The sequence below is a fragment of the Palaemon carinicauda genome, chromosome 24 (assembly GCF_036898095.1).
Source record: "Palaemon carinicauda isolate YSFRI2023 chromosome 24, ASM3689809v2, whole genome shotgun sequence".
NCBI classification, from domain to species: domain Eukaryota; kingdom Metazoa; phylum Arthropoda; class Malacostraca; order Decapoda; family Palaemonidae; genus Palaemon; species Palaemon carinicauda.
The window spans coordinates 81,910,680-81,982,768 of NC_090748.1; the positions used below are offsets into that span (position 1 = coordinate 81,910,680).

The 72,089-nt window shown below is 40.3% G+C and overlaps 2 long non-coding RNA genes across 2 annotated transcripts in view; one reads left to right on the forward strand and one right to left on the reverse strand.

Moving 5' to 3' along the window:
- Positions 1-18,694: 18,694 nt before the first annotated feature.
- Positions 18,695-34,927, forward strand: LOC137618176 (uncharacterized). Its single transcript, XR_011039736.1, has 3 exons — positions 18,695-18,823; positions 32,347-32,488; positions 33,293-34,927. It is a non-coding gene; the product is annotated as an uncharacterized lncRNA (long non-coding RNA).
- A 24,064-nt stretch (positions 34,928-58,991) lies between these two features.
- LOC137617876 (uncharacterized) overlaps positions 58,992-72,089 on the reverse strand; it is a 37,966-nt gene continuing 24,868 nt past the window's right edge. Inside the window, exons 2-3 of the long non-coding RNA XR_011039687.1 lie at positions 66,931-67,139; positions 58,992-60,403 (exon numbers count right to left, since the gene is read on the reverse strand). This is a non-coding gene — a long non-coding RNA (uncharacterized lncRNA). The remainder of the gene's footprint in view (positions 60,404-66,930; positions 67,140-72,089) is intronic.

Here is a 72,089-nt window from a genome sequence, read left to right on the forward strand (position 1 = left end):
TAAGGCCAGTTCCCTGTCATTGAAAGATTTATCAGGGGGGGGGGGGGGGGTCCATTTCCATCACGTTCAGATGATACCATTGCATGGGATAACGGGTCAAGGTTTTCATTTGCCTTATCGCTAACAAGTTCAATATCCCTACTTAGCAAAAAGTTTTTCAATCTGTACTTGAAATTTACTGCATCGGGATGATCATGAGAACCCCTCATCTGCCTAATACATCCCAAAAAAAATTTCAAGACAGTCTTGATTCAATCTCCTTGTCATAATAAAAGAAATATCCTGACTGTTTTAGCATGTTTTATAGCCCAATCATTGAGTGACAAGATAATATCACACTTTTTTGGAATTTGTAAAGGCAATTAAATTTTGGATATTTTACCCTCATTCCCAGCCTAGCATCAACCATTCTTTTTAGAACACTTTTCTGGCTATCCAAATCTCTCCCAAGTGCATTGCGGGCTTTTATGTCTCCTTACATCATAGAAGAATTCATGACATCGAACCATTCATTCACTGTAGCTATAAAATCGGCAGTTTCCTTCTAATTGTTCCTCTCTAATAAAGCCCCCTTCTCCTAAAAAAATACAATGACTTAGCACATGACTTTGAAAGTAGCTGTGCAGCATACTTACACGCTGTGTTTGTAAGCCACTTACATTAATGTTTTATTAATTTTACATGCTAAGGCATACTCTGATACGGTTTTCATTAGCATTTCACGGACATGGGCATCAGATACACTATTTCCATTTTCCATAAGAAAACCGTGATCCAGAAAATGATTATAATTAACTTTATCATATGGGGAGCATCAGCAAATATGAAGACATTCCTGTCAGCACATGGATTTTTTAAAAAAGACTTTTTCTGGGTTAAGGGGATCAATCCCGAATTCTTTCCAAACCCTCAAATTAGTAGATCCAAGATCATGGACAATTGCCACGACGGCAAATCCAGCCTTTTCAACATTTACAATATCAGTCAGTTTGTTATGCAAATTAGTCATCATATTGGTAGTATATGGGTTGCTTCCAGGTTGCTGTCAAAACCTCTTAACATAACCACTTGAACTTTATCATGAGGTTCATACAAAACATCCATCCCTTTGTCATAAATCCACTTACTAGAAATATTCATTTCATCAAATGAAATAACGGCAAGTTTTTCAAATTCCGTCATTGTTTCTGATTTTGCCTTCATCAGTGACAGAACCGAATGCAAAATACCCGGCTCACATTTGAGATTTTGCGTTCGTTTATTCAGTGTACTTTTTGATGGCAGAGGAAATCCTCTTTTAGTTCGCAAATATGAATAGCATTTGGTGCTCATGCTTCTGAGAGTGAAAGCTAACGATATGTCTTCATCGCTGCATTGACAGACAGACATTAGTTATGAGAGATTTTATCTGTGTTGCTCTTAGCACAGGTTGAAATAACTTGTTTATTTCAGTTAATGTGAACTTAGGTTCTGTCACTTCCGTTTCCAAACTAACCAGTTTCAGGAGTTCTTGATTGGTCTTTTCAAAATGTTCTATCTTTTTCTTCTGGAAGAAATGAACGTGACAGATATCAAATAAGACTACGTCTAGTCAAGTCAAACCTCAGCCACCGTCACCGATAAATGACGTAACAAAAGCTCCTCCCACATGCGCGTACCTCACTGATGAGCCGACCTCTCCCATTAAAGGACCTTGCTATTAACCAGTAGGTCTTCTCACGCGCAGATTAGTGAGGATATGGGGATTTGGGGTGAGAGAATCCTTGACGTCAGCATAGCCAATGCGTCCGAGTCTCCCTTGTCAACATTCTTTCTTATAAATATAGGGATTTTTTTGTTAATTTCTTTGAAATTAATAACAAATTAAGAGCCACTTTATTATCTTAGGAAAATAAAATTACTCCGTGGAAACAGTTCTGTATTTTGTGCATACAAAATTTATCTAATTACATTTATTTACAAGCATAAAGGAATAATATATGAACCTTAATTTTCACATTTCCGGCACTTCCATGATGAACATGGTTATGCTATAGTCTGTCTAGAATGTCATGAAACATAGAGTAGGTTTGCGTCGGTGCCAAACTTCAAGACTTTTAATCTGACTCAAGCTAATCCCAGCATCCTTCCATTCCGGGTCCTTTAATACGGTCGTAAAATTTCCTTTTTAATCCCATAATCTGAATCTTTCCAGTCACAAAAAAGCTGAATGGTTGTTGTGGATTAAGCTGACCTTTTTTCGAAAACAGCTCTTAAAGTTGATTGCTTTGTTTATTTTAAAAACATTCATGTAAAAAAAAAATTTTTAGGTCGAGTTCGAGCACCATATAAAGTACGGGAGACAAGTAAATGTCCTTTAATAAAAGTATTTATACAACTTTGAAGAGATCCATCTCAGATGAAAATAAAAATTTAACGTTCTGTACCCTACGATCAATCTAGTTCGTTACAATACTGGAATCTTAATGTACTAAATGTTTTCGAGCTTTATTACTCGTAAAGCTTTAACTTTTATTCTTTATATAATTTGAATTCTGATTGAATCAGTTTATATTTGAACATTATCAAATGTGTAGTCAGGTTCTTGAAGATATCTGTAGCCTGGCATCGTCATTCTCTCTCTCTCTCTCTCTCTCTCTCTCTCTCTCTCTCTCTCTCTCTCTCTCTCTCTCTCTCTCTCTCTCTCTCTCTCTCTCTCTCTCTCTCTCTCTTACCATATTTGTTGTAGAATTGATGAATGTGCCAAACATCAAATATTTCATAAAATAATACTTTTCTCTCCATTAAAACAATTTCTTGGATTTTAGGATAATGAAACGATAAAATTAATAGACATTTTCTTTAAAATAAGGCACTGTTTTAGTATAAAAATAAAATTGTCTTGGTTAACAGGAAATGAATTTTCATATGAGGATGAAACCTCTAACATAGAAACAAGGAGTAAAACAAATGTATGCAGTGAAATCAATAAGGATTTCTCCAATAATTTACAAAAATGTGTTGTTTACCGTCACAGGATAAAACTAAACAAAATAAAACAGAAGTTTTCATTAAATTAAATCAAGATAATCCTCCAGTGTTTTTCAGCATTGTGTGTTCTGTACTATTCTTCACCAGATGAAGTTACTTCTATAACAAATGAATCTACAAACTGATTCACAGCAACATCATTCTCTGTCTTTTATAATGATGTCTTCAACATGATTAACGGCATTTTTCCAATTTTCTGCTTTCACGGATGACAGTGCCACTTGCAGCAAAGATGTTAGATCTACCATTTTTAAATGTATTCCTTTTGGCTACATAGTTTTTAACCTGCGCCCAAATGAGTTCAATTGCACTATAATGGCAGTGATAAGGTGGCAGCCTTACGACCCTGTGACCTTTTTCCAAGGCTATTTTGTCGATGACATATTTTGGAGCATTTCTGTGTTATACTGCTTTCACCATTTCAAGCAATTCACACTTCGTCAGATATTCTGGGAGATTTTCACCTTTTAGATCGCTCCCTTTGTGCTTTTCATGGTAGGAGGTTTGTCACTTTGCACTGAATGGTATGATGCGTTGTCCATAATTATAACGGACTGTTGTGGTATATTGGGTATGAGCTGTTCTCGAAACCATTTTTCGAATACAATGCGATTCATTTGGTGGTGATAGTCACCGTCGTTCTTTGCTTGGAATACCAACTGTGCATTTGGCACGAATCCTTGCTCAGATCCAGCATGCAAAATGATAATTCTACTCCCTTTCCCGCTTGGTGGGTTTATTCCAGTTGCTCCTGTCCAAGGCCAATATATATGGGCCTAGCTCCTGTCGAACTTTAATCCATCCAACACTTGGTGACTATAATTCTGATTAATCTAGGTTTCATCCAGAAATACAAGACTTCTGTCCTGTAACCCTAATATTTTTCATTTCACGTAGGAACTTAGTCCTGGCACTTGCAATATCACTTCTCTCCAGTAGAAATTTCCGCCCGTTAACTCTTCCGTATTTAAATCCAATTTCTTTAAGTATCTTACGTAAAGATTCTCTGCATCCACTAAATCCAATATTTTCTTCGACTTCAAGTCGAATGCTATCCAGCGTTGGAATTTTCTTTCTGACATAATAACCGAGAACTGCCCTTCGTAAAATGCACTGATCAAATCCATCGATGTTGGTTACAGTTGGTGATCTTTTCCTTTTCTTTACGTTAAAAACGGGAGCTTCATTATCTTCTAAGCTGTCTTTTCCTTCCTTACAAATGCGATATATCGTACTTCTGCACTGCTTAGTTGCATCCATTGTACGTTGTACTGCCTTGTCAAAGCCATGCATAAGTTTTGTTTTCTTTCTCCCTCTTGAAGTACTCGTGGACATTGAATATGACTTCTCGTGTCTGAGCACTTAGTTGCTGTCGTGGGGAGCCTTCCATCTTAAACCGTCACACTTGTGTATCAGAACCAAAGTGATTACAGCGTTGCAGTTTTGTCAAGAAGGAAATCCCACATGGGACCCAAAAATCCCACAGGTTCCCACAAAGTATTCCCAGGCTCCCACAAAATATCCCATGAATATTTTTTTTTTCAAATTTACTGTAATTTCGATTTCCCTTGAACACATCATTCAGTAATAGGAAATCTATGTGCTCTATCTATGTGCTCTATATTTTTAAAAGATGTATAAATAGGATAAGTCTTGGAATTCCTGCTTTATTTTGAAAATATACAGTAGACCTACTGGCCAACAAGGGCTGTAGAGTGACGAAATTACAAATAATCCTAGGATAAAACAGCCACAAAAATATTTCTTAGAAATTGAGACAATAAGAATTAACATGGGCATGAAGAAAAGCAATAATCAATAATAGCTAGAAAGCATAAACACAACAAATTGACATCAATATTCCTCTACGTCCTCACCTGCTAAAGCCAGCAAATCACTGTTACATTCATCGTATTCAATTACATCCTTAGCCATAAAACTTTTTACCATATCAATAGGTGGCTCATAAGTTATACAAGTTTCAATTTGAAGATTTAGGCCATACCTTATTTGCAAAACTGCCTCTACGCTCCGTACAACTGGGCAGTTCCTCAACTTATGTACTACGTTCATTTGAGAAAATATCCTCTCGACCGAGCCATTAGAGAATGGCAGTGAAAAAAGTGCTAAGGCCAAGGATGAAATATTAGGAAAAATTTTCTGGCCTATTGAATTTCTCTTCTCGTTAACTAATGCCCAGAATGTAAAAACATCTTTCATGCAATCCTGAGGCCATTTTTCTAAGCATAAAGCCTGCCATTCATTCTCAACTTGGTCCATATCATTAAAAGTTGACCTATACTTTGCAGCTAATGAAGATATGTTATCTTTGCTCTGCGAGGTAGCATGTTTAAGATGCAGTTTTCCTAATATTAATAAGTACTCGATATTTTCAGGAAGTCGCCTTTGTATTTCTTTAATCAACTCTACCACAAAAGTTCTGCATTGTTCTTTAACATGCGTAATTTGAGTTTCTTAAAAGAGTACATTTTAATGCAGCTGTTCTAAACTCAAATCCAAAATTAATAAGACACCGGCATCATATAATCTAAAAATTTTAGCCCAGGAAGTTGTTCAACTGGACCCTTTGCAAGATGAGTAGGCTCTACAATTATTTGCATTATATTTCGATACATGTTCAATAAATCCTGAGTTAATTTCGTAACATCAGCCCTTTTAGCTTGGAAGAGCTTATTTACCCCGACTACTTCCTTCAACACCTTCCTAACAAACAGGAAATATAGTTCATTATGAGGGTCTTTATAAGCATCTCTCAATACTTTCGCCGTGTGACAACGTTCTGTAGATGCTGCTACCTGAAAATGAAGCCTCAGTGCATCCCATTGGTCAATAATAACACTCATAGCCTCTAACCGCGCTAACCAACGAGTTGCTGACATCCCTGGTATCTTTTTTGGTTTTTACTCTCGAGAGTCTGGTAGATTTCATTATATTTCTGAGTACGTTTGGGACTATTTGAAAGCGAATTATGTGACTCACGAATAATGAACCCTAACGCTGTTGGAAGCACTCCAGAGGCTTTGCTGGCAGCAAGATGTAGAGAGTGACCGACACACCTGAATAAAGTCAAATCAGGGTTGTCATTTTTCAGCAGGGTTACAAGGGAATGGTGAGAGCCTATCATCGAGCTGGCACCATCACATGCTATGCCTACTATTTTCTTAAGCTGCAATCTATCCTTCTACAAATATTTTCTCACAGTTGCATTAAGTATGTTTGCTGAGCAGTCTTACAATGGAACCAATCGGTAGAATGTATCTACCACTACTTTTTGTTTTACACTGTAGTAGCGAATACTAAGTGATAGACTCGAAATGTTGGCTTCATTCGTGCTTTCATCAACTGTCAAGCTGAAATGACTTCCTCCAATATCATTTCTCAGGTATTTAGCAAAGCTGGGTGCAATAACATTTCTTTGTAACCTACCACATTTTGTTCTATGCAACTTCAAACCTTTAAGACATACAAATTTTTTGTCTAATTGTGGCAGTAATTCTCCCAGATGATCTATCAAGAGGTTAGAAGAATGCTCCGTAATATATATGCCAACTTTCAGTTCGGCAACTCTCGTAGGATCTTGAACTTGTGGGACCATGGACTGAGCTATGGAAGGTTGCTGAATAGTGGAGCGAGCCTTCACTATTTCAGAATGCTTTCCACTTTCCTTGTGACCAACAATAGACTTGATATGTGCTTGGAAGACAGAGCCAGTACAAATCTTGCAGCGAGCTTTTGTTGAATCCCCTTCTACAGGCTGTATATATATATATATATATATATATATATATATATATATATATATATATATATATATATATATATATATATAATGTAAATTATATATTTATATATATATATATATATATATATATTATATATATATATATATATATATATATATATATATATATATATATTATATATATACACATGTTCATATACATATGTGAGAGAGAGTGAGAGAGAGAGAGAATTTCTTTTATAGAGTTGTAGATCGATGGAATATTTCCTACCTTTTTTGAGTTCGTATTGGAATGTTGACACACATTCGTTAACAACAACACTGAAGATAAGTAAACTGACCAGACTTTTTTTCGGCTGGGAGCATCGCAATCATCGATATAATCCTATTAAGGGCGTATTTAACTCGAACCAAAAGAAAAGCGATGGGGAACGGGAAAGAAGGGAATATTTCTGCCGATGTATCATTCGTATTATCGTGGAATAAGTGGTCATACACACCAAAAAGAGAATCGGACAAAAATAAATTAGTATAAGATTAATAAATATAACTTTCTCATGGTAGTAATAATTCCAAACTATACTTCCCTACCCAAAATGAATTTTTTGGAAATATATTTTACATTTGCTAATATCAATAGAAATAAAACTTATTAAAATCATTTATTAGTCCACAAAAAAATCCCACAAAAAAATCTTACACCACAACTACTCCCTAAAAGCCTCATTTTCTCCCTAGATTTAGGGAGTAATCCCATGAAACGGCAACACTGTACGCGAAGAGTACTGGATGTATACAGTCCACCCAGTTCTCACCAGGGTTTCCACGGCCTGAATTTGTTTTCCCCTAGATCTGGGCCTCAAATTCCCCTAGATTGACACGGATTCCCCTAAATCAATAAAGGGATAAATCTTAATAACTCCGCGCCGGGCATTTGAAAATTACAGTTTCCTAAAATATTCGGGTTGCTTATTTAGAATTTAAAGTTATTTTGGGGTGGTCGACTGTAATTAACCATCAGGGGCCAGTACTAAACACGGGGAAATACATTAGTGGATGTTGTATTCTCGGTTACGTTCCTTGCAGTCCATGTGGAGTTATTCTTCAGAATTACCAATAAAGGTAGGGTAACCATGGTAAAAATACAATATATTTGAGTATACATTGGAAATTTTATTATTTCTTATTGACAGTAGTAAGAAAATAATCTAACAAAACGAACATAATAATGTAATTTTTCATAAATAAAGTAATTGCACTTCTTATAAACTGGCCTATAATAATGGCACCATAGTTTACTTTCAGCTCAGTGACATGTGACTGATATATGTAGAAAAGAATCACAAAATAAGGCACAACGTTCACTTTATTAAAGGGATATGCATAGAAAAATAAATACTTAATAATATCATTGCAGCAGCATCACATATAAGCCTACAGTAAATATCACATATGCAGTACCATACGATTGCAGCATTATCACATATAAGCCTACAGTAAATAATTTACTTTCAACTTAGTGACATCCTAATGTGCCACATATGATTAAAAGAATCCCAAAATAATCACAATGTTCACTTTTATTAAAGGGACATGCATAGAAAAATAAATACTTAACACTCTTTGCAGCAGTATCACATATGAGCCGACAGTAAATATCACATATGCAGTACCATATGATTGCAGCAGCATTATCACATATATGCCTACAGTAAATATCACATACACAGTACCATAATTTCCAATGACATGTATCATCTGCAATATATTACAAGATTATTCTTTCCATATAAAAGCCAATATTGTATGTCCTTAGTCCTGTGAAACAGTACTACACAGGGGTTATGAAGTAACTAGTTTCCACCAATAATTACTGACTTCGGCAAAATGTAAAATTACTTTCCCTGTCAAGATGTGCCCAAAAGCATTATTGCCTTAACACTATCTTTGAAACAGTACCACACAGTGCTTGTGCATAAAGTATTTCGTATCGATAATCACTGACTTTAGTAAAAATCCAATATCCATGAAACTGTTAAGTAGCAAAACTTTCCTTCTTCATAAGGAATAGCATAAACTACAATGTAGTTTATGCTATTCCTTCATAAGGAATAGCATAAACTACATAATGTAGTCTCGTAATAACATGGGCTCACACAGAGATATTGGCAAATAGTGCTCTGCAAGGAAAGCACAAAGTTTGAGTTCTATTTTCTTAGCAGACTTGTCCAATGGATCATTGCTTAACAAAAAGCTTGCAAGTGATTTATTATTAACCTTCTGCATTGACAGGTTTTTATGCCTCTGATTGGAAGCATGCCTAATAATGTCAGAATTGCTACACTGTAAGTCCATGTTGCGTATCCCACAAAACGCAAGATGTTTTGAAGACGTTGATCTTGAGGATTTTGATAACCATCCAGAGAACTGGGGGTCTGACGTCCAGCACTCTCTCCATTTTTGTTTATAGACCTTCCCTTTTGTGACTGTTCTCACTTTCTTGGCTGGCGTTGGTGGGGGAGGTTCATCAGACTCATAATTCATCTTGAAGTACAGTACCTGAGTGAGAATATATATATATATATATTATTTTTCCATTCATTTTGTGAAAAATGTAAAGTATTGAGTGGTAGGCTATACCCTATGTACGGCAGAGTTGTAGCAAAGTATTTTGGGGCCCCCTCTAAAAACTATAAAAGGATCCCACAATAACAAAGAAACTAACATCTTTTTATACATAATAACATTCATGTATTTAAACAGAAGAAACCCAAGATTATACACTAGCAGATACTACCGAAATCAAATAAATTATTTTTCATCTCAAATTTGGCTTTTCCTAAAGTAAGTGTTCTTGACTTGGGAGCCTTTGTAGTTTATGGGAACAGGCCTTGGACCTGCCGAAAATCGAGTAAAAAAACGGATTTTGAGCGAAGCGAAAAATCTATTTTTGGGTGAGATAGCCATGGCGTCCTGATGGAAGGTTCCTTTTTGGTAGCCTCCTTGGGTATATAACTACTAAGATATTCCCAGAGAATTTAACCACAGGTTATCACAGAATTCTAACTTCTGGAGCGAGTATCCTAAAGGTTTCCCTTTTAAGACATCGTATATCAACAGGGGACGCATGTATTAACGCGCCACATAGCTATCTACACCCCAAACAGAGTTAACACTTCGGTGTGTAGGGGCGGAGAATAGCTGGGAGCCGTTCCACAGCTAATCTCGTTCGTGGCTACTTTTGGTACTCGAGACGTAAACAAACGGGCACCATTGCTAAATGACGTCACGTCCGTCCTCATCCTGAAGCCAGTTGCTTGCCGATCACCATGATACAGCAGAGCAGGGTGGGACCTAAAAACTGGACGAAGTAGCAGGGAGGGTCCATCAGGACGCCATGGCTATCTCACCCAAAAATAGATTTTTCGCTTTGCTCAAAATCCGTTTTTTGGGCTCAAGCCATGGCGTCCTGATGGAAGAATACCAGAGAATCAATGTATCGTGGTAGATTTTCCCCTATTGGGTAAGTGCCAAAGGCTTTGAACAAGGTAGCATAGTAATCTTAATAAAAGAACCGTAGGGAAGAACCTTCCTGCCCCCTTGGCAGTGAAGTTCCCACGGGCCATGCCGAGATCAAAGTGGTTATCGAAGGGCTATTCACCTTGCTAGAAGAACCTGAAGAACTTGGAGACGAGACTGAATGGTTGGCATTCGTATCGGAACATTCTCGAAGGCAGACAAGTGGTGGTTGGACACTGTATGTAGAGAAGGATAGTTTCGTCTCTAGGGTATGAAGAGTAAGTATTCGTATTGGAATATTACATTGCAAAGGTGAATATATAAGGGTTAGGACCTTAGTATCTCCATGAACCATAAGGAAGGGGATAATAAAACTATGACAGGCATGTATTTCATAGTATAAGTAGGAGCGGATTGAGACGCACAAGTAATAAAATAAGAATTTTATTTCACAATTGCAGAAAATTAAATGAATTGCAGTAATAAGTAAAGTTAATTTACAGTAAATTATAATGTACATAGTAATAAAGACTTGCTCTTGAATCTGAAAGGGAATTTCAAATTTATTAGTAGGCACTCGTTCTCGAGGAACGTCAGTCTTTAATTAAAACACATCATGCTCTAGACATGCGGCACTTGTGTGACGACTATGACATTTCACCTGGGATAAGAACAGTTATAAGAAAGCACTAAGTGTTTTCGACATCACTACGTATCGCTTGAGGGTCAACATAGGCACCCGAAGAGTTAGTCCCAAGTAACTCGCTGTTCTATGCAGTTAGGTGCAGGTTTCATAACACTACCTGCGGCTACCACAAAATGTTTGACTTCGTGCACTTGTTTCGCATAATGTTTGAAGAAAACACGCGAGGACTTCCAGCCTGTGAAGCTTTTAAGGCTTTCGAAGTCCATACTCTGAAAGAAATTAAGAGACGATGCAACTTTTCTAGGATCGTGACCGGCGGGTGTACTGTCAGGATCCGCTCTGCGAATGAAGTAGGTGATTTTCGCTCTTAGTTGTTTCAGTGACAGGTCGCTGCCCGATGTTTCTCCTTTGAAGAGTTGGCCTCCACCAAAGTTCGAAGTTCTGCGAAGATAGACCTTGAGGCTCTCTACTGGGCATAGAGAGGCATCTTCCTTCAGGTGGCATATTCTCCAGGGGCCCCATCTTTTGGTGGGTAATTCGTTTTTGGCGAGAAACGTCGGATCCGGGGAGAGGGTAATGTCTCTTGAATCAGTAAACAGGATGTGACCCTCTTCTCTTGATAATGCCACTATTTCGCTGACTCGGGCTCCTGAAGCAAGAGCAAAGAGAGATATAACTTTCTGAGTCAGATCCTTGAGAGGGCATGAATCATTATCCAAGTTGGAGGCGAATTGGAGCACCTTGTCCAATGACCAGGAGATCGGTTTCGGTGGGGGTGCTGGGCGTAGACGAGCGCATGCTTTCGGCAGTTTATTGAAGATGTTGCTGGACATCAATTTGGAAGGCATACAACAGTGGTCTAGTCAAGGCCGATTTGCAAGTAGAGATCGTATTGGCTGCTAATCCCTGTCCATGAAGGTGAATAAAGAAGGACATGCAGAAATCAATGGTGATTTCCTTAGGATTTTTTGCCTTGACGAATGAGACCCATTTTCTCCAAGATGATTCGTATTGCCGTCTTGTGGATTCGGTCTTGTATTCCTCGAGGAAGTCTAGACTTTTCTTCGAGATCCCAAACCTCTTCTTTGCGGCTAGGGAGAGAAAATCTTGAGATGAAGGTCCTTGATTTTCGATGATGAAGTGAAGACAGTCGACTTCTGTACTTGTTGGGAGAGAACTGGGCCCGGGAGAGGGATCAGCGTGGGCTGCAGCTCCAGGACCAGGGGGTACCAGTTGCTCGGGGGCCACTTGGGAGCCACTAGGGCCGCTGTCCCTTTGAAGGTTCTCAGCTTGGAGAGGACTTTCAGCAGAAGGTTGGTGGGAGGGAACAGGTAGATCTTGGACCATCTGTTCCAATCCAGTGACATGGCGTCCACTGCTTCTGCCTTGGGGTCCTCGTACGGGGCCACATACCGAGGAAGTTGATTGTTGTCGCTCGTTGCGAAGAGATCGATCTGAAGTTCTGGGACTTGGTGAGAGATGGAGAATGATCTTGCGTCTAGAGACCATTCCGACTCTATCGGGCTTGTCTGAGATAGAGCGTCCGCCGTCACGTTGCGGAATCCTTGTAGGTGAACTGCAGACAGGTGCCATTTCTTCTTCTCTGCCAGACGGAAGATTGTCAGAAGCACCTGATTTATCTGGGGCGATCTTGAGCCTTGGCGATTGAGATATCGAACTACCACCGAGTTGTCTAGGGTTAGACGAATATGGATCGAGGGAGGCGGGGAGAGTTTCTTCAGAGTTAGAAGGACCGCCATGGCCTCCAAGATGTTGATGTGAAACGTCTTGAATAGGGGAGACTATTTGCCTTGAGCCTGTTTTTGGTGGGAGTAACCTCCCCAACCCTCCAGCGAAGCGTCCGTGTGGATGTTGAGTGATGGAGGTGGGTGTTGAAGAGGAATGGACCTTTTCAGGACCTTTGCTTCCGACCATGTTTTGAGGAGAAGTCGAAGTCTGTTTGGGAGCCGTCTCTTGAGGTCTCTTCGAGCGATGGATGCAGAACGTCTCCAGACTCCCGCGGCATCCTTTAGCTGTGCACGAAGCACTGGGTTTGTCACCGAGGCGAACTGTAGAGAGCCTAGAACTCGTTCCTGCTGGTGTCTTGAGATCCGCTTGGATTTCAGTAGTCGCTTGACAGACCCTGCTATTTCCTTCCTTTTCTTCTGGGGGATGGAAAGGCGTTGTGACTGAAGGTTCCACTGGATTCCTAACCATTGGAACTTCTGAGCTGGAGAGAGGCGAGATTTCTTCACGTTTATCTTGAATCCCAGGTGTTCTAGGTACTGGGTGACTTTGCTGCAGGATTTTTAAACAATCCTCGGGCGATGGAGCCCAGACTAGCCAATCGTCGAGGTAGGCCATCACCTGGACGTCTCGGAGGCGGAGCTGTTGTACTATGGCGTCCGCCAGCTTTGTGAAGATCTGAGGGGCCACATTGAGGCCGAAGGGCATGGCCCTGAAGGCGTAGCTTTTCCTTTGGAGTCGAAATCCTAGGTAGGAGGAAGCGTGATGGTTCATTGGAACGTGCCAGTAGGCATCCGCCAGGTCTATGGAGACCGTGTAAGAACCTCGAGGCAGAAGGGTCCTTATCTGTTGAAGAGTCAGCATCTTGAACTTGTCGTTCGCTATGAACTTGTTGAGGGGGGATAAGTCCAGAATGACTCTTGAGTTTGTCGGAGTCTTTCTTGGGGACGCAAAACAGTCTCCCTTGGAACATGGTGGACTTTACCCTCCTTATCACCTTCTTGTTCAAGAGATCTAGGACATATTCTTCCAGAAGGGGGGTTGATTGTTGGAAGAATTGCTGGAAGGTTGGGGGTGGTTGAGTCCAACTCCAGCCTAGACCCTTCTTGACGATGCTGTGCGCCCAAGGATCGAAGGTCCAACGATCCTGGAATTGGCGGAGTCTTCCTCCCATCGGAAGCACTTCATTGCTTCTGGTGTCCCGAGGGTTTACTGCCTCGGACGCTAGCTCCCCTTCCTCCTCTGCCTCTGGAGGGACGGCGAGATGCTTTTCTGCCTGCACCTCTGTTTGAGCCTCTACCTTTGGGACGAAAGGTAGTCGTCTGTTGCTCGAAAGCAGGGGTGAAAACCGGCGACTGTGACAAGACCGGTTGGGTGACCAGCTGAAAGGTCTGCTGTGGCTGAGCTGCCACTTTGGGAGTAGCGGGTCCCGGAAACTGCCGTCTCTGTTGACGTTGCTGGGGTTTCTGCTTGGAGGATTTCCTCTTAGGTTGAGGGCCGTCGTCCTGGGAGGATTTCCTCTTCTTCGACATGCCCCACTTGTGGAGAAGGTTCCTGTTCTCCGTGGCAGCCTTGTCGGTGATCTCTTTCACGAGATCAGAGGGAAAGAGGTGCTTACCCCAGATGTTGGAGGAAATCAGCCTCCGGGGTTCGTGTTTCACAGTGGCACCTGAGAACACGAATTCTCGACAGGCTCTCCGAGCCTTCATGAAGTGGTACAAATCCTTCACCAGAGTTGCCATGTGGGATTTGGCGAGTACCATGTAGTGGTCTGGGACTCTGGTGTCACCAGCCATGATATCAAGTTGTACCTGGTGGGACATGGATGCTGCAAGCCTTTCCTTCGTATCTTGTTCCCAACGAAGGAGGTGGTCGTTGAGTTTCGGGAGGTCTTCGATAAACTGACGTCCGGCTACGTCAGGATCTAGCTTTCCCACCACGAATGTATGCTGGATATCCTTCCAGTGTCGAGCGTCGGGGGGAGTTACTATGGAGAAGGGTCTGCACTCCTCCAGTGCAGGGCAGGGTTTTCCTTCTTCCACAGCCTTGTGGCACGCAGCGAAGGCCTGTTCCACGAAGGGAAGGACTGCATCGTCGGGTGCGAAGTAAGTAGGGTGCTTCTTGCTCAGGGCCGGAAGCTTAGAGCAGGTAAAACCCCTACTTTTAAATGCGGTGGCTAGCATAGCCTGGGCCTTCAAGAGATCGAACACTATCTCCTCCTCGGGTTCGGTCTCTTCTTTAGAGGCAGGTTCAGAACGAAGCCGGACGTAACAGTCTGGGTAAGCCTCAAAGTTCGGGAAGAACTCCACATCTTCCAGGGGGACCGTGCCGATCTTATCGCTGATAAAGATCCTGCTGGTCGCGATAACCATATGCTCGGCATACCTCCAGGGGTTGGCATGTGAGCATGCAGGGAGATCCTTAACCGAGATCTTCTTCGGTTCTTTGGACCCCTTCATGGACCTGATGAACTCGTGAGTTTCTTTAAGCCTGTCGTCCATAATGGCTTTAATCATCAGGAACATCTCTTGGGCGAATGGAATGGGTTCCGGGGTAGCAGAGGTAGACGGGAGAGACACTTCCGTCGGTGAAGGAGTAGGGGCGGTGATGGAAGGCGGAGCGACCTCCTGCTCCGACTCTGTGTATTCCACCTGGTCCTCTTCATCTTCCGCACCTTGGGCCATAAGGGTCTTCTCCGTGCCCTCCGAAATATCCGACATATGTTCGTCGTTCTCGGAATCCAGGTGGCACTCGTGCATGGACTGGGCCATGACTACGTCTGGTTCCACCGTGATCTGGACGGTGGGGATCAGTTCTTTGGGCACCACAGAATCAGGGGAGGCCTTTGGGAACAGAAGGGACCTCATTTCTTCAGTGGCCAGGTATGGTCCAGTGGCGTTCTTCTGGAAGCCACGCACCCACTTGCGTAGCTTATCCCGATAAGTGTCCCTGACCTCCGCTGAGGGAGGGTTATGAAAGGCATCGACTAGGCGATCCTGGCAGACCATACAGTTCTGCGGGTCCCAGAACTTCAAATCCCCTTTCTTGTTGGCACAAGGGGCGTGGGTCCTACACGCCGTATGCCCGTAGAAGTGCGGGCGTTTCACGGCACAGAAGTCGTGATCACACTTCATCTGCTCCTCCTGTAAAAGAAAGAGAATATGAGTAGGGGGGGGGGGGGTCATAAGAATGACTCTTAAACTAAAGTTAATATTAATCATTAATTTTAACTTGACAAAAGGTGTGATGCACAGAGGAAGGGCTTAGGTACATACTCCGTGCATCCCGCCCGGCTGGTTACCGTAACCTTCATCCGTGGACAATCCGAAGTGACCGAAGGCACAGGATAGAATTCAATATAGAATGTCCGTAGGGCAGAGAAAATTCTATTGGGAATTGTCAAGGATATAAGGTTGGGACTGAGGCCACTCAGTTCCAGAATAGGGGACTAAAAGATCCCATAGGGTAACGGTTTCCGGCAACCAGCCTTGCTAAGATACACACAGCATGCTGGAAATCTGTGATATGCAAGAAGACAGCATGATTACCAATAGAACGGTAATAAGATACCGATCCATTTACGTAAACAAGTCATCTGGTTGCAGTTTAGGGCTATCAATATCAGATGATAGCTAGTAGAAGGGGGTGCAAGTCGCCTTGACGCCTCCGGAAGGCTCCGGCAGACCGCCGGCACGCCGGAGGCCGCTCCAGCAGAGTTTCTGGCATTAGGGAAGACAGTATAGAAGTCAAGAGTAATACCAGGGTGGCGGCCGGCGGCACAGCGGCGGCACGCCGGCGGAGGGAGCGGCGGCTCCAGCAGCCGGAGGTTGCCGGCTTGGTGACAGGAACAAGGATGGTTATAGCAGAACCGGACTGCCGGCGGCGAATGCCGGCACTCCGGGGGCCGGCCGGTGGACAGACGACCAAGCTATGAGGAAGGAGGGAGAGCCATCGGCTGGAACTCGAGTTGAACACACATTAAAGTTAAAAAAAAGGTTCAACCCACCAAAAAACACCCCATACTGTAGTATGCAAGCAGATGCAGGATTCTGGCCAGTACTAAATAAAACTCTGCTCGAGCTAGTTATGGTACATTGGCATGTTGAGGCAAGGTAACAGGGCTCAAGGGTATCCCTTGAACAAATGAGAAGTGATTCTAGAGGATGGGAGACAGAGGAATGTTTGATGACAAAAAAAAAAAAGGCAAACTAAGAGCTGGCCATAGTAAAAGCTACAAAATTGAATAGGGCGAAGACAAGATAACATGCTGCTAAACCTGGTAATAATGAAACTATGCCGAGTAAGAAGAAATAAAGATCACATGATGTTACTAAACCTGGTACAGGAATTAAGGAACTATGCTGTACAGTAGAACATAGTAAAAGATGCATTAATTATAAGCTAAGTTCAGAAGCTTTGCACTTTTCAGTTTGGGGAAAATGTTCAATGGATTGAGTACAGTAGCAGGGAACAAGGAACAAAAAGTGACTAACAAATTCCAATATAATAAATCTCGAGAAAAGATGAGGATGCCAGAGAAATACTGTAAATAAGGTTCACCCTGTCATTGAAAAGGCAAGAATGCATTTGCGATCAGTGGAAAAAAATCTTTGAGAAAGTTAGCTAAAGCAGTAAGAATTGCAGGGAAAAAAAAACTACCGGTACTGATCAATGCCCATGGAAAGTGTGTGTCGAGAGAACCATGACAAGCTAAGAATGAAAAGTTATGCTGTTGTTGAAAGTACCACTACCAAAAACTTAGAAAAAACCAGGCTCAAAGCACCTCAGAATCGGTTTTTTCGTGAATGAGTTTAAAGTATTTAGCATTTAGATTTTTAAGTTTCTTAGAAGACTACGGACTGTACCATCCTTGATTTGATTCTTCTCATGAATATGCTGGATTTGTTGAAAAAGGAATCGGAAATTTAAAGGGAATTAGTATTCAGTTAGCATTACAAACCTTAGTATGAAGAGATTCTAAAAGATTTTGATGATGCAGAATCTGTTGATTATTACAATACTGAAGTCTGTCAAGACAAGATTAGATAAGAATCTATTTCTGGATGTAAATATTAAAAAAAAACAGAAGTTACTTAATGTTTATGACGTACTGTACTGAAATTAATAATAGTTTGAAGAATTTGTTTAATTGGAACCGCATTTTGTAAGCAAAATCGAATATTATCCTAAAGAAGGAGCGGTAGCGTCTTTTCTCTTGCACCCTGTCACTAAATAGCCTCCCAGACTCTGTGCCTTGTATTGTGGCCCATATCAAACTAAATAGGCTTTTAATACTGTATTCCTAGTACTGTAATAGTACAAATATTCGTGAATAGTTAAGTGGTCTAAACATTTGGTTTTATAAATGCTATCAAAAAGCAAGAAGGTTGTATTTGAATTGAGATGGAATTTTCCTAATGAAATTTCACTTTGGAAACTAGAATTTTGATCAACATTGTTATAGCTGAACATAGTCCCAGTAACTGGCATGTTATGGTACTTTCATTACTTTTGACTCTGAAGAACCTTGAAGTAAAGACCCATTATACTAGCTGAATTTTACAGGTTTCCTTGCAAATATGGGTAAAGAATTTAATGTAACAACTATGAAATAATCTGTGTATCATTTGAAGTAAAGACCCATTATACTAGCTGAATTTTACAGGTTTTTCTTGCAAATATGGGTAAAGAATTTAATGTAACAACTATGAAATAATCTGTGTATCATTTGTCTTATTTGAGGATTCCTTTTGTTACACAAGTCACTGACAGCCTTAATTGCAGGATAGCCCTTTCATATGGTTGCCAGTAGTTTTCTGAAGATGAACAATACAAGATCCAATTCTTTCCCATGATTTTATGGGAGGAACATTGTTGAATAATCTCTGTATTTGTTTTTGTAATTTGACATTTCTGAAAATTACACAACAACTTCAGAAGTTTATTAGTTTCATGACATTTTGTGTACCCACTCTTTACTATGATCTAATGAGTTATTTTTTTCCCCCCAGACGGATCTGCTTTTGACATTGCCAACCAAACGAGGAAGTGACTGTATTTTTATACCAACTACTGTACTCCTATGACATATTTGTCATTACTATTTACAACATGTAAAGGTGAGACATGGATAAAACTAAGGCTTGGGTAAATAGGAGACTGCATATGTGAGCAAGAGACACTACAGTATATTGCAACTATTACTTTTTCTGTGTAGGCTACACTTGCTAATACATTTAAACTTGCAGGGCTCTTGAAAAATAACAAGTCATCTTGAAAATATTTTGTGCATGTTGCTTAATATTGCAGCAGTGGTAATTCTGTAGTAGAGATAGTGAAAGTGCATTTGACGAACATTTTGAAGTTGTTGATATCTACGCAAGTTTTATTCTATTAAGGCTATCCCTATCATGTTGCATTATTTAATGTAAATGTATTATAGCAGTTGCTTTTAAAGTTTTTTTTACACAATTGGTCTTTTCTTTTATTTGTATCTGCATACTATAGAGGTTGAAAGTATGCATTTTTCAAAATCTAGGGGTTTTGTATGAAGTAATTTTATGATGAAAGAATATTTGAGTAAAATTTATAAGTGACACAGAATAATTATTTTCTATTGGTTAAAAAGTAGAGCAAACTAATTAATTTTACTGAAATTGATTACTCTATAAAAATTCACTTAAATTTTCTGAGTACATGCCAGCTCAAAAATATTGTGGATTGTAGCAAAATTAACATTCCACGTTGTTTTATTGTCATGTAAGAAATGAAAGCTGTAAGAGAGGGCTTTTAAGGGATCCAGAATGGATTTTTTTGAGAGATTGGTTAAGCAAGCAGTATGGAAACACTCAGATGGAGACATTATCATTATCCAGCTTTATTTCTGTCTATCAAAACCTAAACTCTAACAGCTTAAACCTTTCTGTAATGCCCTATTCGTTTAGGCTGTGCCTGGCCCGTCTTTCTCATTTCTTTTACTTAACAGAAAGTAAAATTAACGATGGCAAGTTTCATGTTGGGAACTGAGAAGGTATATAAGCAAAATTGGGGAAAGGTGGTCTAGATATTAATTCAATTACTATAATTGCCTGTAGCTCTTAATGGGATTTTTTTTTTTAATTAAACCAGTCAAAATAACATTAGGAAAATGAGCTTTGGAAAAAAAATCATAATTGAGAATTCCTGTCGGTTAGGCTTCTATTCTAATTTTGTATTATTCTTGAATGGTTTTTTTTTTTTTTTCTAATGGCAAGTTTCTTGATACAGGGCTAGTTATAGCATTTAGTTCCTCCCTTTTAAAAGGATTCAGGCAAATATGATAGAAATAGGAATTATGACAAATTGGTTGTGGAAATATTTTATATTAATTCTCTTCATTGCTGATTTGGGTAAGTCATCCTCTTTTCAAAATATCTGAAATGGTCTTAAAGAATAATGAGTGGTAATTATAATGAAAACCGTAATACCATTCATAATGATTACAATAATAGCTAATATTGATAAGTAATACTAGTGTGTGGATGTGAGGAGATTCGGGTAATTAAAGTTTGTGGTAGGCATAAAAACTTCTGTATTCAATCTACCAGAATCCAGACATGGGTGATTCTACCTTAGATTGTCTTCTTACCATTATGGCTAAGATAAAAGATGATGATAGAAAGGCTTCTTTTGTCTTAGTTGGTGATTTCAATGCTCACAATAGGGAGTGGTTAAGTTCTTTCTCCTCCCTCTTAAGAGAATGCCTTGACGTGGTCATGTGGCTTCTTTATGTTGTTGAAGAATTGTGACTGGCAAGAGGGCTCTTGAACTGGGGGAAATTGCTCCCCTAGTTTGAATCTAAATTTCTCTCCTTTCATCTATTTCTTCTGCTCAATATCACTTTGACCTAATTCTATCAACTTTCTTTTCTTACTGTACTAACTCTGCGTATTATTTCTCTTAAGTTTATATATGTATATGTATGCATATGTTTTATTTTATTTGTTTATTTATTTATTATTGTTTCATTTAAATGGCAGGGATATTTCCACATTAGTTATTGCTGCCTGCTTAGATGAATGGGAGAAGGGATAACAGTTGGGAGGTATTTGCATTTAAAGCTATATGTGAGAGTTGGATGATCTCGGCCAGCCCGAAGATGGTTTGGACCATTTTGGCGGAAATACTCTCAAAGTTTGGGTCCTCGGAATCGGGGGGATCCAAATCCCCTGAGGTGGGACTTTTGGCTTCTGGCCAGAAGCCCATCATTACAGATATGGAGAGGATGATTCCATATTTTCTTGGTCTCAGTCCTAACAGGTGGGTTTAGCTTACACCTGTGCCTCTATACCTGTTTTGGTGAGATCCTTCGGGTAGGGTATAGAGTGGGCCATCTGGGAAGTATACTCTCATTGTGCTGATAGTGGAGAATGCAAATTTCTTTTCCAACATATGATGCTTTCTTAAAATTCTCAAGCAGATAAACAAACAAAAAACTACCAACAAAAACCAAAAAGAAAATCCCATCCTTAACTATGGACCTTTCAAACACACTCCCCATCCCCTGGTCTCGGTCCTAACAGGTGGGTTTAGCTTACACCTATGCCTCTATACTTGTATTGGTGAGATCCTTCGGGTAGGGTATAGAGTGGACCATCTGGGAAGTATACTCTTATTGTGCTGATAGTGGAGAATGCAAATTTCTTTTCCAACATATGATGCTTTCTTAAAATTCTCAAGCAGATAAACAAACAAAAAACTACCAACAAAAACCAAAAAGAAAATCCCATCCTTAACTATGGACCTTTCAAACACAAACTCCCCATCCCCTGGTCTCAGTCCTAACAGGTGGGTTTAGCTTACACCTGTGCCTCTATACCTGTTTTGGGGAGATCCTTCGGGTAGGGTATAGAGTGGACCATCTGGGAAGTATACTCTCATTGTGCTGATAGTGGAGAATGCAAATTTCTTTTCCAACGTATGATGCTTTCTTAAAATTCTCAAGCAGATAAACAAACAAAAAACTACCAACTAAAACCCAAAAAGAAAATCCCACCCTTAACTATGGACCCTTCAAACACAAACTCCCCATCCCCTGGATACACTGATTTGCCCCCCCCCCCCCCCCCCCCCCCCCCCCCCCCCCGCGCACTGTTGACGACTTCTGTTAATTTGATTAGGGAAAATTTTGTTGATGACCTCGGAACTGGAAAGGACCATTCTACAAATATTTCAAAATATTGTAATTTAGGCAACACAAGGAAACTTCGAATACTTCGTTACCCAAATTCCAATAGAGACAAACTATGGTAATATATATAAAGCATTTGAGTGCTATGGATGTATAAAAGAAATAAGGATAAAACTTGATGAAAAATGGGATTCATGGATATCTTACAGTAGTTAGGACGAAGCATTTAAAGCAATAAGTAACATGCATAATATTAAAATTAATAACTTTAATGCTATGGCTGCTCTCTTCGATAAGGTAACAAAGGATTTGGATGTATATAGGCCTGCCGACTGGTTGAAAAAGACGCCGATTTAGATATGCCTTCCCAGAGAAAGCCAAAACTACCAGTGTGGCTTATAGCTGAATCAAAGGGGTTACAGGGAATTATTTCAAAATATGCAAATTAATTCAGAAAAAGTTGGAATAACTATTGCACCGGGAGATACATCTCATTTTGGAAAAAAGTTTCCTTATCCATGCCAAATCAAGCGCACAATCTGTAATACAGTTCAACCTAAAAGGAAATAAGGATGATATCAAGTTGTCAAACCGACCTCAAGTTTAGCTACAGAAGGGGAGTAGTTTTTAACAGAGATCTGTATGAATTTACGGAGGAGATACTGGCTAAGTGTCCACTAAATGTATGGATACACAAAATCCCAGGTACAGCAATGAATACAGCAATGATTATCCTTACGTTCAAGGATGCTGATGTACCTTTTCATATTACCACGGTATATTAACACTTGGGCATTGTCCATATCTGTACAGCCTTCATCCCCCATTACAAAAAGAAACTTGCCTGATGCACCTGTAGTGCAAAAGTTGCAAAAACCTAGAATCTTGCCATCTATTAATTGTAAGAAAGACTTCCATCTCTCCCATCCTCCTCCATTAGAAACAAAGTTATGACATCAAATAAATTTTGTTTTCTGTTGATGTTTTTAATGAACCGGAAGATAAATTGAATAAATCGGAAATTGAAGTTGAGGTTTGCCATCCGCCTTAACCAATAGATCTAAAGGACACAAAGAAAATAAACGTAAAACCCAACATATCAAGACCATCTCTGAAGAAACCTACTGTTAATAATTTTAGATTAAATACTGCTAATGGGGAGACCTCATCCAAGATGTCTTCCAGAAATAATCCATAGTAGTCTTCTTCATTTTGCAATGGAATTGTCAGGGTTTAAGGGCCAAATCTTTAGAACTTACACTCCTAATTCATGAACATTCCCCATAATTGTATGTCTACAGGAAAGTAATGTTGATGCTAGCACTCCTTGTCCTCGAGAGAGTGTAAGCTATAGAACACCACATAATCAACAAGCAGGGAGCTATGGCCTAAGTCTAGTGTACGTTTGTCGAGATATTCCCCAAATACCGTTGTCTATTTGTACACCCCCTGCAGGCAATGGTTGTACTAATTGATATAGGGAGAAAATATATAATATGCTCTCTGCATTTACCTCCAAATGATATTTTGTATGATAATTTATAAGTCATTCAACAGCGCCCTCAACATTTACTCTTATTGGGAGATATGAATAGTAGACATCCATTATGGGGTGATGTTTTAGCAAACACAAGGGGCAATATTATATCAATTGTGGAGAATGAGGATGCCGGACTTCTTAATACAGGAGAACCCACACTTTCATGTCCAGACAGGAATGTTGTCATCGTCGTGTATCGACACGTGAATCGCAAGCTCTAATTGCACTCTCGACTTAGATTGAAGGACGTTAGATGATTGGCATACTAATGATCGTTCACCAAATCACCAATTATTATAAACGCCAACAATGGTCCACCTTTAGAGAGATCGCCATGATGGAATTTTGATAAGGTGGACTGGGATAGATTTCGTGAGCTAAGCGAAATTGAAGGGAATGCAGAACAGTGAAAATATTGACGATGCCATAGACCTACTGAGTGGAACCCTTCATAAAGCAGGATTGATTTATTGATTGATTGAGGAGTTAATTCACTTCCAAAGCCATAGTATTATTCAAACGACGACTAGTCCTTTGGTGGTCTTCAGAACTAACTGCCCTGCACACAGCCACAAGGTCTTTAACGTGATTGCGCAGATGCCATACTGAGGAGAACTTAATTATATTAAGAAATGTACAGCACAGTTCAGTCGTGCCATGAAAGAAACTAGGTGTCAGTCGTGGGTATCTTTTGTTTCCTCCATTAACAGTAGAACACCCCCTTTACTTTTTATGGAGGAAAGTAAAAAAAAAAAATAGCCGGCAAATTCCATCCCCCTACCCACCACCAGTGTTGAGGGTGAATGATCAGTATGTGACAGAAGCAACCGAGGTTAGCAATGCTCTGGCTGATCATTTTTCAAATGTATCGTGCAAGTGTGGAGCAGTTCCAGGTTACCAGTTTAGGAGCATTAAAAAATTTTAAATTTTGCAACATAGGATGAGTCATACAATTCTCTTTACTGTAAGAAAATTTGATTCTGCTCTTAAGTGTAATGATATAGCCCCTGGACCCGATGGAATTCCATATGCAATGATTAAATATGTACCTGTTGATAACAAGTTATTCATTTTAGGCATTATTAATGGAAGATGGCATGATCACAGTTATCTAAGTGGTTGGGAACTAGCCATTATTTTAGCCTTTTTAAAACCCGGAAAGAATAAGTTTGTAGTTACAAACTATCGACTAATTGCATGGACATCTTGTTTATGTAATATCATGGGGAAGATGGTCAATGCAAGACTGATGTGGTACCCATCCAGTGTGGGTTTAGGAAAATGCACTCGACTGATGTGTTGATACGACTCGAGTCCTCTATTTGTGAAGCCTTTGCTTCCACACAGTACTGTGTAACAGCTTTTTTTTTTTTTTTTTTTTTTTTTTTTTTTTTTTTTTTTTTTCTTAACCTAGAAAAGGCATATGACACTGCATGGAGATTTGGTATACTTAAAACCATACATGAATTGGGATTACAAGGAGAGCTACCATTGTTCATTCAATCTGTTATTTCACATAGATTTTTTCGAGTGAGTGGGGGAAATGTCAGGAAGGAGATCCCCAGGGTAGTGTGCGGAGTGTAATCTTACTTGCGCTAGCCGTTAATGGGATATCCTCTGTCATTCCTCAAGATATTCTCTCCATATCATTTGCTGGAGCTAGAATGGCAATAGTCGAGAGAAAACTACAACTTGCAATTGATAAAATTATTCAGTGAGGTGATATGAATGGGTTCAAGTTTTCAACATCCAAACTACAGTACTGATGTCCATTTCTGTAATATTCGGGGAGTACATCCAGACCCTGGTATTTACATTAAAGGTCAATGGATTCCATGTGCAAGTGAAGCAAGGTTTTTGGGCTTGATATTTGATTATAGGCTGACATGGGTTCCTCACTTAAAATCATTAAAAGCAAAATGTCTTGATGCCCTGAGGCTTTTAAAAGTTTTGTCCCACACGTCATGGGGGCAGACCGAAAACAATTTTAAAGTTATAAAAAACCTTAATTTTTTTCAAATTAGTTATGGGTGTGAGATATATTCCTCAGCCACCCCAAGTCGACAAAAGATTTTAGATTCTATACACCATAATGGTATCAGATTGGCAACAGGAGCATATTTAGAACTTCGCCTATTCAAAGCCTCCTTGTTGATGCTGTAGAATCCGTTAGACCTTTACCGAAAGTCTTCTATTATTCGGTATTGGTTTAGGTTGCAAAGGCTTCCTAATTCTTTAGCCTGTCAGACTGCAAGCTTTGTAAAGCACTCGACATACTTTGAGATGCACCCAAAATCCCCTCAAGTTCACGGTTTTCGGGTGAAACAACTGATACAGTCTTCATACAGTTAGAAGTAAGGTGATTCCATTTAAAATATCAACACCTCCATAGAAATTACCAGAGGTATCTTTATGTAAATATTTTGTTGGAGTCAAAAAGAATGTGACATAGAAGCCAGGTCTCTCTTTATGAACATGTTGCAGAACATAAGGAATTTACTTATATATATACAGATGGCTCTAAATCTGATGGTGGTGTTGGATTTGGAGTATATAGTAATGCTTTTAATTGTAGAGGTGCACTTCCTTTAACAGCTTCCATATTCCAAACTATACAGTATACTAACCACTATCGAGAAAATAGCATTACAAGGAGAGGACAATTTTACAATTTTCAGTGATGCAAGAAGTGTCCTAAAAGTTTCAGGAGTTTTTAATTCCAATTGTTTTGAAGATTTTAGAATGGCTTTTAGTTATTGGTATGAAAGGTACAATGGTTCGATTTTGTTGGGTTGCTGCACAAGTAGGTGTCTGGAAATGAGAAGGGAGATTCACTGGCCAAGAATGCTGCAGCTGTGTTGCTACCAAGAAGGTATCCCATTCTCAGTAATGTTTTTTTACCTACAATTATGAATTTTATTAATAATAATTGGGAATGGCATTGGGATGATTTACTGAAGGTGAGAGAAATAAGTAATGTTATATCTCCTTGGAGGTATAACGGGATGCCCGCAAATAGACTACTCTTTGTCGTCTCCGCATTGGTCACACTCGGTTGACACACAGTTTTTGCTGGCTGGCCAACATCAACCATATTGCGACGATGTTTGGTACCATTGACAGCGAGGCATTTGTTGACCGAATGCCTCACATGCAGTTGTGAAAGACATAGATATGTTTGAGGCTTGAGGTGAGGATTGCAAGTTCATCCTTGCCAAGATTCTTGGACATGTCCTACCCTGCCAGTGGTATTTATAGTTATATTTCGGAAGCAGGTCTTCCAAAAGATATTAAACTTTTAAAATGACACCTTTGGTTTCATGGTGTTAATTGAATATTCTTTTATTTATTTTCTATTTACAATAAACTATATCGGCGTCAATGACCTTAGATGTCAGGATGCCAGAAAACCTGAAATCAGTCAATCAATCTTTTTTCCCCTACCGATCACCATGGCTTAAGAGCTTTACTTTGCCTCTGAATCGGGCTGTGAGCAAATCGCAAGTGAAGCTACTAACAGGTCTGGAAACTGCTTTTACCTCTTATACACACTCCCCTGACTTTATAATAAGTAAAGTTGGTTCTCCAGTCAGGACATCTGATCATGCCTTGATTTCATTAGTAGTGAAGACTGAGCAGCCTGTCCCTGATGTATCGTACTCTTGCAAGATTTATATGAAATCTCAAGCAGACTGGAATGGGATTTCGCATGATCTTTTGGGTTTGAATTGGTCACAATTGTATAGTATTGTTGATCCTGTTATCCCTTTGAATGAGAAGCTAGTCAACATAATTGATAGGCGTATCCCTTCTCGTGTGCTAAGGTACCGAGTGAAGGACAAACAGTGGTTCAATGTTAATTGTAGACATGCTTATTTGGAAAAGCAGGAGGCCTATCATCTTTGGAAGGGTAACAGATCAGATTTGACTGGAATAATAATACTCTGCTTGGAGCTTCAACTGAAAAGGAATACAATCTAACCATAAAAGAAACCCTTTCTGGTACAACCCAGGAACATAAGTGGTGGATTACCCTCAAATCTGCACTCTTTGGTGTAGACGCAACAGTTCCTTATCTACTTGAACCAGATGGATGTCACTCATTGTCCAAAGGAAAAGACAGCCCTTCTGGCTGATGTGTCACAGTAAGCAGAGTAATGAGAAACTTGAACTTCCTTATTCCTGTTTTTCCGAGGCTAAACTAACTAGTTTAGCTTTTCGATCTCGGGAAATTAAAGCTCTATTGATGGACCTTGATGCTTATGGAGGTGTAGACCCAAATGGCATGTTTCCTTTGTTTTTTTTTTTATAAAGACTGCAGATTTCTTGGCTCCCATGTCATTTTGTGCAAGTTAGCAAGAAAAGGAGCTTTTAGCACTTGGAGAATTGGTAATGTTACTCCTCTATGGAAATGTGTTTGTGGTAGCTCAAGTCCCACTGATTACCGCCCAATTTCCATAACTCCCATATTATCTAAAGTTTTTGAGCGTCTTCTGGCAAAACATCTTAATAGGTTTGCGAAAGGTAAACATCTGTTCCCTAGTTTGCAATTTGGTTTTCGTAAAGGCCTTAGAGTATGTGATGCCCTTCTTACAATCTCCAATTCTGTACAGAAATCACTTGATTATGGTCAGGAAGTTGGTATGATTGGCCTTGATATTAATGCTGCCTTTGACAGTGTTAATCATGAGGCCCTTTTTTTCAAATTCAAACAGTTGGGAGTGGGTGGGTCATTTCTCAGCATTATTATTGAATTTTTATGTAATAAATCTCCATTATTGTTGGTCACCATAGTGAATATAGGAGTGTGATATCTGGTGTTCCACGGTGTTATGTTCTTGGGTCGTTACTTTTAATCTTATACACATGACATGTGGTTTGGCCTAGAAAACAAGCTTGTTGCATAAGCAGTTATGTTACTTTGCATAAATTCCATCTCCTGAATGTAGATCTAGGGTTGCTGGATCCCGTAATAGAGATCTACCTAAAATTACCGCATGGTGCAAATTTTGGGGTAGGAAGTTGAATCCTATCAAAACTAAAGTATGATTGTAAGTAGGTCAAGGACAGTGGCTCCTCAACATCTTGATCTCAGCATTGATTGTTTCTTTAACTTTGTATGACATTTATAATTTTAGGTGTGATTCTCGACAGCAAATATACTTTTGAGAAATACTTAAGGTCTGTTTCTTTTTCAATTGCAAAAAAGATTGGCTTATTGAGGCCTAAATTTTTCTGGTGATTAATCTATTCTGAAGTGTTTTAATTCTTTTCATTCTACCTTGTTTTGAGTATTTTTCTCCTGTCTGGACTTCAGCTGCTGATTCTCATCTTAATTTGTTGGGCAGGAACTTACGGTCTATTAAATTTCTTATTCCCGATCTAGATATTAATCTTTGGCACCATCGTTCAATTACTTCATTATGCATGTTGCCCATGATTTTTCATAATTCTGACCATCCTTTACAATCAGATCTTCTGGACAGTTCCATCCTGTTCGTAATATTAGGCATGCAGTTAATTCTAATAGCCAGGCCTTCTCTAGCATGAGGCTTAGTACTACACAGTATTCTAAAGTTTTATTCCAGCTGTGGCCAAGTTGTGGAATGATCTTCTTAATCAGGTAGTTGAATCAGTAGAACTACAAAAGTTCAAAGTTGCAGCAAATGTTTTTTTTGGCTCAAACCATGACGTCCTGATGGAAGGTTCCTTTGTAGCTTCCTGAGGGTATATATGACTACAGTAGATATTCACAGAGAATTAAACTAAAGGTTTCACAGAATTCTAACTTCTGGCGCGAGTACCCTAAAGGTTTCCCTTTAGGGTATCGTATATCAACAGGGGACGTATGCTTGACACGCCACATGGCTATCTGCACCCCACATAGCGTTTACAAGTCTTTTTGTAGTTTATATATGAAGCATGTCTTAATGTTCTTAATGTATTTTAGAGTTTATTTTTATTTTTCATTATTTATATCATTTATTTGCTTGATTCCTTTCCTCGCTGGGTTATTTTTCCCTGTTTGAGCCGTTGGGCTTATAGCATCTTACTTTTTCCACTAGGGTAGTAGCTTGGCTAGTAATAACGATAATGTATATACAGTACTACAGTAATCAGTTGTAATGCTATTTACCTTGAAATTGCTGCTGTTTGTTTATACAGTACTAAAGTAATCAATTTCAATCAAGGAGGTTTAAGGGCTGGAGATGCCCCTGACCAGATAAGTGAAGTTGGCCATCTCGGCCAAGTGTAGGCATAAAGGTCGCCACCTAAGGGCTGGGAGCTCATTATATGCCCATTATCTGGATTGACATGCTACGAATTATCCCTGCTCTTCAGAATCTTCATGTGATGCTTATGAATGTAATTAAAGATTCGACTTTTAAATCTTACTATTACATTTCATTGGTAAGTGCTTTATTTTCAATGTTATGCTTACCACATCCTCGAACTATATGAAATATGGTACCAGCAATTAGACTGAAAACTGGGATTCACTAGTGTTTCATTTTGAGCAGTGTAGATGAAAGCTGATGCAACACACAAAACCAGTAATTCATTATCATGTTGATGATGGATGCAATAGGAATTGAGCAGCAAATAGATCTAACGGTTTTGTTGACATGGGTACTGAAGTGGATGATGATAGCATTCCAGTTGCAAAAGAAGCACTTTACTAAGGTGAAATCGGTGAATGACAGTTGGAAATAACTAATAGGCTATTTTTTGATAAACGAACTAGGTGCAGATGAGTGTGTTAATTTAAGGCAATGTTTGGGTAAGCTGCATTCAGTGGGAGTCAAAATTATCTCTTGACTTTTGCTGGACTATCAGCGAATGCTGCTATGGCCAAAGAGCTTGGTTGCAGTCTAGATTCTAAAAATTTAAATAAATAAACTCTTAAGTGATTCAAGAGCAGATATTTGTTTTTCTACCAATGCCATATGCAAATGTTAATTAGGAATTCAATAGTGGGAAAAAAAAATTTGTTGATGGGGAGGGAAACTTTTTATCAAGTGGAATTTCATTGAAGAATTACTTAAGCTTCAAGAATGCGAGGGTTGGCATTTTGGGAATAAATTAAGATAACATCTTAAATTGAGAAAAAGAGATGAATGTTTAACTTGCAGAACAGTTACTAAGTGAATCTGTTGAAAAATCTCCAGTTTTGTCTTCATAACTATTTCGTAGAGTTCAAGGGATTCAAAGCATCGATCAATTTCATTACCATTATAAATATTTTTAGTGATGAATTCAAGGAATTTGTGTGGGTAGGGTATTAAAAGACCAATACAAAAGGATAATGATAGATTCTTTGAAGATTTTTGGTCCATGTTGTTTTATATCAAAGACAACTTAAACCTCCATGTGGTAAATCTTTAATACCAATTGCAAAACTTACTTTCTTGGATTCATAATTTTATACAGAGTTTGATTAAAATATATGATTATCTAATGGGTTGTCCTGAACTGCAATCAACCTTTTTGTTAATGTATAACATGAGTCAAGATCACCTAGAACTTTTTTTTTGTCATGTTAGATCTATGGGAGGATGCAATAACAACCCAGCTTACAAATAAATTTTAGTTCATAATGACATGCAGGATGCACTCAAAGGTGACTGTATACCCCTGGAATCAGTAAACCTTCTCCGGTTTAAAGCAGAGTTAGGCACTATGCTCTTCCATACAACAATTCTGTTCAAGCCATAAATTTGTTAACGGATAAGGATAGGAACAAAATTTTTAATGTCGACAGTTTTGAGATTAGATAGTCAGCTAATTTTGATGACTATGATGATTACACGGATCTTCCAAGTAGGCAACATTTGTTATTGTGTTCAAGCAGCATTGTTAGATATGTGGGATTTGTCGTCTTTAAAATGAAAAAAAATAATTGAAGTATCAAATTCGTATCAATGATTTTACTGGTACTGTACTGATATAACAACTCTGCATTCTTTAATGAGATTGAAAAATAAAGGGCCTCCAATACACTCATCTGATGACATGATAAATATATGCGTGTGCTGTGAAAAGAAATTCAAGAGACTTGATAGCAATTGACAGTGATACGCATATGGAATTTTATAGAAAGGTTATGCAAAAAAATTTAATGTTAGATGATTATGCCTTTATAAATATATTTTCAATATTTTAGCATATGTACAAAACTGAACCAGGTAGTAATAATGTTTTACTCATTCAGTGTTGCAGAGAAATACCTGATCAGAAGTTTTTATGCTGTTAAAAAGTATTTAGTAAGACTACTGGCAAAAAATGACATTCGTCAGACGTATACAAAACATACTTTAAGTGGCCACCAGTCACTTCCTGAATGAATTGTATGTCAACGTATAGTTAAAAAAACCTTGACACTAATAGTTTCCTATTGACCTTATTGACTAATTCGCTTTAGATGCCAGAAGTCGCTTTATCTTAAATCCTTGTAACCTGATGAAAACCGAGGGAATTATCCTTTTACCAATTAAATTTAAATCACTATCTTCCATTACCCTGTCCGAGGAATTGATCCTTCTTAGGATTATCATAATACTCGAGAGTAATGCGGAAATGGTAAAGAGTTACTCTCCTCCCAGGTCGAAAGCTTTCTGCCTACGGTAGGGGGTGTGTCGGCTATGACAGTTGGCTTCACCATTTCCATAGGCATCGACTACCTGCACCACCTCCACCCATTTAACCTCTTTGGTTGTAATGCCATTTACCTTGCAATTGGTGTTGTTTCTATACATAGACAGCTATTGTAACAGTGACTGGATGGAATTTGATTAGAATCTGTTCAGGGAATTGCAATGCGACATAAGCCAAGAGTGCCTGTCTGACAATAAATGGCTCTTTGTCTTTAAATAGTTTAAACCAAAGTAATTTTAAGTGTTTTATTATGTAATAACTTCGTTTCTCTTTTTCAGTGAACAGAATGCCCTCTTTGGTTGGAATGTTTTGTCATAAAAGGGCAAGCAGCACTACAAGATATGTACATCTTAAAATTTCCTGGAGAATATCTACAAATGTGTGAGGAAATTTTGTATGCTGAATTGTAATGAGGTATCGGTAGGTGTTTAATGAATGTGAAATTGGTTTCATTGGGGGGATTTTTCAACTAGGGTGGATAGTAATGCTTCTTAAATGGAGTTGGAACTACAGAATGAAAGCTTGTTTTGCATAAACTTGAATTAAGGTTTGAAAAGATAGAGCCAATACAGATAAAACTGAATTATTGAAATTAAAGGTGAAAGGTAGTTTGTACAAAGTCCCAGCCAGTGGATCTTTTTTTAATATTCTTAAATTTTTATTAAAGATATTAATTACAAGAATATAGTGAGTTCAAGAAATATAATCTCTTAATATTCTGAGATTTGATTAAAGAAAAACTTGTAGTTTAAAATCTTCAACTTCTGAGATTGGCATTGCATTCCCTGTCATTTCACTAATAACTGTTGGTCAGTTCTGTGCATTGTGCAAATGTTTAGGTATCTGACCAGTAATGTTAGAAAACAACTTGGGGAAAGCAGTAAAGGCCTCTTTATTTTAAGATTAAAAGACCAAATTAGGGGACTACTTGTAGAATTAAGTCAAATTAGGGAAAGGGTGCGACAATGGTCCCTGGCCCAAGTAGCAATAATGGTGATAATAATAGTAATTATGCAAGATTCCTATTTTAGTAAATTTTGCATGACTGCCATCATATGCTGTAATTGTAATTATAACTTAAATCTTTAGATCACTAAAGGCATTCAACATAAAAGTCTTTGATGTCACTTGCGGCCCGGTAATAGCTCATTGTCTTCATCCTGATATTTGTATGCCAATAGGTCTTAGTGACATGCCAAAATTAGTTTTTTCTTGATTTCTCAGATATAATCATCTTGGGAATTGTGATGATCAAGAATACTTCAAATTAATTTATCAATATTGCAACGGAATCCAGATGCTGCTGCTGCTGTAATAGAAAATGTTAGTCACAATAACTCATTAATTGAACTTTGGATTGCTCATGGTTCTTTTGAAGTGTGGTATAGGCTCCTCTTGGTTAGGATTGATTTTAATAAAACCTGTATATGTTATGATTACCATGATATCAGGTAGTAGGCAATTTAAATTATCAGAATAATTTATCTAAATTTGGATAATCTGATATTAAAGAAATTTACCACTTCAAGAGAACAATCTCCCAAAAATGTTAATTGCATCAGATAGCCCATAGCTCAGGATCTTATTTTAACATCACATTTAAGCTAATTCAATATTTATGTAGGTAAATGTCATTACCAAAATTTGTTTATCAGTAAAGTAATTCACATGATTTGTTACTTCTACTGTAGTTGACCTGTTTAATTGCAGGCAGTGCATTAATTATGCGGAATAGAAACCGTTTTGTAAGCTTTTCTTTGTGGTATTTTCAGATGTGGTGTATTTCCAGATATGGTAACCTAGAGGCCAGCAAGTCAATATCTACATTGGCCAGGTCATTTTTGGCAAAACTAGAGATTGTTTAAAAAATTTTATGCAGTTTCATAGATTACAGTAGTTTATCTAGCTTTCATTACAGTAGGGACTTTTAGTTTGGGTATTCATTGCAATTAATGAAAAATGGAAGTTCATAATTTTTTGGTAGCTTTTAAGCAGTTGACCAATTATGGCAAAGATCAGAATTAATTTCTTGATAGCTTCTAAGTCTGGAAATACTGTCCTGTGATAGTCATTGGTAGGTTATGTAAAAATCTAGTTTGATGCTAGCAGTATATCATTCTGAAATACTGAGGGGTAAAAGAATAGAATTTGTTCTCCAATGGAGAGACTGCCATATTTTCAAGCATTAGATAGTTTCATAGATTTATATTAATTTTGCATTGAAAATAAAGCTTTATAAAAAATTAATACAGAACTGTTCAATGTTGTAGTGGGAGCATTATTATGGCTTATCTGGATATTTCCAATATTTCAAAACACTGCTGGCGTGTGGATGTTCGAAATTGAAACATTACATTCAAAGGAATTTTATATTAGTGATTGTATGTTAAAAAGTGGCTTATTGAAGATATTTTTCAGACACAGGATCATAAAGGTAGTCTGGTCTAGTATGCTGATACTAGTTTTGAAAGGATGTTATCCCAATAATTTGTTCTAGTTTGAGAATTCTAAATAAATCCAAAATAGATGCTGTTTCAAAGTAAGATAGATTGTGTATTTTAGAATTTAACCATTATTTAATTAAAGGGCTATTAGGTAGTATTATGGTATTTTAGACTATAATTGATGAGTGAACTCAATTTGCAATTGAGGATTGTTGGATTTTTCTTATATATAAGATAAAGGTTTGTAAATGAACTATTAAAACTGTAAAATTTTAAGGGAATTTTTAGATGGCAAACAAATTTCTTTTGTATTATACTGTATCAAGATTGCTAAGTAGCACCAATAATGTCAGGTCTATGATTGTTACTTCATTCGTAGGTGTACTTTCTTGATCTTTAAAGCATAGGAATTTTCCGAGAGCACTTTTATTTTGCAAACCTTTTCATGAAAAGGAAAATTTATTACTTATAAATATGCTAAACTAATTGGGTAGTTTGCACTTTAATTACCCATATGATTATATGTAAAGGAGGTATTAACGTAGCCTCATGGAGTTAGATTAATATCAGGACATCAATGATATTTTGTACTAGTTATCAAAAGCAATCTTTTACAGAGTGTTTAGTTTCATATAGGTATAAACTTTTTTGGGCTCAAGCCATGACGTCCTGATGGAAGGTTCCTTCAGTAGCTTCCTTAGGGTATATATGACTGTACTGTAGTAGATATTCCCAGAGAATTAAACTAAAGGTTTCGCAAAATTCTAACTTCTGGCACGAGTACCCATAAGGTGTCCCTTTAGGATATCTTATAATAACGGGGAACGTATGCTTGACACGCCACATAGCGTTTACGCTTCGAGCGGGAAGTGTGGCAAGTTATGGGAGGAGCAGTTACTAAGTTCTCCTTCGTTACTGTTACGGTACTCTGTGACGTCATAACCGCCACCATCTTGGTTGATGTCACTGTTGCGCGCCTTCCTCATTCCTTCTTACGTAACGTTTGTGACCAGGTGCTTTTTCCCAGTTATTCACTTGTATTATCATCATGTCACAATCTTCTGCCTCGCCTTCTTCTGGAAAGTTGAGTACAATATTCTTGTATTGTATAAATCAGCTCTGGCCGTAAAGTAACGCCGTTTTATTTCAAAATACCGTGTTTTGTGGCGGAGCTGTGCCTTGACCGGAGGCGTCATGACGCTGACACTGTTGTTTGCTTCGCATGCTTTATTTAGTTAGCCAGAACAACCTTCCCGGTCTTATAACTAATGATCAGCATAAGTTATTTATTCTTCATTGCTAGGAATTAATTATATTTTGCCGTTAGTCTTCTTTTTCGGCGAGTGTAGGTAGCCGAATTCGTAGGCTCGATAGCTTAGGCGTTATTGTTTACTTTCATGCATGATATGAAAGTGTTCCTGGTGTTAATTTATGAAATGAAAATGTTAGGCATTTATACATATAAGATTCAGTGATTGCACATGTTTTTTCTCCTCCTAGGAAGTATACAAGGGGGTTTCGATCTTGGTAGTCGAGTCCCTTGCCCCTAACCTATTGCACATGTTTTTTCTCCTTCTAGGAAGTATACAAGGGGTTTCGATGATCTTGGTAGTCGAGTCCCCTGCCCCTAACCTAACGCTAGGGCTTTTGTATACTTTCTCACCTCCCCAGTTACCTTATCCAAGGTAATCTCCTCCCTCTGAGGTAGCCCAGGCTACATCCTAGCCCTCCTTACTTTGAATCGTATTCAAGTGAGGTTAGGCTAGGATTTTATTTCCCCTCTCATAGCCATAGTACATGAGCTTTGAGTTTGGGACAGAACCTCGGAGTACCAGTCGTTTGCCCCCCCAGCTACCCCATTAGGTGAATGAACTCTCCTTTTGGTCTCTGCTGGTCGGCAAAGGTGGGGGGGGGGCTCTGCCCTTCCCCCTAGACCACACCTGGTAGGGGTACGACCCTTCCTCCCTGTGGCCTAGCGACTTGCTCTACACCTGCCTTCCCTGGTCTGGGGACATGTTCCCCTGGCCTAGGTTGGGCAGGCCATGAGATAGTTTCTTTATAGTTTAGGACGGTACATTAGTGCTGTTCCTTCACTGTACTAGCCTACCCTAGGCTGGAGAACTAATTCTTCCTACACCTAGGATAGTGCTGGTACTGAATCAGAAACCCTCGACCCTCCCCCCTTCTGTCACACCTCTGTCCACCGTCCTACAACTCGACCGTGTGCCGGTGGGTTGTGGGGTCGGCCCGGTCCTTTTGTTGGTTAGTCCGAACTGCTAGGCTTCCCGCATATAGTTGAACTATGGGATAGCATACGACAGGTCGGTCTGGCGGGGGAAGACCTCACTATCTTAGTGTTCTTCGGTCCTTCCTTGGGCCGCCCCCACCCGCAACTCTAGCCGACTGCCGGCTCCGTTGTGGCTGGATGAAAGGTTGCTATTATCTCCCTTCCATTTGAACACTCCTTCCGGAAGATGACGAGGTTTGGGTAGTGATGTACCGCCCTTCCCTCCTCCTTCTATTCTTTCTCTCTCTCTCTCTCATCAGTGCCGGTCCACTGCCACACTACCCTGCCGGCAACAGCCGTCAGCTTAGCCCCGGTATCCTCTCTCATTGTTTGATGTCAGGGTTGGAGTACCTAGTATCCTCTCTCATTGTTTGATGTCAGGGTTGGAGTACCTAAGCCGGTTGCTTGCCGACTGCCGGGGGCCGCCGACTTGCCGGCGATCTGCCATCATCCTGAGGTTTCGCCCCCTCTCTGCCACATAGACTGATGGTTGGGAGGGGTTCCTCCTCGATGGAGATTTGCTGGCGCCCGGCGCTTCTGGCATGCCGTCACGCTGCCGGCGCCACCGAATCATTCTACTTCAGTGGACTGTCACTTCTACCCTTGTATAGCTATATACAATAGCCAGTACATCTATGGTATAGTACATACCCTAGTCAGAAAACTATGATGTATAGTTTTGGAGTAAATTCTTCTAGCATACTCTGTACATCCATGCACAGTCCCTTGCCGGGACCTACCTGAATCGGGGAGAATCATTTCTCCCCCCTTTCTCTCTATGCTGAATGAACTCGGCTCCCCCTCTCACCATTACTAATGCCCCGGAGGTGCTATGCTTTATCCTTCGTGGATATTCCTTCCCCCTATTAGGGCGCTCTTAAGGAGCCCCTAGAATTAGTTATGGTGTGGGGTCACGGCAATTGGCTGGGCGGGATGCACAAGTACAGTATGTCTTTTCTGCTTCATTTCCAGCTTACCTATCCTAAGCTTACACTTGGAAAGGAATCTTATATTGTAAGTAAAATTACTTTAAGACTAATCTAAGATTACTTTGAGTCAATGATATAGACTTCTGTAGACTCGTGTACCCCTTTCTTCTTTACAGGAGGAGTACATCCGGTGTGAGAGCGCCTTCTGCAGCATTCGGCGCCCGGACTTTTATGGCCACCTGGCGTGCCGAACCCACGCCAGCTGTTCCGTTGCCCAAGGGACTCTTTGGTATTGGGACCCGCAGGTTTGCACTGTCTGCAAAGACCTGCTCCATGAGGCGTTCGAGGACCCCACCTCTGCGGAGGCCAGTGACATCGCTCAGGAGAAACTACGCAAATGGGTGCGTGGTTTCCAGAAGAACGCCACGGGGCCCTATCTCCTTAGTGAGAAGATGAGAGCTCTGCTCTATCCCAAGGCCTCTGCGGATGCTGTTATCCCCAAGCCAGAGATCCCCTGCGTCCAGCTGACGGTTGAACCAGACGTATCGGACGCACTTCAAGACTTCCATCTTGATGAGGTGGAACGGATGTCGGAAGTGTCGGACATCACCAAAATGACCCTGATGGCCGAGGGTCGAGAAGAGGAGGAGCATACGGAGGTCCCTGTCTCAGAGGGTGATGGCGCCCGTGCCCCCTCTGTTACTTCCGTTGCGATTTCGCAACCCGTCCCCTCTACTTCTTCCACTCCTACGCATGTGAGAGTGGACACTCAGGATAACCTCCAGGCCTTGGTGGCACTCCTGGACGAAAGGCTTCGCCAGAGGGACGAAGACTTTAAGAGGGAGATCCTCCGTCTGTCGAAACAGACCCCGAGGAAGATCACCATTAAGGATCTTCCCCCTTGCTCAGTGACTAACCCATGGAGGAATGCAGAACACATGCCGATCACGAGTGGACGCATCTTCGTCAACGATAAGTTAGGCGCCATTCCCCTTGAAGAGGTGGAGTTTACGCCTAGCTTTGAAGCATACCCGGACTGTTACATCCGTCTCAAATCCGAGCCAGTTTCCAAGGAGGAAATAGAGCCTAAGGAGGTAATCGTCTTCGACCACACAAAGGCTCAATCTCTTTTCTTGCTCCTGCCACCATGGTCTTCCTCTTCGCCGAGAAATCCCTGTTGACAGTGTTGAAGGCGGTGGAGGAAGGGAAACCCTGCCCTACACTGGAAGAATGTAGACCCCTCTCCCTCCCTCCCGACGACAAGAACTGGAAAGACATCCACTTAACTTTCTCTGTAGGAAAGTTGGAGGCTGACATCGCTGGACGGCAGTTCAACGAGAACCTCCCCAAGCTCTCCGAATACCTTCTGCGTCGGGAGTCGGACACGAAAGAGAGGCTGGCAGCCTCCCTTCTCTCAAGTCCAAATGGAGACGATGGCTGGGGACATACGAACCCCAGGCTTCTACATGGTCTTGGCTAAGACCCATCTCGCCACCCTGACGAAGGACTTCTATAGCTTAATCAGGGCCCGGAGAGCCTGTAGAGATTTCGTGTTTGTGGATGCTACCGTTAAACACAAACCCCAGAAACTGATTTCCTCCAACATCTGGGGGAAAGATCTGTTCATGGGCGATTTCCGTAATCAGTCAGGGATATCGCGTCTTATTCACAACATCTCTACCTCCCCTGACGACGAATCCAGTGTCATTGAGCTCCTTTGCCAGGGGATCGGCAAGGGGGCAGGCCCTTCGGGCAGAAGTCCAGACCCTGTTAAAGAAGGGCGCTCTCAAAGAGGCTGCCCAGACCCTGTTAAAGAAGGGCGCTCTCAAAGAGGTCCTTGACGGGTCTCAAGGCTTCTTCAGTCGACTCTTTCTTGTAAAAAAGTGTCTGGAGGCTGGAGACCAGTCATTGACCTCTCAGCTCTGAACAAGTTTGTCGAACAAACTCCGTTCAGCATGGAGACAGCAGACACAGTCAGACTAGCAGTGAGACCGCAAGACTTCATGTGTACACTGGATCTGAAGGGCACGTACTTTCAGATCCCAGTCCATCCGTCTTCAAGGAAGTCCTTAAGATTCAGCCTAGACAATAAGGTTTATCAGTTCAAGGTGCTGTGTTTTGGTCTCTCCACAGCACCACAGGTTTTCACCAGAGTGTTCACCCTAATATCTTCATGGGCACACAGGATTGGCATCCGTCTCCTCCGTTATCTGGACGACTGGTTAATCCTAGCAGACTCTGTCATCCCTTCTTCAACACCTGGACAAACTTCTGAGAGTTTGCCAGGATCTGGGGATCTTGGTAAATCTCGAAGTCCTCACTGCGTCCGACTCAGAGACTGTTATATCTAGGCACGGTTATAGACACCAATCTCCACAAAGCCTTCCCATCAGATGACAGGATAGCAAGACTGAGAAAGGTCGTAAGTCCTTTACTCAGACGAGAGGAACTTCCAGCCCAATCGTGGTTATGTCTCCTCGGTCATCTTTCATCGATGGCTCGTCTAGTTCCCAACGGTCGCCTCAGGATGAGATTCCTCCAGTGGCGACTCAAGTCCCGGTGGAATCAAGGTCACAATTCCTCGGACGTCCTGATCCCTATGGGATCTGCGGAACAGACGGACCTCCAGTGGTGGGTGACAGACGAGAACCTACGAAAGGGAGTGGATCTTCTCGTCCTCCCCCCGAATTTGATGCTGTTTTCGGATGCTTCAAAGAAAGTGTGGGGGGCCACCACGTGCTGCACCACACGACCTCAGGCCTGTGGTCTGAGTCAGAAAAGTACCTCCATATAAATCTCCTAGAAATGAAGGCAGTCTTTCTGGCCCTTCAACAGTTCCAAATATACCTGGCGAGTCACACTATGAGGTGATGAGCGACAACACTACAGTAGTGGCTTACATCAACAAACAAGGAGGTACTTTTCGCAGCAGCTATCCCATCTAGCAGTAGAGATACCGAGATGGGCCGAAATCCACAATTCAGTATATCACTATCGGCACGCTTCATTCCAGGCAAAAGGAGTGTGCTCTCCGACAATCTGAGCAGAGCGTCTCGGATAGCAAGTACCGAGTGGTTTTTGGATCATCTAGTAGCCAACAAAGTCCTGACTTAGTGGGGTTCTCTGACTGTGGATCTGTTCGCAACGGCCCTGAACTTCAGGCTCCCGCTGTATTGTTCCACAGTCCCAGACCCCAAGGCTCTCTGGCAAGATGCTTTCCAGCAACGGTGGGACAACATAGACGTTCACGCCTTTCCCCCGTTCTGTCTGATGAGGAGGGTGCTCAACAAGACCAGAACATGGGTCACTCTTACAAGGACCCTCATAGCTCCGCTATGGCATCATGCGGAATGGTTTCCGGACCTTCTACAACTCCTAACGGAGCTACCAAGAGTCCCTCCACGACACAATCTTCTCGAGCAACCACATGCCAACATCTTCCATAAAGCCGTAGCTTCACTATAACTTCACGCCCGGAAACTATCCAGCATCTCCTCTCTGAGAGGGGCTTCTCCCAACGAGTTGCGGAAAGGATGTCTAGACACCTGCGAAAGTCATCCGCAGCAGTCTACCAGGTGAAGTGGAAAGTCTTCTGTGATTGGTGTTGGGGAAGGGGGGTATCTCCACTCGATGCCACTATTCCAACAATAGCGGAGTTCCTCGTATATTTGCGTGAAGAAATGCGCCTTTCAGTCTCGGCAGTGAAAAGCTATCTCTCAGCGTCTAGCCTTCATGCTGAAAGGAATGGACATTTCTTCTTCGCTAGATCTTTCTCTACTCAAGACGTAGTTATGAACTTGCCTGCCCTCAGTCGGAAGTGAGACCTCCCCCATGGAACGTGGTTTGAGTTCTCAGGTCTCTTAAGAGACCTCCCTATGAACCATTACGCCAGGCATCAGATCGCCACCTAACCTGGAAGACTGTGTTCCTGCTAGCTCTGGCTTCGGCCAAGCGAGTCGGCGAACTTCATGATCTCTTGTATGACATCGCCCATTCAAGGTGATGGGGGGAGGTAACGTTCAGCTTCATCCCTGAGTTTATTGCCAAGACTCAGAATCATGGAGTAGCGGATCCTCGATTCGACCCCTTCCGGATCTTTAGTCTCCGCTCTGTAACAGATGACCCAGACCATCTCTTACTATGCCCAGTAAAGGAGTTTGAGGCAATACGTCAAAAGAACAGCTGCAGTCCGTCCTTATGTGCCAGCTCTATTCGTCAGCACAGGAAGGACTAAGAGGAGGGTCACCAAGAACACCATCTCTGCATGGATTTGTAGGGTCATTGATCTGGCCTTTAATCCAGATCCTCCTCCGTCACGGCGCCCTAGAGCACATGATGTCGGGCATAGCTACATCCCTGGCCTTCAAAAGAAATTTCTCTGTGAAGCAGGTTCTGCAAACTGGGCTGTGGAAGCGTCAAACAACGTTCACAGCCCACTACCTGCAAGACGTGACCCACAGGAGGCTCGATACGTTCTCTATCGGCCCTGTGGTGGCTGCACAACAGCTGGTTTAAAACCAAAAGCTCCTTGGTGGACAAGTAGCAGAAGGTTGAGGGCATTGTTACCCGGTTTTAGTCTGCATGAATGAAAAGGTTTGACTGGCCTTTTATTCTTTTCATCATCATCCCCTCTCTTGGGGAAGGCAGCATCCTGGGTTCTCTGCATAGCTGACCTCAAACCACTGCAGGTAAACCATGCTCCCTTGTGTTCCTAGTATTAAGTTAATACTGTTACGTCCCCATACCCCTGACGAGGTGGTATTGGGAAAGTCCTAGTCTACAAGTTTCCATCTAAAGAACTTAAGAACAACTTCCTAGGACGAGTCACACTTCTTCATACCTTCACACACAGCTTGCGTAGGCCGTAGTCCTTGCGTAACAAGGTTCTAGTGAGGTGCAGGGGCTCTTTATTTCTTGGGTCCTTATACACTCAAAGCCAAAAGCCAGAACTGCCCGCCAGCCTTATCCCCCTTGAAGACCTACCTCCAAGCAAAGTGATTTCAAGCACAGGTGTGTGTGGGGGGGGGGGGGTAGCAAGCTACCCTCCCCTACCCCCGCTAACTACCGGTGGGGGTAGTAAACCCTCGTTAAATTTCAATGGCTTGTCATTTCAGCTACGCTGAAAGAAATACCCTATTAAATAGCTAAGGTTTGTATAGTTTAGGAAAAAAACAAATTATCTACGAATTTGTCACGTTATGATTTGAAATTTTCATGCAAGCTTTAAATAGCAAGGATTTTACTACTAAGCAAGGGAGGTTTTCCTAGAAATAAAGGCTTTAGTCTTAAAATTAAAGAAGTCCGACTAGAAAATACAGCTGCTTTTGTGTTTGTGGTTTTTGCTTTAAGAAGTTTTGACTTGAAAGATTGTTTCTTGGTTGTGGGTTGTTAACTATTTTATTTATAAAAAGTTAGAATGTTTTACTTTGTGGTTTTGCAACTGTTTCATGAAGAATAGTTAGTTGAAATGATTTTACTAATGTAGTGAGTTCGCTGCTTAGAATGGTAACTTTTGATGGCGATTTTGGTTGGTGTCAAAATAGGTTTGTGTCTAAGACTTATGTAAATTTTGGTTTAAGTTCTGTCAAGAGTGTGTGTTAAAAAAAAATAAAAAGGGCTTCATAAAATCTGGAAGTTTGATCATTTATTTTTTCGTAGTCTGAATTTATAATGTTTCTGGCAAACTCAGTTAGGAAGTTTTTAATTTATAAGTCGGTTAGTTTGAGTTTTGGAAGACAAGTTAGTCTTAAACAGTTTGCAAAGAGGTTTTACTGTCTTTAAAATCCTTTTAATTTCATGTTAAGTGTGATAGTTCTGTCTTGTTCAGGAAGACCGTTAAGAGTTTCTGCTTAGAGAAAGTTCATTACAGTTCTTTGCGAGTTTTAGTCGAATAAGTTATAGTTTTAAACTCCTTAGCAACTCTCAAAACTTATTGCTTTAAAAAATTAAATTATACTTAGTAAGCCCAGCGGCATAGTAAGAAATATGAAACCAATTGTTCAAATTGTTCTAAAAGCACCAAAATTGGCACACATGTGGATTAATACATTCTGAACAATTTTGGATATGGAGGCATTCAAGATTCTCCCCGTAGCACATTTGGCGGCCATTTTTCAAAATGGCCGCTATTTACCGTTAGCGTCATTGAATATGTACCATAATTTGTCTTTTTGTGGATGCTAAAGGTGATAAGTGTGCTAGAGGTGATAAGTATTGTACAATTACACATACTTCTGTGCTTACCAAATAATTTGGCTACCATTTCACAAGAAAATGAATTTTACTTTGCAGCGGCAGCGTTGGTGGCAGTGACGGCGGCTGCAGTAATAGTATAGTGTTGATAGTCATGGTGCTTGTAGTAGTAACTTGTGGTAACATGGTGGTGTTTTGTGTCTTTGCAGGTGAGGCAGCAGCAGCACCACCTGACATCAGAGACGCGTTGTTCCAGACTGCAGCCATGGCAAAGAAGTTCCAACTGGTCGATACTTTTGAGCAACGTACTCCCACAACACCACCTGAGACAAACTGGAAGCTGTGTCTTGTATGTCAAGAGGAGACAACAGAGTCACTTGTCTGCCCAGTACTGTCTAAACGCCGAGACCCTGGGAGTGGATACACGACAATGGCTGCAAACTTGGTCAAATTTGATGAACTCGGAGAACTGCCAAGAACTGTTCAGTTACAGAGACTAGATGAAGGACAAGGTGTTGAGGCGACAATGGTTGCCCACCAGGCCAAGTGGCATAAAACATGTATGCTCAAATACAATAACACAATGCTACGAAGAGCAGAGAAGAGACGCATCGCAAGCAGCTCAGCATTTGATAGTACTGACAATGTCCAGGCCAAGCCCGCCAGAACACACTCTTCAGAAGCCACTACCAGCGGCACCTCCTGCTTTTTCTGTGGAAAGTCTGGCACAGAGACCCTACATGAAGTAACAACCTTCCAGGTGGACACAAGCGTACGGAAGTGTGCAGCGCAAGTTGGGGACAATGAACTCATAGCCAGGCTCAGCATGGGTGATATGGTGGCTCTGGAGGCCAAGTACCATTCCAAGTGTTTGTTGGCTCTTTACTATCGTGCAAAGACCACTGTAGAAGCCGAGCAGAAAACTGACCATGAAGGGGTAATGTCAAGAATCGTACTGGCTGAACTGGTCCTGTATATCGAGGAAACCCACCTAGAAGAGGGCACCACCCCAGTCTTCAGACTCGCAGAACTTGTAAAGCTATACACAACAAGAATGGAACAGCTCGGGGTTGTTTTGTGCCAGAAAGTTAATAGCACAAGGCTGAAAGAGCGCCTGTTAGCCCAGATACCAGGCCTGAGATCCCACAGCAAAGGCCGAGATGTTTTACTAGCGTTTGATGAAGACATTGGTGAAGCGCTAGGCAAAGCCTGCGAGCAAGACTGTGACACTGAGGCAGTTCACCTTGCGCGTGCTGCACAGATAGTTCGTCGATATATGTTTGAAGACACTTACCAATTCCGTGGATCATTCCCGGGCGGCTGTCAGGAGGACTCTGTGCCAAACGTACTAGTTGCAATGGTAAATATGGTGCTGGATGGCCCCACCATCAAGAATCAAAGCCATTCCTCTTCAACACAAGCAGCTCTTTCCATTGCGCAGCTTCTCAAGTTCAACAGTGTCAAGCAAAGTCGGAAGCAGGGAGCAACCAAGACACAGGAGCCTCCAGCTGTCAGACACAGTAGGTCTCAAGAAACTCCTCTTCCAACCTATGTTGGGCTGATGCTGTATGCTGAAACACGCAAGAGAGGACTTGTGGACAAGCTCTTCTCTCTGGGCCTAAGCATCTCATATGACACAGTCCTACGTCTTTCTGCCCAGATGGGAAACAGCGTGTGTCAGCTGTACCGCATAGAGGAAGTGGTCTGCCCGCCTACCCTGCGTAGCAATGTGTTCACAACTGCGGCTGTGGACAACATTGACCACAACCCAAGTGCCACCACAGCCAAGAATTCATTCCATGGAACAGGAATCTCGCTTTTTCAACACCCAACGTGTGCAGATGAGGGAGTGGATCGTAGCATTGCTCTCACTGGGCGTGATACTGGATCAAAGACGGTTGAGCCTCTACCAGAATATTACACGGATGTACGTCCTGTTGCTTCTTCTGTCAAACGGCAAATGATCCCAGCTACTTCTGTGACCTCTCTTAGACGCCACAACTGTGAGCAGCACATAGAAGATGAGTATATGTGGCTGGAGAACACGAGAAGTGTTCTCAAAGATGATGTTGAGGCCTGTGAAAACACATCATGGGCTGCATACCATGCAAGGCACCAAGATCCAAAGCAACCAGTCATCACACCAACGTCCCTGCTTCCCTTGTTCCAGGAGAGTGCTCACACTGTGGCAATGATCAGACACTCTATTGATGTAGTCAGGAGTGCAGTTAAACATCTCAACCCAGGCCAAACTCCAGTTCTGACTTGCGACCAGCCACTATTCACTCTAGCAAAACAGATCCAGTGGAAGTGGCCAAACACATATGGAGAAGACCAACTGGTGGTGATGTTTGGGGGGTTGCATATTGAGATGACGGCACTGAAGACCCTGGGTGACTGGTTGCAGGGAAGTGGGTGGACCCAAGCACTGGTACAAGCAGAGATCACAACTGAAGGAATAGCAGACTCATTTCTTCGAGCAGCTCACGTCACACGCACCAGAAGAGCACACCAAGTCACAGCGGCTGCGTTGTATAATCTCCAACGGCGTGCCTATGACAAGTACAGCACCACCAATACAGAAGATGATGAGCACCCTGAAAGCTTCGAAGACTGGTGCAGTCAGAGAGAACAGAGTTATCCGCAGTTTCAGTACTGGTCAACAGTCTTGGCACTGGAGCTGTCCACTCTGATCTATGTGCGATCTCTGAGAGAAGCCAATTTTAGCATGTACGTGGATGCTCTGACAGAACTGGCTCCGTGGTTCTTCGCACTAGACCACACGAACTATTGGGACAGAAAACTTGCTAACCAACATTATGATCTGTAGACATTCATAATTCTGGTGACCAGATTTGAAAAGTTCGGAATCATAATTAACATAGTGTGGCAAAATCTACGTTATTGTATTACATGTATGTACTGCAGGATTACACAAGTACTGTGCCTAGAGACTGGGCTTTTGGTCGACTATATAACTACAATCTGACCATACTGTAAACTTCCCGTACTCTGTGTATTATTTTGACTAGCAATTTTGCCAGCAATTTGAAATAAAAAAGCAATTTGAGCAATTAAAGTGTGTTCCTGAAATCAGGTACTGGTTATTAGAGGTATTATGTCATTGAGTATTGAAATCTTCATCAAATGTCCACTTTTTCCACAAAATGGCGGCCAGTTTGGGGGCCATTTTTGAGAAGATTCATCTAAATATCTGTTAAACATTTATTGATGTTAAATTCTGATGTAAAAAAAGGGAATTTTGGCCCATCTAGCACCAAACTAACGACACATAATGAAGTCTATGTAATGACGCTAATGTTAAATGGCGGCCATTTTGAACAATGGCCGCCATATCTTCCTAAGGGCTAATCTTGAATGCCTCCATATCCAAAAATGTTTAGAATATATTAATCTACATGTGTGCCAATTTTGGTGCTTTTAGACCAATTTGAACAATTGGTCTGCTATGCCGCTGTACTATAGGGAAACGTTGGGTGGGATATTTGTTGCCCAAAATTAGGTCAGTGATTTTTATATTTTTTTTGTTGGAAATCTTGATTCAAGATTAATTATTATATAGCCAATGAAGTAATTTCGAAACATTTTTTTTTTCAAATCTGGAAAGTTTTGAAGATTTAGTCCATCATACACAGGATCAGTGTTGCCATGGGTATTTCAAATAACAAAACTGTATGATGAATTAATGGAATGGAGAAAGATCTGACCGCACTTATAATATTGTATTAACACATTATTTTACAGTACTGTTTGCAACATAGTGAGGTAGATTAAATAAATATATCAGTACTTTAATGGGTTTATTGAGAGAAATTTATCTTGAAGTAGAAAATAAATAAGCTAGTGGGTTAAGAATTTAAGTGATATATCAAAAATATGGAAAGGAAATTAATATATTTAATCCATGCAGCATGCAATATTTAAGGCCTAATAGTGATGTACAAAATACTTGAAATTTTGCCCTGTAATGTGAAAACTAGACTATCTCCAGTATGTAGGGTTCCTCTTGTGATCACTATGCATTTGTTGACCTCTTCTATTGAGCATATATTACTTGGTGTATTTCCTGTAACATACTGAAAGATAGATTGTAGAATAAAATTATTAGTTTATTTTAGTTTCACATGAGTTTCGGTTATTTGGAAAGAATATGCAAAAATTTAATTAGCACCAAGATAGAGTGAAGTGTGTGTGCCATTAACTTAACCCCCTCTCCCCCCCAAAAAAGTATGCCATCAAAAAGTTAATTTAATGAAGTAAATAATTCAGGATTTTTCTCATAAGATTTAATTAACTTATCAAATTATTTAAAAATAACTATATGCAGCTGTTCAGAGTAAAATTGAAATTATCACCCATCAAAATATGTGGTCTAAATATATATGGCGTAATTCATTTGTCCCAAAAATTATATGAGGGGTTAAAAGGGCATTTTAATGGAAAACCCCCTTCGATCCTACTCCAATCTGATTGCCTAAAAAATTGCAATAAATTTTAGCTTATCTATTATAATATAACTTTGCTCATCTATCATTTCTCAAATTAAGAAAAGTAAAAAAGTTAATATCAATAATTACAATGTAAGCATAATTTTTTTTTTTAGATTTTAAAATTGTGAGTGTAAAAAACAAAACCTTAAATAAATATGCAATTCAAGTAATAAATAAATTACCTGAAGATCATTGAATAGAGTTCTGAATTTACAAAATTAAAAACCAATACCAAGAAAATGGGTTGAACATGAAATAATATGCATGTTTTTCTCACCATTAACAGTTGCTTTCATCCTGTCCTCTGTCACAACCTTCTTCTCTCAACATGTCACATTGGTGACCCCGGAAGTTAACTTACCTCTCCCGCCTTGCACCCCCCCTCGCCCCTCCGTTGTTGGTACACTGGCTGCCCCATTGACACTTTCGTCAGTCGCCAGCGGAGAGGCGTTTGCTTGGTTTCAGCGCGCAGAAGTCCAGTTTCGCATCAAGGGCGTGACTCGCTCAACCACCAAAGCAGATTATGTTCTTGCGGCGATGCCCGAGGACACCTTCCCAGAAATATCCGACTGGCTTTGTGAACAAGGAGACACCCCCAATAGTGTATGACCCACAAAATATACCTTCTGCAGCAGTACTCGCCGTCGCCAACCGCCCGTATAGCAAAGCTTTTTCAGCTCTCGCAACAACCGTTGGAGGACCAAAGGGAAATGACCAGTATCGCTCGCCTGCAACCTGCTGCAGAGCTCTCTTTGTAAGGTGAACCTACTTCGTGCCCTTTTGGATACACGGTTTCCCCGAACCTGTACGCTCTGCCATACCCGATGTCGATAGTTTACCCATAAAGGATTTGATGACCAAAGCAGATGCCCTTATGGACAGCCACTTCAAGACCTCCATCAACACCTCCACTCCTGGCAAAGAGAACGCCTATTCAATGTCAACCGAAGCTGACGTGAATGCTGTAGGACATACTCCTAACCCGTAACGTGCTGAAGCGGCGACAAAGTCATCCCACCACTCTCCCACGCCCCAACCAACGATTCCTACAGCCACTTACTACCTCCCATCCGGCGCAGTTTTGCTACTACCACTTCAGATTCGGGGCAACCGCGAAGAAATGTGCCAAGGATTGACAGTGGCCAAAAAACGTGTAAGTAGGCCCATCGCTCATGGCGGTGGTCTCCCGTGTTTCTAATCTTTTCTTTTTACGTGATGCAGCAACGGGCGTGCGATTATTGTTAGGCTGGGTGTTTGTCGTTCTATTTTGCCAAGGGAACATGACGTAGTCTGTATGTCTGCCGACGTGCCCTTGGTAGCTGCCAACGGATGTGCGATACCTATCTACGCTTACGAGAATCTCGCGTTATCGTTTGGAAACTGTAAATTTAATTGGAAATTTCCTGTTGCTGACGTCACATTGCCAATCCTCGGTGCAGATTTCCTCTCTCATTTTCACCTTCTGATCGATGTTGCCCACCGACGATTGGTCAACGCAGACTCGTACTTGTCGACATCTCTTCAACCCGCCCCTCCAACCTCGCTCTCCACATCAGCGCACCCACGGATGCCTACGCCCACCTCCTTAAATCGTACCCGGAAGTTTTCTGTCCAGAGCTTTCACCAAACGCCCACGGCTCCTGCCAAGCACGGTATTTATCACCATATCAAGACGACGGGACCCCAGTCTTCGCAAAATTCAGAGGCCGGCACTGGAACGATTGGCAGCCGCCAAACAGACGTACGCCGAAATGGAGGAAATGGGCTTTTGCCAAAAGGCCTCCAGCCCATGGTCGTCACCTTACACATTGTGCTGAAGAAAGTTGGCTCCTTCCGTCTGTGCGGGGATGACAGGTGCCTGAACATGCAAAAAGAACCGGATCACTACCCACTCCCAAACATCGCCAACGTGACTTCCTACCTACACAAAGCGAAGGTTTTCTCTACGCTCGACCTGCTGAAGGGGTTATCATCAGCTGTCTATGAACCCAGAAGACATATATCCCCAAGACCACCATCACCACTCTGTTTCGTACATACACCTTCAATTACTCCTGTTTTGCCTTCGTAATGCTGGGGCCACTTTTCAACGCCTCAGGGATTGGCATCTTAGGAGACCTTCCGTTCTGTGTATGTTATGTGGACGACATAATTGTGTTCTCTTCCTCAAAGGAACACCTCTGTTACCTGCGCATCATGCTCCCGCTTGCAACAAGACGGCCTTGTAGTCCGGTAAGATAAATGTACCTTTGGCGCCAACGAAGGTCATTCTTAGGGCAACGCATCACTCCTGAAGGAGTCCATCCCCTCCCTGAAAAGGTAGCAGCCGTTCAGGACTTCCCCATGCCCTCGTCCGTCAAAGCTCTGCAGGAATTCTTGGGCATGAAGTGGGGTTCCCTTCAAGAAGTGGCCTTCTGCAATGCAAAGAAGGCCTATCAACCGCTGCAGCTCTCACTTTTCCTATCCTACATACCCCTCTCCTTCTCTCCACCAATGCCAGTGACGTCGCTATTGGTGCAGTACTCGAGCAGGTGGTCAACTTTGCGCCCCGCCCATTGGCCGCCATCAGCATAAAACTGTCCAAGGCAGAATCTGGTTATTCTACCTTCGGTCGCTAATTGCTGGCGGTGCACTTGGCTGTCCGTCACTTTCACTATTTCTTTGAAGGTATAGTATGTCATTCGCAGACCACATGCCTCTGGTGCACACCTAAACTCTACAGTCCGACACCTAGTCCGCCCGTCAACGACGACATCTCTCTGCTGTGGCTGAATACAATTGCACCCTTTAATACGCCCTGGGAGATGAATCCCGTTGCCAATACCCTGTCAAGAAACATGTTGGCTGCCGTTCAAGTGGGATTGGATTTACAACGCCTTGGCTGAAGCTCAACGACAGGATCCAGAGTATCAAGCATGTAGGACTTTCCCCTCGATAACTCCAACACCACCCTCCTCTGTGACGTCAGTAATGGTAGACCGCGACCTTGGATTCCTGCTCCCATGCGCCTGCAGGTGTTATATTTCATTCACGGCCTTTCACATCCTTCGTGCCGTTCTACTGCACAGCTGCTGAAGACGAGGTTCATTTGGCACAGCATTTCTAAGAAGGATGGGGTCTGCGCCCGTACTTCTTGCCAAACTTCCAAAGTACATCGAGACACGGATTCAGGAGTGGGCACCTTTCTTAAACCTCAGTGTCGTTTCGCACACATTCACGTCGACATTATAGGCCCCCTACCCACATGACAAGGACATCGTTACTTGTATGCTCCATTGTGGACATTATTAGCAAATCTCCTGGGCATCACACTACATCAGACAACTTGCCTACAACCCTGCTGCCAATGGAATGGTTGAATGTTTTCATTGCACCCTCAAAGCAGCTTTGATGTCCCGCTGCAAGGATTCCAACTTGTTTACTCGGCTTCCCTGGGACTATGACACTCCTAAAGATACCCTCGACATCTCAGCAGCTGTAATGGTGTATGGTGACCTGTTGGTTGTCCCTGCCGAATTTTTTCCTTCTACAACTTCCTCACGTCGTGGGAAAATTTTCTCCATGCCGCCAGACTTACAAGCCCCTCGCGAAGCATCACATACCAAGAGACTTGCACTCTGCAACGCACGCCCCCCTGCGCAACGACACGAGCAAGCCACCGCTAGCGGCCCCTTTCCTTGTGATCCGACGCAGTCGAAACATTCGTGGCAAAGACGACTGGGTCTTAATTGATCGTCTGAAACCTGCTTATCTATAGATGACCCACCTACAGTTCGCCTCTCTACATCAGGGCATCCTATTTAACATGTACAGTACGTCATTTTTAGGGGGGCCATGTACGTGAAATAACATGCATGTTTTTCTCACCGTTAACAGACGAGGTGTGGGTTTGAACAGGAAATATCCTGTTGCATTAAGTTTTTGTATATAAACGATTTGTTCTGTAATAAAGTTACTTAGTTGCTTTCATCCTGTCCTTGAATCACCTTCTTTCTCTCAGCACGTCACAATATCCATATGATTTAATTAGTACAAATCTCATAACAATTCAGAAGAGCCGATGCAACCTTTTCTTAAGAAAAATATCCTTTACCAACCTGCTCGCTTATATTTTCCACACAGTTCTAATATAATTTGGTAAATGGCATTGGGAGACTCAAAATTGACCCAAATGTCACAGGAGCCAGAAAAACCTTGAGCCTAATTAGATTAGATGAAAAGACAAACAGTTTGATAATTAATGAAGGATTTGAAGTCCTCTGGCATCCTGGAAAGAAAAAGATAAAGGAGACACAGACTTAAAGAAGAGAGAGAGAGAGAGATAAAGAAAGAAAATGAAATGATGAGAAAGATAGAATAGAGAAAAAAAAATAGGAGATAGGGAAGATGGAGAGAGTAAGAAGAGATAAAGAAAGTGAAATAGAGCGATAAAGAAAAATATAGATTAGAGAGAGAACGAGACAAAAGAATCGAGTGACATAGAAAAGGGAGAGAAAGAAAGAGCCATAGAGATATTATAGAAAGGTATATAGAGATAGCAAAGGAAGAGAGGGAGATAAGTGAAAAAGGGAGCCAGAGATAAATGATTAAGAAATATGGAAACAAATTAAAAAAGAATAAAGCGAGAAAGATAAGAAGATAGAGTGAAAGATAGACAGGTGAAAGAAAGAATAAAAGATATGGGGAGATAGAGAGATAAAGAATGATTAAGAGAAGAGCGAGAGAGAGAATATGAGATGGAAACATAAGAAAAAGAGAGAGCTAAAGATATACAGAGAAAAAGATGAAAGAGTAAGGGATAGAGAGAGATAAAAAGAGAAAGATAGAGAGATATGGGGAGAGTTAGAGGAGAGAAAAAGAAGAAATAGATTTGGAGAAAGAAAGATTAAGAGAAGAAAGAGCTAAAGAGACAGTGCGGGAGAAAGATAAAAAGAAAAAGAAGAAAGAGTAAGGGACAGAGATAAAGAGATCAAAACGAGATAGAAAGAGCCAGAGAGAGAGAGAGAGAAAAGATAAAGATATATAGTTCAATAGAATGATATATAGATAAAAAAGGAAGAAAAAAAATAAGAGAAAGAAAAAAGATATGGAGACAAAAATGAGAAAAGTGAGATCGTTGAAAAGTTAGAGAAACAGAGAAATATAGAGAAAAGAAATAGGAGATAAGGATAAAGAGTGATAAAGAATTTTGATAGTGATAAAGAAAAAAGATAAAGAGGAAACGATAAAGTGAGAAATAACGACAGATAAAGTTAGGGATAAACAGTGAGACATAGAGGGAGATTAGAAAGAGATAGAGATAAAGCAAGAGATTGAGAAATAAAGATAGAGAGTGCAAGGTATAAAGAGAAAAATAAGGTATAAAGAGAAAAATAAAGATATATAGAGAGAGATAACTATATGGAGATAGAGATATAACTATAGGAGATAGAGAAAGATAAGGCGACAAAAGAGAAACATAAGGAGAGGAGAAAAAGATAGATAAAGAGTAGAGATAGAGCGAGAGAGATAGAAAGATAGAGAAATAGAAAGAGAAAGAATAAGAGACAGCAAGAGATGAAGAGAGAAAGATAAAGAAAGAAAAAAATAGGATAGAAGATAGGGATAAAGGGAGAGTGATAAAGAAAGATAAGGAGAGTGAGAGAAAAGAAAGAGAAAGATATATAGAGAAAGAAAGATTGACAGCAAGAGAATATAAAGAGATTGAGGTAAAAGGGAAAGATATAGATAGGTAAAGAGATAAAAAGATGAGGAGAAAGAGATGCATAGATAAAAAGTGAGATTGAAATAAAGAGAAAGTGATAAAGAGACAAAGATAGATACAGATAGATAGAGAAAAATGAGATAGGGATAAAGATAAAGAAAATTAAAGAAAGAAATAAAAAGCAAGAGATAAAGAGATAATATATAGATAAAAAGAGAAAGAGCAAGAGAAAGAACGCTGGAAAAAGAAAGATAAATAGATAGAGATAAAGACAGAGGTAAAGATAGAGAGAAAGCAAGAGAAATAAAGATATATAGAGATAAAGATATGGAGAGAGATAAAGTGAGAGAAAGAGAAAGATAAGGAGACAAAAGAGAGAAACTGATAGAGAGATAAAGAGAGAAACTAAAAAATAAGGATAGAAAGATAAAGACTGGGATAAGGAGAGATAAAGAAATAGAGAAAGTAAGACAAGTGATAAAGAGAGAGAAGGTGAAAGATGAAGAAAAAGATAGATATTTAGAGATAAAGAAATAGTGGTAAAGAAAGAAATGAAAGAGAAAAAGAGATAAAGATAAAGAGGAGATAAAGATATAGTGAGAAAGTGCTAGAAAGAAGGAGAAAAAAAAGAGATGAGATAAAAAGAAAAAGAGAAGAGAGAAAGAAAGCAAGAGATAAGGTAAATACAAAAATAGATAAAGATAGAGAAGGTAAAAAAAAGACCAATAGAGAGAAAGATGAAGAGAAATAGAGCCAGAGTTAACAGAGATAAAGGTAGAAATAACGAGGGAATGAGATAGATACACATATAAAGAGATCAAAAGAAAGTGAGATGGGGAGAGAGGTAAAGATAGGGATAAAGAAATAAAGAGGGAGATAGTAAGAGATAGAGATAAAAAGTGGGAGAGAGATAAGGAGAGAAAGATAGATAAAGGGAGTCAAATCAAGAAAAAATAAGAAAGATAGGGTTAAAGAAGGAGAACTACATAGAGAGTAATATAGAGATAGAGAGAGAGCGAGAGAAAGAGAAATAAAAAGAAATGGAAAGATATAGAGAAAGAGAAAGAAAGAGATAATGAGAGAGATGAAAAGAGATGGAGAGAGAAATAGATAAAGAGAAAGAAGGATAAAGAGAGCGAGATAATGAAAGAGTTTAAGATAAAGATATAGAGATAAATAGATAAAAGAAATAACGAAAGATAGAGATAGATCGATAGACAAAGAGATAAATAGATTAAAAGAAGTGATAAGTGAGAGAGATAATGAGACAGATAAAGATAGGGATGAAGAAAGAAAAAGGGAGATAGTAAGAGATAGAGAAAGTGATAGAGATGAAAAGAGTGGGAGATAGATAAGGAGAGAAAGATAGATAAGGAGGAAAATAGATAATGACAAAGAGATAAAGAGAAAGAAAGGGATTGAAAGAAATAGATGGAGAGAAAGAGCGAGATAGGGAAAAATAGATAAGATAAGTAAATAAAGAGAAAGAGCACGATAGAGATAAGGAGATACAGATAGAGAGATACAGAAAGGCACGATAGAGATAAGGAGATACAGATAGAGAGCTAAAGATAGAGAAAATGAGATAAAGCAAGAGATTGAGAAATAAAGATAGAGTTAGCAAGGTATTAAGAGAGATAGATAAAGATACAGAGAAATAAAGAGAGCAAAAGATAGAGACATAAAGAGATAGAAAAAAGGTAGATGAGGAGAAATAGAGAGATAAAGTGAGAGATCGGTGAAGAGAAAGAGATAAAGAAAGATAGAGATAAGTAAGCTAGTTATAAAGTGAGAAAGAAAGATAGAGATATAGATAAAAAGAGAGAGAGAGAGAGGTAGAGATATATAGAGAGAGCAAGAGATAGAGAGATAATGAAAGAAATAAAGAGATAGATACAGAGAAAGAGAAAGTGAGATAGAGATAGAAACAGATAGAGAGAGAGGAGAGAAAGCGATAAATAAAGAGACAAGGAGAGAGATGAAGAGAAAGATAAAGAAAATGATAAAGAGATAAAAGAGATGGAGTGAAAATATAGATATAATGATAGAGCAAAGAGAAAAATAGATAGAGATAAAGATAAGAGAAAAATAGATAGAGATAAAGATAAGAGAAAAAGAGAGAGATAAAGAGAAAGAAAAAGATAGAGAGAGCGAGATAAAGATGGATAAAGATATAGATATATAGATAAGAGAGATAAAGAGGAAAAGATAAAGATGAAGAGAAAAAGAAATATAGATAGAGAGAGAAAGATAAATAGATAAAATGAGATAGAGCTAAAGAAAGATTAAGAATTAAAAAGAAAGAGGAATGGAGAGAAAGAGAAATAAAGAGATAAATAAAGATGATGAAAGACAAAGAGAGAGAGATAAAGTGAAAGAAAGATAAAGATCGATAGAGAGAGAAAGAGATAAGGAGATAAGAGAGAAATTGAGATAAAGAAAATAGAAATAGATAAAGAAGAGAAACAAAGAGAATAAGAGAAAGATAGAAAGAAAGAAATAGAGTGAGATAAAGAAAGATACGGAGAAAGATAAAGAGAGAAACAGATAAATAAATAATGAGAGAGAGAGAGAGAGAGAGAGAGAGAGAGAGAGAGAGAGAGAGAGAGAGAGAGAGAGAGAGAGAGAGATTATTTAATAAATTTATTACGCCCAAAGACGTCAAACAAAGTTACATATTGGCAATTACATACAGTACATCAGAAATCAACATAAAAAGAAAAATTACAGTATTGAATCATCAGTGTATCAGTTACAAAAATAACATATATGAGATCGTATTCTATTATCACAACAACTGCAACAGACAGTTTAGCAGCCACCAGTGTGTGGATGACAAGTCAAAATTACGTCTGACAGGTTTGAAGTAAATTTTTGTCCTTAAGGTAACAGATTCCTGACAGGAATCTGTCAGAGTCAGAGAGAGAGAGAGAGAGAGAGAGAGAGAGAGAGAGAGAGAGAGAGAGAGAGAGAGAGAGAAAATTATTTAAATCTGTAAAAACCTTTACAATATTTCCCTAACAAAAAATAATCAACCATTATACTTATTTACGCTATCACACCGTTGGCCTCTGCATAAAAGACAAAGGGCGTGAGGATCAGTCTCCACCGCCGACATAAATGTTTCACAAGGGCGGCCGGAGAGTCCAGGGCAAGTGTAACTGGTCGCAGAAGTCAACTTCACACACACTCTAAGAGAAAAAGAAAAAGCAAAAGTCATTAATGGCTGCCAATATTCGGCAAGGATGAAGAGCGGCAACATCCATTCACCATCTGAGCCGAAAGCAAAGTGAGCTCAATCACAGGTGTGTGAGGGGGCGGTAGCAAGCTACCCTCCCCTACCCCCGCTAACTACCGGTATGGGTAGTTAACCCTCGTTAAAAATTAATGGCTCGTCATTTCAGCTACGCCGAAAGTAATATCCCTATTAAATAGCGTGGTTTGTGTTCCAGTTACGGAACAAAAGCTGTTTAGAGGGCACCCTGACACCAACATCCTTATGGCATGACAGACTGGGCAACCTGTGCTAGCATAGAAATTTAGCTATGTGACTTGACCAGGTAAATGTAAAACTGGAGCCACGCTCCTAACTTAACCTAGGCATAGCCCAACTCCACCTTGCTTAGAGAATGGGGACAAACTTATACATATATATATCAGGTTGCACTAAGGGCATGGTACCCATCTGCAGTTAGAGGAAGTCAGCTTGCAGAGTTCCTTAGATACTGAGCCCCAAGAGAGGGGAGGGTGAAATAGGAAGTGGCCAGTCACTTACACATTCATCCTAGACGTACTCGCGGGAAACATCTGCCCTTAACCAACTGCTACTTTTCCTACAAGGGAGCAGAGTAGTTATTGACCACATTTTGTGCAGCCACCACAGGACCTAAGGTAAATGTGTCTAGGCTCCTGTGGGTTACGTCTTGCAGGCAGTGAACTTTGTTTGCCGTTTCAACATGTCCGCTTATAACACCTGCATCATAGAAATTCTTCTTAAAATGCCTGGGATGTGTTGACACCCGACATCATGAGCACAGGGATGACAACCAGAAAGGGAGGAGTATGATTAAATGGGTCTCTTGATTACCTGAACGATCCAGGAAGATATAGAGTACTTAGTAATCTTCCTTTGGGTTCCCCCTGTGCTTATGAAGAGCGTGCTGATTTGCAGGCTGGCCCTCGCAGTTCTTTTCAAGCATTTCTTCAGAGCCCTTACAGAGCAGAGTAACAGCTGATCTGGATCATCTGTTACAGAATGAACTCTCTCAATCTGGAAGGACTCAATATGGGATCCGTTACTGGATGCCAAGTTGGCTACAAACTCAGGAATGGAACTGAATGTCACTTGCTCCCATCCCCTTGAATGGTGGATGTCGTAGGACAGGCCATATAGCTCACTGACACTCTTGGAAGGGGCCAGAGCTAGAAAGAATACCATTTTCAGGGTTAAGTCTCGATCTGATGCTTGACGAAGAGGTTTGTATGGGGCTCCTTTTAATGAGAGTAGAACTTTCAACAAATTCCAAGGAGGGGGTCTGACTTCCAACTGAGGGCATGTGCACTAAAAATTCCATGTGAGTAGAGAGAACTTCATTGAGAAGGAAAAGTTAACTTTATTCAGCATGAAAATGAGGCTCAAGGCCGAATAACAGCCTTTCACCACTGACACTGAACAGTTTTCCTCCCTGAGGTACAACAAGAACTCGGATATTGTCTAGGTTTAGGTTTAAAGATCATTGTAATCAGAGCTCTCAGGTTAGGTTTAGCATATATATATATATATATATATATATATATATATATATATATATATATATATATATATAAAGCAAATACCTCTCTAATTAGTGACACACATTAGTGGATTAACAAGATTCACACCGTCCTTACCCACTATCTAGCAAACCCACAGGCAGGGAAACAGGCCTGCACACAACCAAAGAATTCCAGATAATGATTCTCAACCTATAATTCCTCATCATTAATGATTATGTAATGATGGCAGTAAAAGGCAAAAGAAACAATAGGTGTCTCAGCATAGAACACATGTAATGGCCGGCTGTGTCCCAAAAAATACTCATCAGCACTGAAGACAATATTTGTGTAAACAACAAACAGACACTCACTCATTTAAGTTGAAATGGAAATATGGTGCGAGAAAAAACCCTAAATTGTTTTCAATTGCTGTCTTGTCCCGTAAAATAAGTGAAATAATGAGAAACAGAGAGGTATGTATGAAAAACAGGGTACGTTCATTGTCCTCTACTGTTTGATCCAGACATGGAATGTAGGTGGCAGTATAGCGGTATCTACAAAGTAAATACATCACAGCAAGTTGAGGAAAAATTTCATAGCTCTATTCTTCTTCTGAGGTTGTGAATTCTGCTTCTGAATTACCTGCAATAGCTTTATACTTTTCAAGGATAAGATTTGTAGAAATATTACACAAATATATAAACATACAGTATAAATAAGTAATTGGCCAAGAACTCTAGTCTCAGGAACACCAAACACTACACAGCATGGCGACCCCCCCAACTACTCCAACATATTACCTAAAAATTATGTGATAGTAATGATAAACGTTTCATGACAAAAGGACCTCATAACTGACATTATCAAAAACACCACTAGAATCAATGGCAATTATATGAACTTATTCTAGGGATTTCCGATACACAGAAAATTTTAAGAAGAGTATCACAAAGCCCTAAGCCTTTGCAAACACTCAATTGTAAGAAAGGGAATAGCTGAATACTTTCCTTGTCAAATTTATTGACATTTTGTAAACAGATTCACAAACTTTAAAAATGGCAGTATGAGATATTGGGGCCTAATTGGCATGGCTGCAGGTACCACAGCCCATTTACCTAATTAAGTAACTACCATTTTATTTATAAAAACAAAAATTAAGAGCCAAGGAATAAGCTATCTTTAAATCCAAAAACAAACACACTATTTGAGTCTGCACTTCTATTAACATTGGCTACACCTTCTTAAACATCTAAGTCATGTTTCTGGAAAAGATTCTATTCAGTTAGCTTCAGGAATGCTGATTACTCTTACTATGATATACATCTACTAAAAGGGTTGCAGACCTGATATACATTTACTAAAAGGGTTGCAGACCGATTATGGTTTTACAACATAGCTTTTCCAAATTGGGGAAAAAAAATTATATGAAGGAAAAAATGACTGATGCCTATAGTTCTGCTACAGTTTTGTAAAAATTTCCCACAAATAACACAACTGAATTGTACTATGAAACCTTTTCATTGATTGATTGATTGATTTAAAGTTTTCAGGCATCCTGACATCTGAGGTCATTGACGCCGGTAACATTTAATTTATGTATACAAAAATAAAAGATAAAATAAAATAAAAAATAAAAGAGTATTCAATTAAAATCATAAAAGTTGAATGTAATAAAAGTTAAATATTTTTCAGAAGACCTGCTTCTGAAATAAATCTAAAAATGCCACTTGCATGGTAGGACACATCATTTCCAAGAATCTTGGCAAGGATGAACCTGCCACCCTCACCTCGAGCCTCAAACAAATATCTATTCCGCAAGTTGTTATAATTGGGGCATTCGGTCAGCAAATGCCTTACTGTTAGAGGTACTAAGCAGTCATCACAATACGGTTGGTGTTGGCCCTTCAGCAGAAACTCGTGTGTCAACCGAGTGTGACCAATACGGAGACGACAAAGAGACGTCTCCCATTTTCGGGGCATCATATTATACCTCCAAGGAGATATGTCATTTGTTATCTCTCGCATTTTATTGCCATCTTGACTATCCCATTGCTGTTGCCATTTATTGCAAACCAAGTTCTTGATGACAGGTAAGAAATCATTACAGGCAATGGGATACCTTCTTGGCAGCAACTCGGATGCAGCCTCCTTAGCCAGTGAATCTGCCTTCTCATTCCCAGACACACCTACATGTGCTGGAACCCAACAAAATTGAACTGTTATACCTCTCCGTCCAATAATGAGAAGCCATTCTAAAATCTTTAAAACTAGAGGGTTATTAGAATTAAAAACTTCCATAGCTTGAAGGACACTCCTTGCATCACTAAAAATTGTAAAATTACCCTCCTTCTCCAATGCTATTTTCTCAATAGCGGTTAATATGCCATACAGTTCGGCAGTAAATATGGAAGCGGTCAGAGGAAGTGCACCTCTACAATTAAAACCATTACTATGTACTCCAAATCCAACGCCAGCATCAGATTTGGAGCCATCAGTATAGATAAAAGTTGATCCTCTATGTTCTTTAACATGTTCATTAAAAAGAGACCTGGCTTCTAGGTCTGACATATTCTTCTTATCTCCAATAAAATATTTACAAAAAGATATCTCTGGTAACTTCCATGGAGGCATTGATGATACCTTGAATGGAAGTACCTTATTTCTAATTATATCCAGACTATTTAATAATCGTTTCACCCGAAAGCCATAGGGTTGAGGAGATTTTGGGTGCAACTCAAAGTATGATGCGTGTCTTACAAGGCTTGCAGTCTGAAAGGCTAGAGAGTTAGGGAGTCTTTGCAATCTAAACCAATACCGAAGAATGGAAGACATTCGGTAAAGGTCTAGAGGTAACTCTCCAGCATCAACAAGGAGACTTGGGATAGGCGAGGTTTTAAAAGCTCCAGTAGACAATCTAATACCTGCATGATGTATCGAGTCTAATATTTTTAACCGGCTTGAGGTGGCTGAAGAATATACCTCACAACCATAACTAATTTTGGAAAAAATCAAGGCCTTGTATAATTTTAAAATAGTACTGCGGTCTGCCCCCCATGATGTATGGGATAATACTTTTAAGATATTCAGAGCTTCAACACATTTAGCTTTTAATGCTTTTAAGTGAGAAACCCATGTAAGCCTACAATCAAATATCAAACCTAAAAATTTAGCTTCTCTTGCACATGGTATCCGTTGACTTTTAATGTATATATCCGGGTCTGGATGTACTCCCCGGATACGACAAAAATGGACAATGGTAGTTTTACTTGTCGAGAACTTAAATCCATTCATGTCAGCCCACTGGATAATTTTATCAATAGAGAGTTGGATTTTTCTCTCAACCATTGCCATTTTAGTGCCAGCAAATGATATTGAGAGATCATCCACAAATAATGTTGAGAGAACATCCTGGGGAATGGCTGAGGATATCCCATTAATTGCTAGTGCAAAAAGGGTTACACTCAGCACACTACCCTGAGGAACTCCTTCTTCCTGGCACTTACTCTCTGATAGAGTTTCCCCCACTCTCACTTGAAAAACTCTACGTGAAAGAAATGCCTGAATAAATAGTGGCAGCTCTCCTCTCAATCCCAATTCATGAATGGTTTTAAGAATACCATATCTCCATGTGGTATCATATGCCTTTTCAAGGTCAAAAAATACTGTAACATGGTGCTGTTTGGAAGCAAAGGCTTCACAAATAGAAGACTCTAGTCGTATCAACACATCAGTCGTTGAGTGCATTTTTCGGAATCCACATTGAATCGGTGATAAAATACCTTTCTTTTCAAGGTACCACACCAGCCTTGCATTGACCATCTTCTCCATGATTTTACATAAACAAGATGTCAATGCAATTGGACGATAGTTTGCTGCTAAAAACTTGTCTTTACCGGGTTTTAAAAAGGCTAAAATAATGGCTAGTTCCCAAACACTTGGGTAACTATGATCATGCCATATTCTATTAATAATACTTAAAATAAATAGCTTTGTATTAAAATGTACATGTTTAATCATTGCATATGGAATTCCATCGGGTCCAGGGGCTGTATCATTGCAATGAGCAAGTGCGGAATCAAATTCTCTTTCAGTGAAAGGAGAATTATACGACTCTTCCCTTCTTGTTGCAAAATTTAAAATTTTCTTTTCTTCAGTGCTCCTATACTGGTGACCAGGGGCTCCTTCACACTTGCTGGATACATTTGAAAAATGATTAGCCAGGGCATTGCTAACATCATTTGCTTCGGTTACATACTGGCCATTCACCTTCAACACTGGTGGTGGGTTGGGGGTGAATTTGCCAGCTATCTTTTTTACTTTCCTCCACACAGCAGATGGTGGTGTCCTACTGTTAATGGAGGAAACAAAAGACATCCATGACTGGCGCCTTGCTTCTTTCATGGCACGACGGAACTGTGCTCTACATTTCTTGTACATAATTAAATTCTCATCAGTTCTGCGTCTACGCAATCGTGTTAGAGATCTTCTTGTGGCTCTGTGGAGGGCAGTTAGTTCTGAAGACCACCACGGGACGGGTCGTCGTTTGAATAACCCTGTTGTTTTGGGAATTGAATTGACTCCAGCTGTATGGAGAGTTCCATTCAGTAAGTCTATGGCATCATCGATATTTTCAACTTGTCCTGCATCCCCCTCAATTTCGCTTAGTTCACGAAATTTATCCCAGTCCGCCTTGTCAAGATTCCATCGTGGCGATCCCTGTAAAGGTGGACCATTGTTGGTGTTTATAATGATTGGTGCGTGATCACTAGTATGCCAATCATCTAATGTTCTCCAATCAAAGTCGAGAAGGCAATTAGAGCTTACGATTGATAGGTCAATACATGACAAGGTACCTGTCTGGACATGAAAGTGTGTGGGCTCTCCTGTATTAAGGAGTCCCACATCTTCATTTTCCACAATTGATGTTATGATATTTCCCCTCGTGTTTGCTAAAACATCACCCCACAAAGGGTGTCTACCATTCAAATCTCCAAGTAAAAGGAAAGGTTGAGGGAGTTGTTGAATAACCTCCACTAAGTTGTCATACAAAATGTTATCATTTGGAGGCAAGTACAGAGAACAAATTGTATATTTTCGCCCTATGTCGATCTGTACAACCACTGCCTGCAGAGGTGTACGAATAGACAGAGAAACTTGGGGAACATCTCGACGAACGTATATGAGACTTCCGCCATGGCTCCCCACTTGGTGATCATATGGTGTCCTATAACTAATGTATTCGCGAGGGCAAGGGGTATTATGATCAAGTTTGCTCTCCTGTAGACAAATAATTATGGGGGAATGCTCATGAATAAGGAGCTTAAGTTCTTCATATTTGGCCCTTAAACCCTGACAATTCCATTGCAAAATGGAGGAAAAAACTATGGTTTATAATTTGGTAGACCCCTTGGATGGAGTCTTCCCATTAGCAGTGTTTGATCTAACACTATTTTTTGGTGGTTTTATTAAAGAGGGTCTTGATAGATTGGGTTTAGAATTTATGATTTTCTTTTTGTCTTTTTGATCTGATTGTTGAGGAGGTTGGTGGACCTCCACTTGAATTTCCGATTTATTTAAATTGACTTCCAGATCAGAAATATCAACTGACAAATCATCATACTTATTTGACGTCGTAATTTTGATATTTCTTATGGAGGGGGGCGAGAGAGATGGAGGTCTCTCTCTTTTCCGATTAGTAGGTTTTGAGCTACCAGGTTTTTGCACCTTCCCCAATACAGGTGCACCTGGTAACTTGGTGTCAGGTGGCATCTCCATCAAATCAGGCAAGGACATGGCCTGGGAGAGGTTAGTACTATTGCTGGTAATGGGGGACGAAGGCTGTACAGAAATGGGCAATGACCCATTTTTAATACGCTGTGGCAAAGCCTCAGAAGGCGATATGATTACCTTGTCATGCAGTACTTTATTATCAGAGGTTGTATTTCTTTTCTTAGGATTACTGGCAGTGCTAGGTGGGGTTGCTGTCTCCTGTGGTAAATTTACCTTTGATTTTAAGGCCTTTGCATAGCTGGTTGATTTATTCAACAATCTTTTTGCATGTCCCACACTTATGTGTTCTAAACTTGATTTGTTTAGGGCAGCTTCCTCCAACTTATACAGTTCGCATCTCCTATCAGTTGATTTATGATTCAAATTGCAATTTGAACACCTGGCCTCAAGTGTACATTCTCCATGATAAGTTTTGGAGCAAATACCACACAATTTTCCATTTTTACAAACTTTGGATGGGTGTCCAAATTTAAAACAATTAAAACATTGCAGGGGCTTTTGTTTGAAAGGCCGAACTTTAATCCTTTCATTTTCAATAAAAATATGGAAAGGTACATCAGCATCCTGGAAAGTGAGTATAATCATTGAAGTTCCAGGAATCTTATGCACTTTCCATACATTTAATGGACACATAGAAAGTATCTCCTCCTCTGTAAATTCGTATAGGTCCTTATTAAAGACCACTCCCCTTCCATAACTAAAATTAAGATGAGGTTTCATTTCCAATGTAATTTCATCACTGCCTGTCTGTAAGTTAGACAGTATTGCAGACTGAGTCGAAGATTTGGCATGGATGAGATAACTGTTCTTCCCAAAACGAGATATATCTCCAGGTGCTATGGTTCCTACTTTTTTTTGGATAAACTTACATATCTTAAAATAATTCCCTATTATCCCTTTAGGTTCAGCTAAGAGCCACATTGGTGGTTTGGGTTTTCTCTGTGAAGGCATGGGTACATTTCTATCTTTTTCAAACCAATCAGCAGGTTTGTACACATCCAATTCCTTTGGGACCTTATCACAAAGAGCTCCCATGATGTTCAATTCGTTAATTTTGATACTACTAATATTACTTATGGCATTAAACGCCTCATCGTGACTTTCAAAAGATATCCAAGAGTCCCATTTTTCATCTCCAAGTCTCATCCTTATTTCCTTTATCAATCCATAGCACTCAAATGCTCTATATATATCATCATAATTTGTCTCTAATGGGATTTGGGAAACATGAAGGAATCGTAGTTTCCCTGTGTTACCCAAATTGTTAGATTTTTTAACATCAGTAGAGTGGTCCTTTTTAGTTCGAAGGTCGTCAACAGAGTTTTCCTTAATTACAGTAGCAGAAGTCGTCAACAGTGCCGGGGGGGAGTCAGCAAATCCAGGGGATGGGGAGTCAGTATTTGAAGGGTCCATATTTAAGGATGGGATTTTCAGGTTTTTTGTTGTTTTGTTGGGGTACCTGCTTGAGAATTATAAGAAAGTATCATACGTTGGAAAGGAAATTTGCATTCTCCACTATCGGCACAATGAGAGTATATTTCCCCGATGGTCCACTCCATACCCTACCCGAAGGATAGCATCAAAACAGATATAGAGGCACAGGTGTAAGCTAAACCCGCCTGTTAGGACTGAGACCAAAGTAATATGGAATCATCCTCCCCATATCTGTAATGATGGGCTTCCGGCCAAAAGCCAAGAGTCCCACCTCAAGGATTGGATCCCCCTGGATTCCGATGACCCAACCCTTGAGAGTAGTTCCGCCAAAAAGGTCCAAACCATCTTTGGGATGGCTGAGATCATCCAATACTCTCATATATAGCTTTGAATGCGAATACCTCCCAACCGTGATCCCTTCTCCCATTCATCTAAGCAGGCAGTAATAACGAATGTGGAAATATCCACGCCATTTAAATAAAATAGAAAAAAAAATAGATAAATAAATAAATGAACAAATACAATAAATAAATATATATATATATGCATACATCTACATATATATATAACTAAGAAAAATAATAATCATAGAGATAGGACAGCAAGATGAAAGAAAGTTGATAAAATTAAGAGAAGGTCGAAGTAATATTAAGCAGAAGAAAAAGATGAAAGAGAGAAATTTAGATTCGAACTGGGGGAGCAATTTCCCGAAGTTCGAGAGCCCTCTTGCCCGTCACCAAGATTCAGCACGGGAATGAAATGCCGTGCTGAAGCTCAATGACTTCATCAAGGCATTCTCTCATTAAGAGGGAAAACCTTTTCATCTAGAATATTCAAAACCACTTAATTTTAGGTTCAATTCAAAGTCAGAACATTCATCCCAATGTTCTACAAGAAGAATCTGCAGCAGTGAAGGGGGCTATGGGTCTTGAAATGGCTGTTATTCCTTAAAGATATCTTCAAAATCTGCAATAATGTCAAGAGATGGATCTATACTGGAAGAGAATTCAGTTCCTGACATCTCCCTAGAAAAAGTAAGTCAGCATTGTAAATATTTTCTTAAATAGCTTTAAAAAGTTCTAAAAATTCTAATGAAAAGAAAAACTTTAAAATCCCAGTGACAATGCAAACATATGATCCTTCAACTTTCACACAAAATTCAATCAACTTTATCTTACATATGGAAGAAAGTGCCAAAGGCTTAATTCCAAAGGTACATCCCAAATCTATATTGTAATACAGGTAATCAATACAGTAAAACCTCTCATCAATCTATGTGAGCAAATTGATAATTCTATAATGAAATAATTCAACTTGACCACAGAGTCACGTTCGGTGAAATTTTTAATTTGTTTCATATTCCATAAACAAACACGTCATCTTTTACCCGTGTCATAATTCGACAAGCGACTTGTGTACTGTATGTGATTATTAATGGTTAAATAAGTAATCCACATTTACAATATTTAGGATGTCCATCCATGTCCTTGTTCAGTTAGGAATACATGTGAATGTGAAATCTTGGGTTGCCACAGTTTATGCCAGTCAGTGCTCATAGGTGAAAAAAGATAAGTCTGCATCTATCATATAAGACTATACTGTACTGAATAGAAAAACATTACTCAGTGAGGATATGTATAAGTTTATTGGCATAAAAAACCAACATTAAAATAGTATTGATGTAATACAATAAACTGAAATTACACTGATAAAGACAAAGGAATTACCTCATAAGAAATATCCTCGGTATAAATAAAACCTTGGCTTGCAAGGCACTGAACTCCTTTACTCGCAAATTTAGAATTCAAAATTAAAGTCTTTAAAAACTGGGTCTGAATAATCTTCCCCTACCTGGAATAAGTAAACCCACTCTACAATCATTCAGATCAATGTGTGTCAAAGCAGACTCTGAAAACACAAGCTTACTTACGTCATTTCCCTAATTATCAATATTGTGATTTTTATCATGATGGGGCTATTGACGAGTCTCCAATTAAAATATGGATGACATGGCAAAGAGGATATTTATGAATATGATAAATCATATATTGAGTAATCTTTATACTAATAGTGACCCACATCAAAGTTTGATCATAGGGAAAATATTCTCAAAATCCTACACCAACTGAGAAACTTTAAAACGCTATATCAAATGCTCATTCGCTGTATCAAAGGTTACTGTTCTATCTATTGAAAATGGCAAGTCAAAATATCTGCTAGAACTACAATCAGAGGAGATAGTGGTGTACAAGAGGGAAGTGACAGAGAATGTTATTCAAAATAAAAGATACCTAAGCTGGAGTTTCTAGTTCAGGGCAAAATCTCGCCTCACCAACTGACAGTATGTGTAAAGAGCTTCAGGTTTTATGATTAGGAAAAATAAAAATTATTTCCAAATGTCATTTGTTCTGGCACCAAATACAAACCTTTCAACTCTTTACTATAGAGACTCACGCTTAAGTTGGTGAAAGTCCAAGACTAACTGGCTGGTTTATGACCCAGGGTGTGATTCTTATACTTCAAAAGAGCTGTGGAAGAGTATCCCCTATCACCTTGCTTACTCCCAATGAGATATAATGGCCTGAGCAATTGTGCGAAGGTGTGACAACTAGGCAACGTGACTCATCAAGGCAAGACTTCACTTGGCTATGCTTTTCTTATCTAGATGTTATCAGACTCCCACTTCATTGGGAAAACGGGGACATAACCTAAATTAGGATACACAAGGAACAATGATAGCCACCCAAAGTCAGAGGTGGTGAGCCTGCAAAGTTTCTTGGTTTGCTCACGCCACAAGAGAGGACACAATGAAAAGTGAAAGGCCAGTCCTTCGTCTATCACACTAGACTTACAGATGGTTTAGCATCTGCCCTCCACCGACTGCTACTTGTCCTAATAGGGAGTTGTGGTGTCATTGATCACATTTTATGCTTCCCCTACTGGACTTATGGAGAAAGTGTCAAGGCTCCTGTGGGCTATGTCTCACAGGTAATGGGAGGTGAAAGAAGACCAATGTTTCACACATCAGTCTGAAAGAGCTGTGTCACATTGAAGTTCTTTTGAATGCAAGGGATGTACTAATGCCTGATGTCGTGAGCTCTAGGATTATGGTTAAGAGGAGGTGTCTTTCCTGCTCCAGGAAGATATTGAATTCCTAGAAACTCCTTTTTACTTTTTCTGTGCTGGAAAAGTCTATTCAAATGTGGTCGAGCTCAAGCAGTTCATTCAAGTTATTTCCTCTGCCTCCTTACAGGGCATAATAATACTTGATCTGGATCATTTGTTACAGAAGAGACTCAATCCGGAAGGGCCCGAATCTAGGATCTGCTACAGCCGGATTTTGATTCTTTGCAATATACTCAGGGACGAAGTTGAATGTCACTTCGTATGAGAAGAGATAATTCCGTCGAGGAGGAAATGTCAACTCGCTTCAGTTAAAAGAGAGGCTTAAGGCTGAGCAATAGCCTTACACCTCCGATACCGAGCAGAGTTTTTCTTCCCTGAGATATAACAAGAATTCTGCTATTATTGGAATAGTGACACTGAGCAGAGGGATGCCCCTTCCACGACACCAACTACAGAAGATAGTCCACTTTGCTTGTAAGACAGCGATAGATGACTCTTTGACACATCTAGCTATTCTCCTTCCAGTTGGTTGCGAAAAACCTCGTGCAGTAAAGAATTGCTGGATAACTTTCAAGCATATAGACATATCGAAGCTAGTCGTCTGTGGAAAATCTGAACATGTAGTTGTTTGAGTAGCTCAAGGAGTGTAGGGAGTTCCCTGGGTATCTTTTTGAGGAGGTTTAAAGGTTTAAAGGCCACTCATGAATGGCAGAGGCATAGGACAGTGATATTGCTGTATCAAGCAGGAGAATGCCCTAAAGACTGACCATACAGTATATCATATGATCAGCACCAAAGACCCCTCTCCAACCAAGCTAGGACCAAGGAGGGCCAGGTAATGGCTGCTGATGACTCGACAGATAGACCTACAAGCTTCCCCAGACCCCCAATGCTTAGCTCACACGGAAGGTGAGGTTGCAGCAACCAAAGAAACTAACGAGTTTGAGCGGGACTCGAACCCGTCTGGCGTTCACCAGTCAGTGACATTACCATATCGGCCACCACATACCCTTCTGCATGTTGCCACATCAAAGCTATTAAGGTCATTGATAGGTATTGAGATAACAGAACTTTGTTTAGAAGCCTCCTTGCTAGGCAGAAGGGGTGAAATGCATGTACGTCAAGGTTGTCCCCCAGGTGTTGAAAAGCGTCTTGCCGAAACGCTTGAGGATCTGGTACTGGGAAGCATTACACCGGTATTATGTGGTTGAGAGACGTCATAAATAGATCTATCGTCTGCCAACCCCACACAGTTTAGGACTTTGTTGGCTATCTGATGATCCAAAGTTCACTAGGTGCCAACTATCCAAGTCTTCCTACTCAGTTTGTCTGCCAAGATGGTTTTCTTGCTCAGTATGAAATGGGCTGAGAGGGTCACCGAGTTGTCTTTCATCCATCTGATCATCTCCAAAGCCAGGTGATAGAGGGGCCAAGAATAAATACCTCCCTGATTGTATAAGTAAGCCATCACCGTGGTGTTGTCGCTAATCAGTACCACGGAGAGTCCTGTAAAGAGTCATTGGAAAGTTTTAGAGCTAAAAGGTTGCTCTCATTGCAGGAAGTTTATGTGGCGGTATTGCTCGAACCAACGTCCGGAGATAGTCAAGGTGCAACAGGTGAGCTCCCCCTTTCTTTTGATTGTGGTGGCCCATGTGGTAATGTCAATGACTGGTGATTGCCAGACAGGGGTTTGAGTCCCACTCAAACTTGTTAGTTCCTTTGGTAACTGCAACCTGACCATCCTTGTGAGCTAAGGAGACGGGGTTTGGGAGAGGCTATAGATCTACCTGCTAAGTCATCAGCAGCCTTTGCCTGGCATTCCCTGGTCCTTATTTAGATGGAGGGGGTGCTTGGGCACTGATGATATGTATACTGTATATGGTCAGTCTCTAGGGCATTGTCCTGCTTGCTAGGGCAATATCACTGTCCCTTGCCTCTCCCATTCATGAGCAACCTTTAAACCTTTAAATTGACAACGAACATCAATCTTGGGGGAGAGAGACCTAACCCCAAGTAAGTTGGTATCCGATACCATTGTAGGTTTCTCTACAGCTCCAACCCTATAGGGACCAGTATATCTGGAGGGTCTTAGTGCTGAGACTAGAATGTCTTCAGCTACCACTGAAGAGTTTGAGTGCAGAGAAAACTGTTGGGAACCAGGGTTTTTCTAAGAGGTGTGGTGTCCTAGCAGCTTCTGCCGATGATTGTTGGCAATTAGTCTTGTCTTAGAAACAGTTCTGCTATTCGTTTCATTCTCTCCAATCCAGTTTAGGACGGGAAGACTTTACCTAGATAGTGTCTATGTTCATCCTTAAGTATATCAAATTTGTGTTGGCTGCAAATAGGACTTCGAGAATACCATGACCCCTGATCTTGGCAACATTCGCGGAGCCCATCTCGATGACGGGGAAGAGCTTCCCTCAATTCTGCTAGCATCAGCCAGTCGTTTAAGCGATGAAGCAGGCGATTTCATTTTTGTGCGCCCAAGCTAACACTAAGGAAAATTTTCAGGTGAAAATTTACAGTTCTGTGGACAGGACGAAGCACAGCCCCTTGAACTGGTATATTTTTGTTGGATGAGAACCTAGGGTACTTCCTTGAGAATGGATGAATAGGTATCTGGAAGAACGCTTCTTTGAGATCCAGTGTTAGCATGAAGTCTTTTGGTCTGAAGGCCTGTCTAACTGTCAGGGCTAAACCTATCTTGAACAAGACTTGTCAAAAGAACCCATTCGGAGCCGAGACATTATAACCAGCCTCTAGATGCCTTATCTCGAGGAAAGGGCACCTGAAAGAGGCTGGAAACCTGTGTCAGGCCTCCACGAGCACTCTTCTCCACTACGTTCCAA